At 44.1% G+C, this 72089-nt stretch overlaps 3 protein-coding genes across 4 annotated transcripts; 1 reads left to right on the forward strand and 2 right to left on the reverse strand.

The window, feature by feature from the left end:
• Positions 1-26411: 26411 nt before the first annotated feature.
• LOC123430228 lies at positions 26412-27612 on the reverse strand. The gene is made up of 2 exons (XM_045114109.1): positions 27098-27612; positions 26412-26989 (listed from the first exon to the last, which is right to left on the reverse strand). The coding sequence occupies exons 1-2, from the start codon at positions 27251-27253 to the stop codon at positions 26657-26659; spliced, it is 489 nt and encodes a 162-aa protein (XP_044970044.1). The 5' UTR covers positions 27254-27612; the 3' UTR covers positions 26412-26656.
• A 516-nt stretch (positions 27613-28128) lies between these two features.
• On the forward strand, positions 28129-30470 carry LOC123426576 (cyclic nucleotide-gated cation channel beta-1-like). Its single transcript, XM_045110437.1, has 2 exons — positions 28129-28695; positions 29300-30470. The coding sequence occupies exons 1-2, from the start codon at positions 28261-28263 to the stop codon at positions 30203-30205; spliced, it is 1341 nt and encodes a 446-aa protein (XP_044966372.1). The 5' UTR covers positions 28129-28260; the 3' UTR covers positions 30206-30470.
• Positions 30471-30568: 98 nt separating this feature from the next.
• Positions 30569-34085, reverse strand: LOC123426577 (trihelix transcription factor ASR3-like). Of its 2 annotated transcripts, none has more exons than XM_045110439.1 (3): positions 33067-34085; positions 32356-32397; positions 30569-31134 (listed from the first exon to the last, which is right to left on the reverse strand). In XM_045110439.1, exons 1-3 carry the CDS (start codon positions 33755-33757, stop codon positions 30842-30844), a joined length of 1026 nt encoding a protein of 341 aa, XP_044966374.1. In that variant the 5' UTR covers positions 33758-34085; the 3' UTR covers positions 30569-30841. The 2 variants fall into 2 exon arrangements, with proteins under 2 accessions (XP_044966374.1, XP_044966373.1); XM_045110438.1 differs by having other exon boundaries at positions 30569-31137.
• Between the last annotated feature and the right edge of the window lie 38004 nt (positions 34086-72089).

The raw sequence follows: 72089 nt of genomic DNA on the forward strand, positions 1-72089 counted from the left end.
AACCAGGCCCAAGCCCGGCCCGGCCCAACCTTCAGGCCTATTGTTTGGGCCCACGCCCGGCCCAAGCACGAAGAAGACGTCCTGGCCCGACGTAGGTGTAAAATCAGGTTTTCATGGGCCCGGGCCCGGGCCTGACCCGACCGCCGGGCTTGATTATCAGGCCCGAGCCCGGCCCGTGGGCAAGGTCGGGTCAGGCTTTTTCGGGCCGGGTCGAGACGAGCCGACCGGGTCGGGCTGCCCATGGCCAGATATATCAAGGCCCCACCACTTGGAGATGATGCCATCTTCGTGGATAATGTGGCCAGTCTCATTTGGACCAAGGCCTCAAGAGAAGCATCATGCTCCTCCCTTTGCTTGGCAAGGGACCGTTCCAGATCCTCATAAGTGAAGTACTTGACTTCCGTGAAAGTCGCGCCCTTCTCCATTTGATCTGCAACTAGGGGAGTCCCATTGGGGTTCATCTCGCTCTAGGGTGGTTAAGCCACAAGAATAGAGCATGAGGCTCTGATACCAATTGAAAAGGGATAAAGATGGACCTAGAGGGGGGGTGAATAGGTACAGTTACAAATTTTATCGGTTACTTAGCAATTTTAGGCAATAATGCGGAATATGAAAATGAGCCTAACAATTGCAAGGGTGAAGGGTAAGCTTTGTGAACCAAGCACGACAAGAAGTAGGATATAATAAAGCACATGTAAGTAATCAAATGACTAGCAACAAGTAGGAAGTTAAGGTTAGGGATAACGGCAACTCTGAGAGACAAGGATGTATCCCGATGTTCACTTCCTTGGAGGGAAGCTATGTCACCATTTAGAGAGGTAGGTGTTACAACGAAGGCACACCAACACCACGAAGGCTCGCCCTATTCTCTCCTTGAGACAACACCATGAAGGTTTTTCTCAACCACTAGTGGTAAGCCTTTGAGGTGGCTTCCAAAGCCTCACAAACTTTCCAGGGGAAATCACAAAGGTTTGATTCCTCTCCAAAGAACTCGTACCGCCTAGGAGTCTCCAACCTCCAAGAGTAAAAAGATCACCGGGACTGCTCAAAACTTGCTCAAATCACAAATAGCTTAGGTTGAGAGGATAAGAGGGCGACGATCTATCTTTTGATTAGAACAACACTCAAAGGGGCTCACAAATGCTCTTGGGATCTAGGAGTTGGTGTAAGAAAATGGGAGTGAGAGAGAAATATATTCTTAGAGTGTTTCAGCTGTGTTCAACCACCCCAGTCGAGGTGGAGGAAGACTATATATAGTGGTGGTAGAAAACTGATTGTTGGAGCCACTTATGTTGTCAAGTTGCCGGACGTCCGGCAGTTCCCGGTCGTCCGGCCACCCACGAAGGGTCGGATGTCCGACGGTGGTCGGTCGTTCGAAGATGCAAAGGGCATCTGATTACCACAATATTTGGTGGAGAGGTAACCAGCATACGGTCGTCTGGAGCTCGTCGGTTGTCCGAAGACACAAAAGATATTAGGACAGCATTAGGTGAAAAAGTGAACAGCACACGGACATCCGAAGGGCATCGGCCGTCCGAGGCACAGTCGCCTGGAATGGTCGGAAGTCCGATGTTTTGGATCTGTTGGGTGGCAATGGAATTCCTACAGTACCTGGACGCCAGGTCTTCGGACGACCGGAGAGGGCCGGAAGTTCGACATTTTAGGTGTGTTGGCTGGCTAAGGATTTCCGCACGGCGTCGGCCATCCGGGGTCCGGACGTCCGAGAACCTCCGAACGACCGAACACGAGCAGATCAACCATGAAGATAGAGAGAGGAATTTCTAATAATTTTGATCAAGTTTCTCGCGAGACTGAGTGATCCCCTCTTAATAGTATGGGGTCCCTACACTCAAAAACGACAAATAAAATGATAGACCACTACCTCTCGTTTCTTCATTCTTGAGCCTCTTGAACAAATTAGTCATGAACCATATAGAAACTCTTATGGGAACAAAACCTGAGATACACTCGATTAAGATGATTATTTTCCTATATGTGTGTTGTCAGCAACATCAAAATATGATTAAGGGCATGATTGCACTTTCACCAGCTCCGGTACCTCCAGTATCTTCACCTCCAGCCCCAAGACATTCTGCTGAAGCCTTCACCGACGCTCTTCTGTCTACTCCATCATCGACAGCTGCAGGAGGTAGAGTCCAGATAGATGATTAGCTCTATACTTTTTGAACTTTTGGGTAACTTTTTGCCAAAGGAGGAGAAATGTATAGATCATAGGGCTTCGAAAGAGAGAGCTTTTGACTTTATTTGCTCTCGTTTGTTTTTTCCAAATCTTTTGTCTCGTTGGATGACTTTATCTAGTTACGTGTGTTTGATCATATGCTTTTCTTGGTTGATGCTACTACATTATAATCTTTGAGCTATTCATATGATGATCATTCACTTACTCTTTTGGTGTCATGTGCATTACTATTAATTCATATCATGTATGCGCGGCACCAAGATACATGTGACATGGAAGAGTGACCCATGATCCTAATTGATTTTGCATTTGCATTCAAACACAATTATAAATAATGCACAAATTTAGGGGGAACTCTTGATTTTCACGTACTTCTCAAAGCATCGATACTAATCATTGATTATATCTTTTGTCGAAGCTTTGATCTATATGTTGTCATCAATTACCAAAAAGGGGGAGATTGAAAGCACAATTGCTCCCTAAGGTGGTTTTGATAATTGATCACAACATATGCATCATTGGACTAATGATCTTATCCTAGTATATTTCAGAAAAGTTCAAAAGATGCATTGGCTAAAGGTTTATGCAGAAATGCCCCTTGATGCAAGAAAGGATTAAGATTGGCTCAAGCTTCAATCAAGAAGACTCTTCATTTTATATTTGTGAGAAATCACTATTAAGTCCATAGGAAAGTCAATACTATTAAAAGGGGGTGAGGTATTAAAATGAACAGGTTGCTCAAGTGCTCAGAGATAGCCACCAAAAGTACTCAGTCATTTTCCCACATAACACTTCTGTCCAAAGCCAAATATCCATAATTGGTGTCACCAAGTTTTTAGATTCGGCCCTACCGATTTTCAACCCAGTTAGAACCCAAGCTAAACCTACCATTTTGGTACAGCCGATTCTGCATCGGTGCTACTGAGTTTAGGTGACCAACCTTCTGTTGCTCGGTACACAAAATCGAAATTTCCGAGTTTGGGTATCGGTGTCACCGAGTTGGGTCATCTGACTGTTAGCCACCTTTTCGGTTCTACCGAGTTGTGTATATGAGCCTCACCGGGATTCAAAAGTTACCGCCTTTTGGGCAAGTCGTTACCACCGATTTTATGACTTCGGTGTCACTGAGTTGGTCACTTTAGGTGTAACGCTTGGATTTTGGGTGCTGCCTATATATACCCCTTGACCTACCTCTCATTCGTAGAGGAAGCACTCATAACACACACTTCATTGCTAGATCCGTTTTTCTGAGAGAGAGCCACCTACTCATTTGTTGAGATCAAGATATTTCAATCCATTCATTTGAAACTTGATCTCTAGCCTCCCCAAGTTGCTTTCCACCAAATCAATCTCTCCTACCCATGCCTGTTCTATGAGAGAGTGATTGAGTGTTGAGGAGACTATCTTTAGAAGCACAAGAGCAAGAAGTTCATCGTTCTACTGCATCTATTAACTTTTGGAGCGTGGTTCCTCCTAGATTGGTTAGGTGTTGCCTGGGAGCCTCCTACTTCATGTTGTGGAGTTGAACCAAGATGTTTGTAAGGGCAAGGAGATCGCCTACTTCGTGAAGATCTACCGTGAGTGAGGCTAGTCCTTCGTGGACGGAAGCCGTGGTGGAATAGACAAGGCCGCTTATTTGTGGACCCCTTGTGGGTGGATCCCTCTGTGGACTCTCGCAATCGTTACCCTCCATGGGTTGAAGTCTCCACTAACATGGATGTACGATAGCGCCACCTATCGGAACCATGCCAAAAATCGTCGTGTCAACCTCTTGCGTTTGATCTCCCTACCTTACTCCCTTTACTTTAGACTTGCAAGTTTTACATTCCGGTGCTATACTCTTAGATGTGCATGTGTAGGGTGTACTTGACTTGTCATAATTGCTAAAACTTGCCCACGACTAAAATTGGGAAAAGTCTAAGTTTTTATTGGTCAAGTAGTCTAATCACCCCCCCCCCTCTAGACATACTTTTGATCCTACATTAGGCCAGGAGGCATCGGGCGGTGGTCCCAAGCAATCAGGGCACAGTCAGCCCCCTGGCACGCCCTTTTAGCTTGGCACTACCTCGGGTGGCCTTCGGTCTCCTGCGAAGCTTCCAAGTCCCATTTTGGTCCAGAAAAAATCATCAAAAAGTTTCATTTCATTTGGACTTCATTTGGTACCGATTTACTAAAAAGCCAAAAAATGCAGAAAAGAACAAGTGGCACTAGGCATTAGATTAATAGGTTAGTTCCCAAAAATGATATAAAAACATATGAAGTATCCAATATTGATAATATAATAACATGGAACAATCAAACATTATAGATATGTTGAAGACGTATCACATGGCCTTCTCCAGGTCGATCGTCAAGAGCTTGGACTTGGTGTTGGCGTTCTCAAGATTGCTCTCCAAACCGGCAAGTTTGCTCTACAGATCAGCTGTGGCATCGGCAAGGGGTTTTGATTTTGCCATGCTTGGATTCCACAGAAGCATGAAGCCCCACCAACTCTTCGGTGGTCTTATGTGCTGAGTCCTTAAGGGTGGCGATCTCCTTATCCTTGATGACAGGTTCTTCCTCAAGCTTCTTCACCTCATATTCTAGGGCCAGCTTGGCTAAGTCGGCAACATTGACAACATTGAGGGCCTCCATAGTCCATAAGCTTCCCAACGTGTTCTGCAACTTGGGCTTGAAGGGCTTCATGGTGTTTCTGCTCGAGCTCCCCGACGTCTTCGGTGACAGCAAGATTTTCTTTCCGAGAATCAAGAATGATCTTGCGTTGGATCAACTCGTTGTTTGTTGCCTCGACCCTCTTGGCGGCTCCGCGTGAGCCATGTCAATCGCGGTCTTCTCCAAGATGAAAGCCTCTCTATCAACAACAAGCTGCATTTGGCGGTCTTTGATGTCCTGGATTTTCTCGGAGTACCTAGCCTATGCCTCGACAACCTTCTGCAAGAATTCTTGCTCCGCCTTCTCTATTTTGATGATGCGACTCTAAAGTAGTTCTGAACATCTGCTATAGCATTCTTGTAAATCCTTGATGCTATTGCTCATGAATTGCAGGAAATAATAATCAACAGTGTCATCATCAACATCGCGCTTCTCTTCTATGGTCACACAGGGAAGAATGATGATCTCATCATCAACACTTTCAAGAACATTTTCTTCGTAATGTGCTGGGAACATTCACTTCCCTTCGCGGGCTAGGAAGCCGTAAAGAGCCACCTGCTATAGGGATCTTAGGTGCAACAAGATGGTTGATAGCGGTTGGCACAGTGTTGTCAGATGCTCTCATCTCCACATCAGCGTCAGCGCTTGCCGCTCATGTAGCAGAAGCACTATCGACAGTCTCGGCGATCGTCTTGGTAGCTTCCTCCGTGGTAGCCTTGGTGGCCTCCTTTGCGACAGTCTTGGCGACCTCCTCCGCCCTTCCAGATTTTGTTTACCTTTATGTTTTTGTTTACAAACTTATCTCTACCAAATTTAATCCTTGCAATCCGTGCGAATAGGGGATTGGCAAACCCTCTTGCCTTCGATGGGTGAAAGCATTTGTGTGTGTTTGCATGTACTGTTGATGTTATCTGCATGCTGCCTCCTATTGGTTCGATAACCTTGGTTCTTAACAGAGGGAAATACTATCTTCTTTTATACTGCTTCTCCCTTCATCTTCGGGAAAACCCAACACCTACCCCAAGTAGCACCCGTTATCCCATTCATACTCCGTCCGAGACCATCGAAGATCCTGAAACGAACATTCTTCAGTTACCTCTTGAAACTTCCGTATTTACTATTCGATTTAGTAGCGAGAGAGAAATGCTATGTAGCATATAAAGTCTCATTAAAGTTATCAACACAGATCTATGCCGAATATTGCATTGCAAATAACATTGAAAGTGCGTTATATCGACTAGAGGCGGGTGAATAGGAGATTTTTAGAAATTCATCATTGAGGAAATTCCTTTTGAGGAAAATCCTCACTGATGACTAACTTGCAGCGGAAACAGCAAAGGATCGGGAGTGTAAAGTATCACTACACCAGTTTTACAAGGTGAAGAATATGAAAAGCAGTTTGCACAATATGCAGGCACAGAGAAAACAGGTGAAGAATAACTCGCGTGAAGAATTTGGGGTTGAGGAATTTTAGAGAAAGTCTTCAGGAAATTCTTCAAACAGTGACAATGAAATTCTTCAACATACAATATGAGGAATTGAAAGAGTTGAAGAAATAGAACCCGTTTCACAGTGAAGACAGTGGTTGATGACCCAGTTCCAACTGTTGTGACAGTTGTACATCTGGTTTCGAGCGGCTTGGTATTGAACCCAAAAGACACACAGTCCCGGGACACACGGTCCTTACCGTATTCTCCTTGGGATAAGAACACACAATCCTCGCCCTACACTCGTGGTAAGTCTTCAGGGCAGACTTCCAAACCCTCACAAACTTCGTCACCTGGCGATCCACAATTGACTGTTGGATTGCTCTAGACCATGATGCCTAACCGTCTGGAGGATGCACAGTCCTCAAAGGTAAAAGGCTTCAGTCCCACACAGGAACAACTTCTTCAGTGATGCTCAATCACTTGGTTTTTGGTTTGTGGTTTGGTGTTTGGGTATTTCCTCACTGATGAATTACTCTCGAAGACTCTGAGGAATTTGGGTTGCTCTTATGACAAGTGTCAGTTTCTAACGGAGCAGCCAACCACCTAATGGTTGTGGGGGCGGCTATTTATAGCCTAGGAGCATCCCGACATTATTTGACATTAATGCCCTTAAATATATGACCGTTCATGTGGATAAGATCAGTGATGTGGCGCGAATTGCGGTAACGGTCGGGACCCTCAACTGTGAGAGTCCTCATGTCTCTCATATTCCTCACATGAGGATTTTGATAGGATTAGGCTTGGGTTGAGCATCATGAGGAAATTCATTCCAAAGTGTTACTTTGACCCCCTTTAACAGTACGGTGTTCCTATGAGTCAAGAGTGAAGAAAATAAAACAGAAAGAATAAATCTTCATGCTTCAAAGTCTTCAGATTGATTTTCTTCAGGACACACCGAATTCCTCATCTTCAATATCTTCATGAGGAATATCAATTTCATCGCAATTTCTTCGCGATTCAATTCTTCAACAGAAGACCAATTTCTTCAGCCGAAGATATACATTTTTAGGGGTCAATACTCATCGAATAATTCAAACTCCTCAGTGACTTATAGATCCTGTGTACACTCATGAACACATTAGATACTTAGCATATAAGTCTTCAAACCACCAAAATCACTAAGGGGCACTAGATGCACTTACAATCTCCCCTTTTTTGGTGGTTGATGACAATTAGGTTAAGTCTTCAACGGGTATAAAAATATGAAGCGTAAATACTCATTTGAGGAATTTGAAATCAAGATACTCAGAGACTCCCCTTGAAGATGTGCATATCTTGAGGATTTTGCTTTTTCACGGCAAATGCACATTGATGATTTATATCATGGAGATCTCCCCCTGAGTCTTGTAAATCATGCATACATATGACATATAGTATGAAGAAATTGAGAATGCATGATGAGAAATGGTATCTAACGAATTCCAGCATGTGTGCATTAATATTTTGAGGATTAAGCATGCGAAGAAAAACGTTCAAAAGCGTCAGAGTACCATCGGGCTTAAGTTACAAGTCATTACATAAAACACTTCACAAGAGCCAAGAGTTTGTAACTTAAATAAAGTTCATAAGCCCCAAAATATATCCCGCGTGAAGACTAACTCTCAGATTTCTCTCCCTTTGTCATCAAGTGACGAAAAGGGACAAAACTGAGGACTAACGCCTCGTGAAGACTTTCAGTTCTTGGCAGTTGAGGAAGACGCGTGAGGATTCTTGGGAGCAGGCTTCCTCCTTGGACCAGTGGCAGTGTCTTGTTGGTCTTCATCAGATTTTGCAGTGCGGAATGAAGAAAAAGAACTGTCCTCAAGGTTTGGAACTGGAATTGGCCTGAATTTCTTCTTTGGTGGCCATGACTAGTCGAAGTCCTGTGTAAACTCCATTTCTTCAAGTTCTGCTGGAGTCTTCAAATGAGCCAGTGTGGCCCAGGTGTGGTCAAAAACCTCATGAAGATAGTGATGAGTAAGATTCACTGCATTCTGAGTCTCATTAAGGGTTTTCACAATGGCGCCGAATTGACGTTTGACCCACTTGTGATTGCGATCGACCTTTTGGTGAAGACTGAGGAGTAACTCTCTATTGTTCAACACTCGTGGGGCAACTGGACTTGGCCGCTGGGTTTCAGTATCATCCCATGAAGAATATGCATCTGGCTCACGAAATTGGCCATCAAGGGGCCGACTGCCTTCATCGATCACAGGCGTGCCTTTACCTTCAACTGGCTCAAAAGTCTTCTTGTTGACCCTGATCGGAGGCATATATCCAATGTGATTATTGAAATCAGCATGATAGTTGATGCTTGACCTGCGTCTGATGAATCTCATGATCACTGGAGCATAAATCTTCAAGTCAAAAGGTGACATAGCATTGTCAGCCAGAGTCCTCAAGAACAAATCATGAAGATTTATGGGGATGCCATGGATGATGTTGAAGAGGATATTCTTCATGATGCCTACAACATCTTCTTCATCATCATGGCCCCTGATTGGCGCAAGAACACTGCAGAGGATTCTATAAACAGTCCTGGGTTCATACTTCGGTTAATGGACCAGGAAAGTTGTTCTTGGTGGTTGGTCCTTGGCCAAAGGCATCATGAGGACTTCCATTAGCTTATTGGGCAGCTCTCGTTCATCATACATCTTCACTGCATTTTCTGAAGGAATTGACACAGGAAGTACTCGCAGCAGCTCATTTGCAGGGGCCTTGAAATGTGTATGATGCGTCATCAAGTCCAACACCCAAGTGTTGATATCTGTGGGATCTCCATAGATGTGCAAAGTTGCATAGAATTGAAGAACGATGTCGTTGTTCCAATTGTAGATATCCGTGCAGAGAGGGAGCAGTCCTGCTTCAAGAAGAAAGTTGAGGACTGGGGCGAAGCAAGGAATTTCTTCAAGCTCAACATGAGGAACATGTCTGTGCTGAAATATTTTGTTTCTTCCAGAAAGCACAGATGCATAATAGTTGAGCTGAGTCCTTGTCCAAAACTTCATGTGCGTGATGCGAGGCTTGTCATAAGGATTTTCTCTGATGAAATACATGCATTCTTCATACAACGCTTCCTTCTGAAACTTTGGCTGCTTGGAGAAGGGTTGATGCTGCATAGGCTGAAGATTTTGCTTCTTCCCTCGGGGAGAGACAATCATGGCAGTCTCCGGATTGACAACTACAAGAGCAGTCTCTGTATTTGGCGCAGGGGCATTTTCTTCAGCATGTTCCTGAGGATGAGGAATTTCATCAGCCTGTGCCTCAGGTTGGGGATTTTGCTCCGGGTGAGGATTTTCTTCAGCCTGAGCCTCTGGTTGAGGGTTTTTCTCAGGAGGAGGAATCTCTTCATGCTGAGCCTCAGGTTGAGGATTTTGCTCAAGATTTGGATTTTATTCAGGCTGAGGATCTTCTCCTTGGTTTTCCTCAGCTTGAGGAGTTTGCTTGGAGGAGGAGCCAAATTCATCAACTATTGCAGCTGATCCTTGAGCATGTTCTTCAGCAGGAATGAATGTCTAAGGACTGTCATCAATTTGAATTTCCTCATCAGTGTGTTCCTCGGACTCAGCATTCTTCATTTCCTCATGAGTCAGATGCTCCTTGTCTTCACTCTCGAAGGGAATCATTTCATAAGAAGGAGCAATCTTGAGAGGCACAGCATCCAAAGGAGCATTTTCTTCAAGGGATTTGAGGCGCTTGGCCTTAGTTGATTCTGGTGTTGAGGAAGCTTTTATTTTCTTAGCTTCCTGTTCTGCAGCCCTGGTTTTCTTCACGTCTGATGCAGACGGAGTCATTTTCTTCACCTTTGAAGATTTTGGTGAAGGCATTTTCTCTTTAGGAGGCGGAGTTGTATCCGTCCTGGCAGTTTCCTCTGCTGAAGCATGTTCTTCAGCTGGAGCAGATTCATCAGCTGGCTTAGATGCATCAGCTGGAACTTCCTTAGCTATTTCCTCAGTAGTCGGTGCATCAGCACGGCTTTCTTGAGGCATTTCCTCAGTAGGGGTGGGTTGTTCTTCCTTAATCTCAGGCTGTTGTGGTGTTGCTGGAGGGGCAGCCTTTCTGTTGTAATCATCAACTGCGCTAGTAGCAAACTTGATGAAATTGTTCTTGAGACTTTGACGATCAGTTAGCTTGGTATACTTGTCTGTCAAAGTCTTCAATTCTGCCTGGGTTGACACAAGAGCATCAGGCGTCAGGCTGAGGAGATTTTGTCTGAGGAATTTCTCCTTCTTCAGCTTCGCGGCATTTGCTTGTTTGGCTTGCTTCTCCTTCCACTTGGCCTCGTTGATGAAAGTGGCCACCATGTGGCTGATGCCTGGAGGAAGCTTCAAGTCATCAATGGGTGTGTTGGGGTGATCATACCAAACATTGATATAGTCCAAAAGGACTTTTGGGTCCATGGCCAGAGGAATGGCGCTGCCTGAAGCTTGAGCGACCCGCTCCTGCTTGTTTCTGATGATTGCCTGCAGTGTCTCATCATCATATATTCATCACTGCCTTCTGATGCAGAAGGGACTTTGATGACTTTGCCTGGGCTAGGTCTGGTTCCTCTTCCAGCAGTCACCTTAGTCTTCGTTGGTGTTGGTGAAGACTTTGTCTCTGAGCTCGTTGCAGAAGGAACAAAGGAGCTGGAGACTGTAGGCAGTTGCTTCACAATCTGCTTGTGTTCAGGCTTTGAAGCCTTTGGTGTTGCTGAGGGTTTTGGCACAGATGCAGGTGCAGCCTTCTGAAGCAATTTCTCTTGAGGCTTTAAAGGCTTAGGTTTCTGTGGCACATGCTTCACTTGAGGAATGGACGTGCTAGAAGTTTCAGCGGCTGAGGAGGTGGCTGCGGCAGCAGCTCATTCTTCATTAAATTTCCTCACAGCGGCTTCTGCTTGCTTCTGAAGCTTTGACAAGTGTTTTGTCTTTTCCTGAGGAGAGTCATCAATCGTCTTGAGACTTGAAGGATGGGCATCTGGATAATCCTCGAGAGGAGCCCTTTTTCCAGGTGGCTTAAGAGCGAATTTCTTCGCGTACTTCGGAGTGATGAATCTGTATTCTTTCCACTCCTTAGCCCACCGACGTTCTATGTTTTGAAGCCTTATTTTCCTCTTGGGCATTGTCTCTTGCTCATCTAGTGTGCAATATTCCAAGTAGATATCCTCAGGGATATCAATGGCAGTGTTCTGCTCGATCTTCTTGCCACCCTTTTGCTTCCTATCATCTTCCGTATTCTTCAACTAAGGCTTTTGCTAAGAAAATTGAACTCTTGAGGATTCTGATGACACTTACAGATTTTCTTCAAGAAACGCTGCAAATGAGTTAAGTTGATGAGAACCTAGAGATTCATCAGCTGACATTTTTGTACGTGTGAACAGAGTGCAGTTGCGAGGAATTTGGAGAGGTCATATGTGTTCTCAGAGTTGAAGAAATTGAAATTTTTTAAAGTTGAGGAATTTGGCTAAGCACTCTGATCTTGGGTTCCAGTGTTGTACAGATTCAAAAATTTGCACAATTGAGGAATCTCGTGAAGATTTTTAGTTGCTTAGTGAAATTCATCAACAGTTGAGGAATAAGCAGTGTTTGAGGAATAGAGACTGATAGACACTTGAGGAAAAACAGATTCCACGAGTCTAAGGTAAAATAGTAGATTGAAAGGGACTGTTAAAATAAGGTAACAATATAAAAATAATTTTTGAGGATTTGAGGATTTTGTTACAAAATCATCACATGACAAGGACGCAATGAGGATTTTGAAGAAAGTTTCAAGTAGAATGCATATGAAGAATTGAATAGACTGGGTGAGTATAGCATAGAAGGGAAGTAGGGTCAGATCACATTCACTTAGATGAAATATCGAGTTGAAGAAATAGCTATAAGTGAATGATGTTGAGGATTTTGAAATCACGGTCTATATATATATATAGGCAAATGAAAATCATCAAGTGTTTTTGAAGATTTTGATAAACTTGAGGATTTTGTGACAAAGCATCATGTTGATGAATTTTAGCTATGAAGAAAAACAATTTTGAAGAACAACTTTGAAGAAAATCAACTTTGAAGAAATTCAGCTTTGAAGAAATTCAACTTGAGGAATTTCAAGTTGGGTGGTGGCGTGACCCACCGTATAAGAATGTTGTTTTCAGACGCCGCGTACAATTGTCGTAGGGCCCTGAGAATCAATTTCTTCGTTAATTTCCTCACACCTAGAGTGATATTCTTCATTGGTTGAAGAAAATCGAGTCTTCGTGTGTTGCACATCTAAGTCATCAATTTTGCATAAGTGTTAGGATGTGTGCATGTTTTTACAAAACATTTGAAGATTCTAAGATATTTAGCTCACACCGCAACTTGCAAAACCTTTTCTTATCCAAGGGCTTAGTGAAGATATCTGCTAGTTGATCGTCAGTCTTCACATGGTCGATGAGGGTATTGCCCTTGAGGACATGGTCCCAAAGAAAATGATGACGAATCTGGATGTGCTTAGTCCTCAAGTGTTGTACTAGGTTGTATGCAATCTTGATTGCACTCTCATTGTCGCAGTAGAGAGGCACATCCTTCATGTTGATGTCGTAGTCCTTGAGGGTTTGCTTCATCCACAGCAGTTGAGCATAGCATGAACCAGCAGCAATATACTCAGCTTCGGCAGTGGAGAGTGAAACGCAGTTCTGCTTCTTTGAGGACCAGCTGACTAATGATCTTCCGAGGAAATGACATGTGCCAGAGGTTGACTTGCGATCCACACGGTCACCAGCATTGTCAGAATCAGAATATCCCACAAGATGAAGATTCGAGACCTTGGGGTACCATAATCCTAGTGTTGGTGTGTGAGCTAAGTATCGGAGAATATGCTTCACATCCTTATGGTGTGATTCCTTCGGTTTTGCTTGAAAACGTGCACACATGCAAACACTAAGCATTATATCTGGCCTAGATGCACACAAGTATAGTAAAGAGCCAATCATGGAGCGATATACCTGCTGATCGAATTCTTTACCATTTTCGTCAGTGCAGAGGTGGCCGTTGGTAGGCATGGGAGTCTTGGCACCTTTGCATCCATGCATGTCGTATTTCCTCAAAACATCCTTGAGGTATTTCTCCTGTGATATGAAGATCCCATTGCGTTGTTGACAAATTTGAAGACCTAAGAAGAATTTCAGCTCCCCCATCATAGACATCTGATATTGTTCACTCATCACGTAAGCAAATTCATCACTGTAACGTTTGTCAATACAGCCAAATATGATGTCATTGACATATATCTGGCACACAAATAGTTCATTATCATAGGATTTTGTGAAAAGTGTTGGATCGAGTGAACCAGGTTTGAAGCCTTTCTTCATGAGGAATTCCTTCAATGTATCGTACCACGCCCGAGGGGCTTGCTTGAGACCATAGAGCGCCTTTTTGAGTCTGAAGACTTTGTCTGGATTCTTTGGATCCTCAAAACCTGGGGGCTGAGCAACATATACTTCTTCCTTAATCTTACCATTGAGGAATGCACTTTTCACATCCATTTGATATAAGATAATGTTATGATGATTAGCATAAGCAAGTAGTATTCGAATAGCTTCAACTCTAGCAACAGGTGCAAAAGTTTCATCGAAATCAATTCCTTCAACCTGTGTGTAGCCTTGGGCTACAAGTCGTGCCTTATTCCTCACCACTTGACCATCCTCATCTTGCTTGTTTCGGAAAATCCACTTGGTGCCGATGATATTGTGCTTGCGAGGATCTGGTCGTTTGACGAGCTCCCATACGTCATTCAGCTTGAATTGAAGAAGTTCGTCTTGCATGGCTTGGATCCACTCCGGTTCCATGAAAGCCTCGGCAACTTTTGAAGGTTCTGTGATAGACACAAAGGAAAAATGCCCACAAAATTTAACTAAGTGTGAAGCTTTTGAGCGAGTGAGAGGACCTGGCGCGTTGATGTCATCGAGGATTTTGTCAAGTTCTACTTCATTTGCAATCCTCGGATGAGCTGGTTGAGGACTTCGTCTGTGCTGAGGAATTGGTTCTGGAGCAATTTCCTCAGGAGTATCTTCTTGATTTTCATCAGTGCTGGGAATGATTTCTTCAGCAATTTCCTCAGTGGGAACAATGTATTCAATAGCTTTGAGCTTTATTGCTTCCTCAGGAGACAGCTTATCTGGATCAGGAGGCAATTGCTCTCTTTGCAAGCCATTAGTTTCATCAAACCACACATCTACAGTTTCAACAACCTTGTTGTGATAGGTGTTCAAGACTCTGTAGGTGTGCAAGTCCTTTCCATAACCAAGCATAAAACCCTCATGTGCCTTAGGTGCAAACTTTGAGCTATGGTGAGGATCTCTAATCCAGCATTTCGCACTAGAAACTTTGAAATAACTTACATTGGGTTTCTTGTCAGTGAGGAGTTCATATGAGGTTTTCTTGAGGAACTTGTGAAGATATACCCTGTTGATGATATGGCATGCAGTGTTGATTGCTTCAGGCCAGAAACGACGAGGAGTCTGATATTCTTCAAGCATGGTTTTTCCATCTCAACCAGAGTCATGTTCTTTCTTTCGACGACACCATTCTGTTGAGGAGTATAAGGAGCAGACAAATCGTGAGTAATACCAAGTTCATCAAGATAATTATCAAGACCAGTGTTTTTGAATTCTGTTCCATTATCACTCCTGATGTGTTTGATCTTGACGCCGAAGTTCGTCGAGGACCTTGAGGAAAATCGTTTGAAGACTTCCTGCACTTCAGTTTTATACAAAATGATATGCACCCAAGTGTATCTGGAATAATCATCAACTATGACAAAGCCATATAAAGATGTTGCATTTGTTAGAGTGGCATAATGAGTAGGTCCAAATAGATCCATGTGAAGCAATTCAAATGGACGAGTAGTGGTCATGATGGTCTTCGAGGGGTGCTTGGATCTGGTCATTTTCCCAGACTCACAAGCACCGCAGAGGTGGTCCTTGAGGAATTTGATCGATTCGATGCCGATGACATGCTTCTTCTTCGCGAGCGTGTGCAAATTCCTCATGCCTGCATGACCAAGTCTTCGATGCCATAGCCACCCTTCTGAGGTTTTTGCTAGTAAGCAAGTGACTGGTTGAGGACCTGTAGAGAAATCGACAATGTACAAATCCCCTCTTCTAACACCTTCGAAGACTTTGGATCTGTCAGATTCCATGATGACAACACATCTATATCTTCCAAAGATAACAACCATATCAAGATCACAAAGCATTGAGACTGACATGAGGCTAAACCCAAGGGATTCAACAAGCATCACTTTGTCCATGTGCCTATCCTTGGAAATAGCCACTTTGCCAAGTCCCAATACCTTGCTTTTACCTTTGTGAGCATAAGTGATTTGCTTAAGGGGTGATGGAGTTAGTGGCATATTCATCAGCAAGTTTTTGTCACCAGTCATGTGATGTGTGCAGCCACTATCAAGAACCTACTTAGTACTCTTGGGTTTGTCATCCTGCTGATGAATTAGTACAGCTTACCATCTCATATGCTTCAGACATGAAGAATATGATATCAATTTCATTAGATAGGAATTTCATCATAAACATTAATTTTGAGGACGTGGGAAATATTTCATTTCATCAATATTAGCTTGCGTCCTATCAGGCATGTTCCTCGGGTCTCCAGCACATTCTTCAGATGATGATTTTCATTTGGAGACCTGACCTGTAGAACTGATTAGTTCAATTTCTTCACCACCCACATCTGAAGGGGTGGTAAAGCATTCATCATCCTGCGAGCACCATATGAGAAAGGGGGCATTGAAGCTAATGCACTTCTCTTGACAGTAGGGGGTTAAAGTACTCAAATGAATATGCAGAGAATTTCTTTGAGGATTTATGAACGTAATGATTTGAAGAATAACGCTCATATTCATATTCCTTGTAATTTCCCTGCATGTTAGAAGCATTAGCATGGGTACGAGCATAGTTTTGACCAGTTGAGGATTTTGATCCTCTTGAAGACTTTGGTCCTCCTAAGGAATTTGATGTGGGGTTCAAATTCTTTATAGGTGGTGTCATGAGGACATTCACCTAAAGATTTTCAAGGCAACTTTTGGGAACCCAGATTTTCCACAGGGGAGACCCATTCCTGCAGTTAGTTCCAACATATCGAGCAAATACTTCACCTGATTGATTTTTGAACAGTTTATAGTTGGACTCAAATGACTCATCTGAGGAATAGGATAATTCACATGCAAAGCCAGTTAGATTGGATGGATCAAAAGGAGGCCCTTTAGCAGCAACCCATGAGGTTTTGGGTTACTGCTCAGGTTTCCGGTATGATCCATCAGCATTCAATTTCCTCTCAAAGGCAATTCCTTATTTCCTCGGGTTCGTGTTCAAGATCTGCTTTTTGAGCACATCACAAAGGGTTTGGTGTCCTTTGAGACTTTTGTATATGCCTATGACATACAATTCCTTCAACCCTGCATTTTCATCAGTGACATTTGTGGTTTCCTCAAGTGAGGAATTTGACAATACAGGAGCAGTTGAAGAATTTGTAGTAATAGAAGCATTTGATGATTCTGGTGAAGAATTAGTAGTTTCACGTTCGATGCATTTAAAACATGGAGGAATGAATTCAGCCTGAGCAGCACTGATCTGTTGAGCTAGTAATGAATCATTTTCCGTGCGAAGATCATCATGAGAAATCCTCAGCTTTTCAAGATCAAGTTTCCTTTGAAGAAATTCATAGGAAAGTTTCTCATGATCAGCGAGGAGTGTAATATGACAATCTTGAAGATTATCAAATCTGGACTAAAGACTTTTCATATCTTCAATGAGGATTTGGGTAAGATTCATTTCATCATTCAACAGATCATCGCTTCTGTCTAGCAGTTTCTGAAGCTTTTCCAGGGCAGTTTGTTGTTTAGTAGCAATGATAGCAAGTTTACTGTAACTAGGTTTTTTATAATCATCAGGTTCATAGTCACTTGAATCAGTGGTGGAAGCATCATTCGGTACCTTTGAACCTTTTGCCATGAAGCAATAGGTTGGAGCGAAGTCATCAGCATAGTCATCAGTGTGGATGGTGTTATCATTTTCTTCAACGTTGAAAATTGACTTGCTGACAAATGTGGTTGCAAGTGCAAGGCTAGCCTGTCCAGATTTTGAGTCTTCATAAGAACCCTCCTTACATCACATTCCTCAGATTCTGCCTCAGAATCCATTTCCTTGCCAATAAGTGCTCGAGCCTTTCTGAAACTAGTCTTCTTGTGTGATAAGGACTTTGAGGATGAGGATTTTGAAGATTTCTTCTTTTTCTTTGAGTCATCAGAACTTTCATCCTTGTATTTCTTCTTCTTTGATTCCTTTCCCCTACGAGGACAATCAGCAATGTAGTGACCTGATTTCTTGCATTTGTGGCGGGTTCTTTTCTTGTAGTCCTCGGATGAAGATTATGATTTCCTCATATCACTTCTTGAAGATTTACCAAACTGGCCACGTCTTGTGAACTTCTGGAATTTCCTCATGAGCATTGCAAGCTCCTATCCAAATTCTTCAGGATCACCAATGCTACCATCCGAGTCTTCTTCTTCAGATGAGGAAATTGCTTTGGCCTTCGGTGCACGAGTTCTAGAATAGCTTGGTCCATATAGATCTCTCTTTTCTTCTTGTTGGAATTCATGAGTATTGAGTCTTTCGAGTATATCAGCAGGATCAAGCATCTTGTAGTCTGGTCTTTCTTGAATCATCATAACTAAAGTATCAAACGAAGAATCCAAAGATCTTAGCAGTTTCTTCACAACTTCATGATCAGTGATGTCTCGAGCTCCCAGTGCTTGCAGTTCATTTGATATGTCAATGAGGCGATCAAAGGTATCTTGGCAACTTTCATTGTCAAGCCTCTTGAAGCGATTGAAGAGATTGCAAAGAACATCAACACGAGAATCACGCTGGGTTGATACTCCTTCATTAACTTTGGACAGCATTTCCCAGATAAGTTTTGCTAAGCCCAAAGCACTCACTCTGCCATATTGACCTTTGCTCGGATGGCCACAGATGATATTCTTCGCTTGAGAATCAAGTTGCTTGAATTTCTTCACATCAGCGGCAGAGACAGTAGCAGTGATGATAGGGACACCATGTTCCACAATATACCAGAGATCATTGTCAATAGCTTGTAGATGCATCTGCATCTTGGTCTTCTAGAAGGGAAAGTCCTTTCCTTCGAAAGTAGGACATCCTGCAGTAACCTTGATCATGCCTGCAGTCGACATAACTAAAACTCCACGTGATTAAACCAAAATCACACAGAACAAGGGAGTACCTTGCTCTGATACCAATTGAAAGTGTGTTATGTTGACTAGAGGGGGGTGAATAGGAGATTTTTAGAATTTCATCACTGAGGAAATTCCTTTTGAGGAAATTTCTCACTGATGACTAACTTGCAGCGGAAACAACAAAGGATCAGGAGTGCAAAGTATCACTACACCAGTTTTACAAGGTGAAGAATATGAAAAGCAGTTTGCACAGTATGCAGGCATAGAGAAAACATGTGAACAATAACTCACGTGAAGAATTTGGGGTTGAGGAATTTTAGAGAAAGTCTTCGGGAAATTCTTCAAACAGTGACAATGAAATTCTTCAACATACAATATGAGGAATTGAAAGAGTTGAAGAAATAGAACCCGTTTCACAGTGAAGACAGTGGTTGATGACCCAGTTCCAACTGTTGTGACAGTTGTACATCTGGTTTCGAGCGGCTTGGTATTGAACCCAAAAGATACACAGTCCCGGGACACACGGTCCTTACCGTATTCTCCTTGGGATAAGAACACACAATCCTCGCCCTACACTCGTGGTAAGTCTTCAGGGCAGACTTCCAAACCCTCACAAACTTCGTCACCTGGCGATCCACAATTGACTGTTGGATTGCTCTAGACCATGATGCCTAACCGTCTGGAGGATGCACAGTCCTCAAAGGTAAAAGGCTTCAGTCCCACACAGGAACAACTTCTTCAGTGATGCTCAATCACTTGGTTTTTGGTTTGTGGTTTGGTGTTTGGGTATTTCCTCACTGATGAATTACTCTCGAAGACTCTGAGGAATTTGGGTTGCTCTTATGACAAGTGTCAGTTTCTAACGGAGCAGCCAACCACCTAATGGTTGTGGGGGCGGCTATTTATAGCCTAGGAGCATCCCGACATTATTTGACATTAATGCCCTTAAATATATGACCGTTCATGTGGATAAGATCAGTGATGTGGCGCGAATTGCGGTAACGGTCGGGACCCTCAACTGTGAGAGTCCTCATGTCTCTCATATTCCTCACATGAGGCTTTTGGTAGGATTAGGCTTGGGTTGAGCATCATGAGGAAATTCATTCCAGAGTGTTACTTTGACCCCCTTTAACAGTGCGGTGTTCCTATGACTCAAGAGTGAAGAAAATAAAACAGAAAGAATAAATCTTCATGTTTCAAAGTCTTCAGATTGATTTTCTTCAGGACACACCGAATTCCTCATCTTCAATATCTTCATGAGGAATATCATTTTCATCGCAATTTCTTCGCGATTCAATTCTTCAACAGAAGACCAATTTCTTTAGCCGAAGATATACATTTTTAGGGGTCGATATTCATCAAATAATTCAAACTCCTCAGCGACTTATAGATCATGTGTACACTCATGAACACATTAAATACTTAACCTATAAGTCTTCAAACCACCAAAATCACTAAGGGGCACTAGATGCACTTACAAACATCCGAAGAAAATGCTAGCTTTGGTGGCGGTGCTCCACCTTTGGTGCACCATAAAATCCCATGGACCTCCATTTTTCTGACCCTCCCTTAACTTTCTGCACCAACACATCAATGTGAGCGGAACTATAATTTTTTAGGTCGACTAGAATGTCAGCCAACCAAAACAAACCAATCTTTCCACTCAAGCCATTGTTATCCACAAGAAAACACCCAAGAAAGTCTAAATTATTCTGGAACATCTCCACCCTCTTTGCGCAAGTAGAGACCCCCACCCCACACATCGCGGGTGGTAGTTGGAGTTGTTGTAGTTGCATTTCGAGGAGCCCTTGTGCATTGTTGCACCCTCACATGTGATACATATAGTTGAGATCAAGCTGGTTGCGAGGAGCCCTCTCGATGTGTACAGTACCTTCATTGCTGCCACTTAGTACCTCACCCCCAGTCGGTTGCCTCTCGATGTACAATACCTCATTGGTGTTGCGCGCGGTACCCCCACCCCATCCGGTTTCCTCATGATTACTGCCATGCTCAGGTTTTGTCATGTGTGCTACATAATTTATCATGCTCCCAACAACATAATTTGAATAAAAAAGACTGAGTTGCCATGCTTAAAAATCTGACGTCAAGTTTATGTGATTTTTTTCTTTTGGGATCCTTTTTATTTAGAACTCTCGATTCCATTGTCCTCTTATAACCATTCAACCGTAAATCAATTTGTGGTTGAATGGTTAGGAGGACAGTTATATTTTTAATCCATCTGGACTTAAGTTCTAGACTTGACATTGGGCACATTTTTGTGGATTTGCTTCACACTTTTTGATGATGTGTATTAATTGAAAGGAGATGTTTGTATTGACTATAAAGTTGTTTGTGACGACTTCATAAATCTTACGATGATGTGTCGGCTCAGTCTCTTCAAGGTATTCAATGGATATGTTGTGCCTACATACGTTCAGGGACAATATAAATGTAGGGAAACGTTTGGAGCCGGCGCGCCGGTCGAACCGTTCGACTGGTCGCGCGCGACCTGCGTGGGTGGCTGGCCCAGTCATGCAACATTTTTCGTCCAGATTTGCTACAACCGACATTTAAATTTGCTACAATCGTTTCCCATTTGCTACAATTTGTCCATAAAAAAGGTGCATCCATGTTTAGTTGCAACCCGAGTTCGTCGGATTTTTTCGCTACAACCGGCGTTTGATTTTTGCTACAACCGGTATCGTTTTTTGCTACAACCGTTCATTAAAAAAGCTGCATACACGTTCGTCAGAGTTGCAACCTGAGTTCATGCTACTGCAACAAAAGACCTTCCAATGGCGCCAGAAACGTGCTGACGGCACCAGGAATCCTTCTGCTACGGCTACGCCTTAAGGGACTTCCTAGGCAAATATGCAAAGTATTTCCCCCGTGGCCTTGGAGACTTGCATTGGTGTTCCCTCGAAGCAGAAAGGGTGATGTAGCACAACGGTGGTAAGTATTTCCCTCAGTTTGAGAACCAAGGTATCGATCCAGTGAAGGAGTATCTCAAGTGCCTGCACAAACACAAAAAGCTTGCTCCCAACGCTATGAAGGGATTGTCAATCCCTTATAGATTGTTCGCCAAGTGAGAACTGAAAGCAACAAAGTAACAAAGCTAAGTAAAAGCGAAAGTGGAGACGATAGGTGTGAATAGACCCGGGGGCCGTAGTGTTTACTAGTGGCTTCTCTCATGAAAGCAAGTAGACGGTGGGTGAACAAATTACTGTCGAGCAATTGATAGAACCGCGCAAAGTCGTGACGTCATCTATGGCAATGATTATATCTATAGGCATCACGTCCAAAACAAGTAGACTGATACTTTCTGCATCTACTACTATTACTCCACACGTCGACCGCTATCCAGCATGCATCTAGTGTATTAAGTCCAAAAGAATAGAGTAACGCCTTAAGCAAGATGACATGATGTAGATGGACAATCTCATATCTACGACAAAGCCCACCTTGTTACCCTTGATGGCAACTATACGATGTGTGCCTTGCTGCCCCTACTGTCACTGGGAAAGGTCACCATACGGTAAGAACCCAAAACCAAGCACTTCTCCCATTGCAAGAATCATAGATCTAGTTGGCCAAACAAAACCCAAGACTCGGAGAGACTTACAAGGATATCAAATCATGCATATAAGAAATCAGCAAAGACTCAAATATATATCATAGATAATCTGATCACAAATCCACAATTCATCGGATCTCGACAAACACACCGCCAAAGAGGATTACATCGGATAGATCTCCATGAAGATCATGGAGAACTTTGTATTGAAGATCCAAGAGAGAGAAGAAGCCATCTAGCTACAAACTACGGACCCGTAGGTCTGAAGTGAACTACTCACGAGTCATTGGAGGGGCGATGATGTTGATGTAGAAGCCCTCGAACTCCAAAGTCCCCTCCGGCAGGGCACCGGGAAGGGTCTCCAGATGAGATCTCGCGGAAACGGAAGCTTGCGGCGGCGGAAAAGTATTTTCGTGGATCCCTTGATTTTTTTCTGTATTTTAGGGAATATATAGGCGAAGGAGCTAGGTCAGGGGGGCGCCAGGGAGGCCACAAGCCTGCTGGCCGCTGCCCCCTTGGTGGCAGATAGGGGGCTTGTGGGCCCCCTGTGCTCTCCTGGCTTGGCCCTCAAGCCCCCTGATCTTCTTTCGTTCGGGAAAAATTTATTTCGGGGATTTTATTCCGTTTGGACTCCGTTCCAAAATCAGATCTGAAAAGAGCCAAAAACACAGAAACAACAGGAACTGGTACTTGGCACTGAATTAATAAGTTAGTCCCAAAAAAGATATAAAAGGTACATAAAACCTCCAAAGATGACAAGATAACAACATGAAACCATCAAAAATTATAGATACGTTTGAGACGTATCCACTCACCAGATTGTTTTGCTACAACCCACATTTTTTTGCTACCACACATCATCAGCGTCGTTTTTTTGCTATGACCACATTGATATTTTTGCTACAACCATATTTTTGTTGCATCCGTGGCCGAAATTTGCTACATCGCTATTTATTTTTGCTTCAATCGATGATTTTTTCTGCATGAACAAATCTGACGATCAAGATACGATCTGGCGGATCAGGTGGCTCGTGTGCGGCTGGCCGAAAGTTTCGGCCGACGCGCGGGCGCAGATCGCTGCCCATAAATGTATGGTTTTTTAGGCAAACTCTCAAAGCATTTATCCAACCGTCACACAGTTTACAGGGACGAATAAAAGATCTCCAGGGTGGCCTAACAAGACATGGTGGTCGTTCCCTAATGATAATGCATGCTTTGCTAGTTTGTGGGCCTCGATATTCGAGGTTCTAAACTCATGAAGGAAATTACACGAAATAGAAGACCTAGATAACTCCTTAATCTCAAGAACAACTGCTCTGTATGATGCCGATGTTCCCCTTTTGATTGCCTCAACTACCCTCTTACAATCTGATGCCACCGAAATTCTGTGTATGTAAAGATCATTTGCTAAAGCCATAGCCTCTCTGAAGGCTAACACTTCTAGTGTCTCAAGATCATCAATATTCCTGAACAAGACAGATGATGCACCTTGGAACAAGCCTACCTCATCGCGACATATCGCTGCAACTGTCCCCAGGCCGCCCCTTCTTAACACCGCAGCATCAGTATTAATCTTATAGTGGTTCTCCGCCGGTGAAATCCACCCGGTCGTTCGAAACATAGAAGATGTTGTAGCATTCAGAGGTGGTTTAGCTAGACCTTGGAGGTCCGAAATAAACATGCAAATAAAAGAGTGAGTTGCATATGGGTTTTGTAGAATTCCCTCATGAATAATCTTTCTTCTTGCATGCCAGATCGCCCATAGTGTCGTGATCATAAGAGTAAACTCCTGAAGTGGAAGTGAGTCACTCATAGCAAATAGCCAGCCTTTGGCATCCTCGTCTTTGTTCATGCACATGTCTTGGACAAGTTCAGCAGTAGATAGTGCCCAAACACTTCGTGACAACGTACAATCAAGAAGCGCATGTCTCCAACTGTCCTCAGCTCCACACACCGCACATACATGAGTGGGGGACATATTCCGGTGGTGTAGAACATCATTTGATGGGTGCGAATGCTCAGCTAATCTATATGTAAAAATCTTCATTTTAGAAGGAACCTGAAGTTTCCAGATCGACGACCAACCCCGACTCTCATTAAATGAGCTTGATGAATCACTAGCTCCTTCTATCCACTCCTCCCTGCTCATCTTCATTCAGAATATGAGGTTATAAGCTGATTTGACAGAGAAGATCACCCTCGGGTCCTCAAACCAAGACGAGAAATCCTCCTGTTGGCGCATACAGATGGGGATTTTCAGTATAGATTCCGCATCAATCAGTAGGAAAACCTGGCGTACCAATTCCTCCCTCCATTCAGCTCGTGTCGGGTCTATAAGTTTAGCCATAAGCCGCGGTGGATTAGGAATTAAGGAGGTAACTGGTTTGAGCATACCATCTCTAGGAATCTAGTTTTGTTTCCAGATTTTTGTTGTATCTCCTTTTCCAATGTGGCGGATAATGCCCAGATTTAAAATGTTCCTTCCATCAATCACAACCCGCCAAATCTGGGAAGGATGGGAACGAAGTTCTGCTTCCAGGATGCTTGTGGTTGGGTAGTACAGGGATTTCAGAATGAGATAAATACACTGACGGTCACTATAGTTGCGACGGAAGCACAATACGGTCTCTGAACCTAGCAATACACTCAATATGGTCAACGAATACGATTTGACATGAAAACACGGTCACTGTAGTGCGTACGCGGTGGGTACAACGCGTTTGAACACGTGTTGACCGGTCCTCCAGGCCAGGTGTTGAACCGTTGAGGCGTGGCTGTTGTTTTTTTTGCGTCGAGTCCCCCTGGCCATCACACAATCCACCCATTCACCCCCGCTCCACTCACGTCGCCTCTTCGTCTTTGATTGGAAACAGGGGAGCGACTGCATGGGCGACGCCGCCCCCGGCGATCGTCGATGGTGCAGGCAAGCTGAGGTGCTGAGGTCCTCCGCGGTTGCATAGGCGGCGCCACCGTGCATGTCCTTCTTGTGGGAGGCATCGGTGATGGCCCTTGTTCGTCATGCAGAAGGGCGCCACCCACTGTCTATAGTAAGTATCCGCCCCCGTGTTCTTCTCGTCAGGTTTGTGTTTTTTTATCGTCAAAGAACCTCCTTTTAGGGACGCATTTCCATCTAAGATGTGTTGTAGTTGCAAGATTGGACCGATTGTTCTAGGGTTTTCAGTCAGGATTTGGGGGTTAAGGGAATTGGGGCTTAGGGTTTCGAGAGTTAAATAGAGAGATTTTGATGCATGTAGTAGTTTTGTTGTTGTGTCAGGTCGTCGAAGCAGCAATTTTTCGGTGGAGATCAACTATGGTGGGTTTTTTCTTGGCCATGATAGGAACCATTCTTATGTGAATGAACATGCCATTTGGTATGATCAAGTGGAAAGGGTCACCTGGTCACCTATAATGATTGAAAATCTTGTGGAAGAAATAGGTTATGAGATGGCAGGGAGGCTTAAGTTTTTTTACTGTGTCCCTATCCTTACACTTAGCACAAATGGTCTCAGGGCAATAACTGATGATGAACAGGCTGGCAGAATGCTCATGTTTGTTGATATTGGTCACCACTTTTTCAGTCTTTGTTTGGATCATGTTGATAGCTTCAGAGCTAACCTTAGTGAGGATGATGTTTTGAATCATCCAAGAGCTAGTCTGCCTCAAGTTCTTAGCCCAACAAGGAGAGTGCATACCAATGCACAGAATGCAGAAGCAGAGCATGGAGAAGCTGAGGTAGAAGCAGAGCATGGAGAAGCTGAGGCAGAAGCAGAGCATGGAGAAGTTGAGGCAGAAGCATAACATGAAGAAGTACATGCAGAAGTTGCTGCTGCTAGGAAAGAAGAAGAGAAGAAACTTGCTGCTGCTAGGAAAGAAGAAGAGAAGAGGCATGCTGCTGCTAAGAAACAGCAGGAGAAGAGGCCCATTACAAAAAAGAAAGACAACCTGGTTTGGCAATGAACATGACCATCCCAACAAATCTGCAAGAACATCAACGTTTGATGTCTTTAGGTAGTTTCAAAGAGATAGAGTGTTTGGTCTGCTTATGATCATGTAGTAAGAGTTATTGAAATGATCATGTATGGTACTTGTTTAGTAATTTTGGTGGATGTTGATGTTGACTACTCTTCATGAATGAACTTATTTAGTTATGATTTTGTTTCCTATTCTTTGGTCTTCTTCTCATGCCAACTTTATTCCAATTGACCAGTTTAATGCCATTTTAGATTAAGACAACATTTTGGGCAGAAACTGTTGATGAAACATTGAAAATATCAAGCATTGCTAATTCTGGACAGAAACAAGAACACTTAACATTGAAAATATCAAGCATTTCTAATTCTGGACATAAACAAGAACACTTAACATTGAAAATATCAAGCACTTGCACTTAACTTTCCATTGCATCAGACTGAAACAAAAGGTAGGACAACATAAGCTAAAACCATAGTTCACCACCACCATTCCATTACATCAGGCTGGAACAAAAGCATCACCTAGCAGCAAGAACTAGCAGCACCACCACTACACCAACAAGCATCTTCACTTCTTCAGCATGATCAGCACCAGTGCAGCAAGCCCTAGCACCACCACAATAGTAACCAGCATCTTCATGAGCATCACCAGCTCTTTTCCAAGCATCATCGGTGCAGCAGCTTGCTGCCTGCTCATCAAATTGCCATTGTCATTCTTGAAAACCTTCTTACCCGAGCTAACAGATCCATTCATATAGAACAACTCTTGTGCTTTAATAAGTTCCTCCTTGCGTTCCTCCATCGCACCAATAGCATCCACAGCCGCATCGCCGCTGAGATAATGCTTGTCAACAAGGAACTCAACATACTCCAACTCCCACCGCCAGTAATCACAAGTCACCTATCCCAAATAAGAGATGAATGTGTCTAGGTCAAAAAAGCTTCAAACTTTGGATCCAGAACACAAGTCAAATCATGGAAAGGATGTAAATCGAAGAGAAAAACTTACCCCATGCTTTTCGCACTTGTAGAAGACCCATCCGTCGTGCTTCTCTATTGCGGAGACATACATGCGCACCTTCTCCTTGCAGGTCGGGCAGCGGGCCAGCGGCAGCGCCAATGCCCGACGGCGGATAGCAGAGGCGGACGAGCTGGCTGCAAACATGAGCACCAGCAGGGAAGGAACTGCCTTCCTCGACAGGAATGGACATCGACGGCGACAGGAGGCAGGGAAGAGTGAGGGGAGGATGAGCAGAGCGACGGGAGGGAGAGGGTTAGGGATTTGACGGGGAGGGAGAGGGTTAGGGATTTGAGAATGGGGAATTTTGTATTTTTACAAAAAAGCCCTCCATGCAAGATTGGCCGAATCAAGACCAACTACGTGGCGGTCAAGAGCTAGTTAAACCCACCGCGTACGTGCTAGAGTGACCGTATTTTCACGTTAAATCATATTTGATGACCGTATTAAACGTATTGCTAAGTTTAGACCTTGTTTGGAACCATAATAGATTATGATAATCTGGATTATGAAGATAAATTATATAATCTGATTTATAAAAATAATCTAGGTGAACATGTTTGGAGGGCAGATTATATAAACTGTAATCCAGGTTTTACATTGCATAATGACCTATCTATCCTCTGTTTTTTTAAAAGAGGAGGGTAGCGGTGGTAAAAATGTTATTATCTCCAACTTTACAAGGGTAATGGGTCATTAGCAATCCATAATCTGATTTTAGCTGGTATAGAGTAGATTATGAGTTTTTAATAATCTATCCATCTAGTTTTTATAATCTACACTATAAGTTGTCCTGTTTGAAAACATAATAAATTATAAAAACTGAATTATATAATCTAGGTGGTTCCAAACAGGGACTTAGTGATCATATTGTGCTTTCGTTGCAACTAGTGAGCGTGAGAGCACACAAAGTTTCCGTGATGTTTTCCATGTGCATACGACGTTCTAGCCCGGTTCGTTACCGACACCAAAGCCCGGACCCAGCCCAAGCCGGAAAGGATTACCGACCGCGAGTTGCCGTCTTCAACTTCAAACCTCGCAACCTCTCAAGACTCGAAAGCAAACCCCCATCTCAAACCCACAACGCACGGCCGGGCCGAGAGGAACTTTCGAGAAGCTTCTGTAAGATTAGTTCGCTGCCTGGCGTCCGATCCATGGCGTCCGAGGGGGGCGGGGGAGGAGACGGCAGCGGAACCGGGGAGGGGTTCGAAGAGCGGGTGAAGCGGCTCTTCGGGTCGCATCTCTTCGGCGACGTCCCGAGCTCCTCCTTCCCGGCAGCTTCCTGGTCCGTCGCCGCCGGAGATGTTGAGCGCCAGCGCTGGGCGCGTCCGTCGGAGGCCCGCGACGAGGAGGAGGAGCTCGCCGCGGCCGAGCGCGCCGATACGCCGTGCTCGTCCGCGTTTTACGATGCCAACGGGTGCCTCCGCGGCCGGAGGCGGCGGTCCAAGCAGGACTTTGAGGACGACCCCGAAGATGATGACGAGGATGAGGAGGAGGATGTGAGGGGCGAGGACCGTAGGAAGGAGGAGCAGGACGAGGAAGAGGAGGTTAGGGTTTCGATCGGCCTCGACCCGACTCTGGATCGGGAGGTGAGAGAAAAATAACTTCCGATTTTATCTGATTTGACCATTTACTATTCGATGCTGTATTGCTTGTGGAAATTAGGGCATTGATTAAGATAGTAAGGCCGATTTGGCTTCTTCATTTGCTATTCCTACTCATGAACACCCTACTGCTTGCTGAAGAAACGTTTCTACTGTAGAGTGTATTGCTCTCGAGTCTCCTAACGGGGTAGAAAACGTGCCAAGTATGGAGGATTGAAATATCGTTGTCATGAATTTGCTCACTTTATGTTGTTTGCTTGTTGTGATGTTCGCTTTTGATTTTTGCAATGGGGTCTTTCCAGGGAAATGCCGCAGGGGATAAGAGTCTATTCCACAGTTTCAACAGAACCTTAAGGACTGTTCATTTCTTTTGAAGGCCTTTTGCGTTTCCTAATTACTGTTACTAAGATAAATCATAAAGCAATCCAGACTGTTCTAGATTCAAGATGACATTAACCTGAAAACACTAAAATCATCTTAAATCTGGTACTAAAATGAAGGGAAGGAGTTTTTACTTTTGTATTTGGCATACCCACCTATTTGCACATTTGTATGCTTTGTTCTGATTGAGTGTGTTATTATCTTTCAGGAAGAGGAGGACAAATATGATAGAGCGGCATTTGGCAGAGAGGATGCTGCAGATCGTGTGTACATGAGTGAAATCATGGATGATGGCATGAATATGAGTATCAATACTGTAGTGCCTGACCTCCTTGATGACACCATTGATGAGATCTGCGATTTATCTAAGGATCCTCAGGCAGATTTTGGTGCAGCATCTGGAAGGCTCAAAGAAGACAATGGTTCAGTTAAAGGTGGCCGTCTTTCTCCAACTCAAACCAAGGAGCGTCCAACTGCTGGAATGCAAGCAACGAGAGCTCAGGATATCGGTGTGAAACCTATACTGAAGAGGAAGGAGGAGCAAGCCGATTCAAAACCAAGGAAGCGTGTGAGGTTTAATGCTGATGTTAAAGAACAACCAGTGGAGCTTCTTGAACGTGATGAAGATTCTCCCATGGTTCCTCAGTCCATGGATGTGGTCACAACAAAGGGCAACTCCTCCACGCGATCTGAGGCTCGTGGGGTTCCAGACTATGTTAGGAACCCTTCAAAGTACACATGTTACACTCTAGAGACACCAGAGAGTACTGATGAATCTAATAGGAGAGCTCTTGCAGACTTGCACAATCTGTTAGGCAGATCAGATCCCAACAAGATGCAGCCTGAGACACCTGCTGAGATTCCTAGTTCAGTCACATTCATCCCTAGGAAGAAGTCAGTTGATGCCATGGTGGTGGATGAGGGCCCCAAATTTAGTGACGCAAACCCATCTCTCATTAGTGCAGCAGCAGCAGTAGCCTCTGACGGAACTGACCAATGTGAGATGGATGAAGATGACCCTAAAGCATCACCACCACCACCACCACCACCACTGATGCAGACCAACTCTAAGATGAACTCCAGGCGTTACAGGAGTAGAGCAGATGATGAGTAAAGCTGATATTCTGGAGCCCTCTGCCAATGTATGTTTAAGAAACTTTACAAGTTTAAAAGTTCCCGATGATGCTACATGTGTTTAGTGGATACTTTGTTGTATCTATGCCTCGGTTTTGTGATCGGAGCTGACAGCTGTTGTTAATTACGGTTTTATTTGTAGCTGTTAATTCACGTTTGAATTTCTTGTGCTGGGAGCTGTGGTTGATGCAGTTGCACTCCTAGAATTCAATAAGTTGCAGTGATGAATAGTGTATGCTGAACCATGTTTTGTTGCTTCCCTTTGTAGTTTCGTGACAAACATAGTGTTTTACTGTACATTCAAGAATCAACCTGAGCAACAGGACATCCCTGCAGACCACAATTAAGCAGCAAGATTCCTGCCCCGGATTCAGATTCACCAGAATACACAAGGTTGTGCCCTTTCGATGTACAACAAATGTTATTAAGCTTTTGTATCTCCCATGAGGAAAATAGGCCATCTCCTTCAGGTTTCTGACTAAATTTCAGAACCAGTCTACAAGAAAAATCAAATGACGAGATACTCTACCAATCTGTACATTCTTATAAATTCATGCTATTTCCCTTCTTATTCGCAGTAATTATTTACGTTGCTCAAGACGTTTACAGCGGCAAACTACAGCTTGTCAGCGATTCTGTAGAGGGCATCAGCCACCTTGCCAAGCACACCCAGCAAGCTGCTCACTTGGTCTTTCCTCTGCTCCCTATCCAGTTGGCAGTTGATGTTCTGTGACTCCAGCTGTGCTGCCACCATCCGGCCGCTACGATCTAGAATCTCAATAAGCTTGCCCTGTAGGTCAGTGGTTTCTCCTAGGGCATCATCGCTGCGCTGCCTCTTCTGACCACCCTGCGGTGGTGGCGGCTCATCGGTAATTCTAATTTCTTCTTGTTGCTTGCCTTTGGATGTCCCTGCTGTTAGAAATTTAAATTGTTAGGTAGCGCTGTTGTTTGTCTGGACTGCTTCGGTCTAGAAACTTACATTTAGGAGAACTTCATCGTGCTGAAATAAGCTAAGTATAATAAATCTCGTTTCTTCTCAGTTCTCATAAGTGAATCTAAAGTTTTGGGCTCTGTGTTCTTATGATTTTAATTTCTTTCTGAGTTGCACGTTAGATGATAAGAATAACTCAAAAATCTACATGTAAAAATGAGGTACCAGCTAGTTGATTATTTTCCTTAGCAAAGGAAGAAACTAAAGGAATGCTGGATTGCCAGTGAAGTGAATAGACTGAATACCACGGATACTTTTGGTCATTTCAGAATCTGTCCAAGACTTCAATTCCATGAGACTGGTCAGTTTTCTCAATCAACTTCCATGTGGATTTACCATAATATAGTTTATTAATTACTAGAATTAGCTAAAAAAGGCCCCTACTCAAGATATTAACATCATGGGCAATGTTTCTGAATTGGCGCTGCCTGAAATGTTACAGTGTGGCAAACAATTCTGAATTATAGTTGCCTAAAATTGACATGCTTCTGCGAACATCTCAAATCTTGTGTACTTGATGCCTTAGATACTTTCAGCACGAGTTGGTTCGTTTCCTTTTATAAATTCAGGTTCAAAACTATCGCTTCTTAAAAGCATTTTCTGTACTTATTAATTGCCAAATTATCCACTTTATTGTCAACTGAAAACAGGCCAAACATCTGTGATTGCTGCCCGCGGTCAGATTTTTTCTTGAAAAAGAAGAAATGATGTGTAATTTTGGTCAATTGAGCCTTCTTTCTTATGAAAATGAGGCATCTTTGGGATTTTTTTTTAGCAATCGCATTCACCATCTAGCAGGTTTGAAGGCACGGGTAGCCTTTAATATTCTTACCTGCTAAATTTCTATGATGATTCGAGTACAGTTTCGGATTTTCGAAAGTACTTCCTCTTTAACTAAATACAGGACGTTTTTGCAGTTCAATTTGTATTTAGATACGGAGATGTATGAATGAGACAAAACTACAAATATTTAATGTTTAAGTTTTTTTTGTATGATTAAACCAGTGGGAAATATATATTCTGTATAAGTGGGAACAGGTCCAGAACGAGGCCCGTAAGAAACTTGAGCACAAAAGAATGGAAGCAAAAATTTAGATGTTTGAATAGGAACCATGTAAAATTCAGTTCTTCTTTTTTACCTTGGTCTGAGCTCCCCTGCGTAGGTGCCTCGGTCTTCTTCTCTGCAACCAACACCACAAGAAGCAAAACTATTTCAGCCAAGCAACCAACCAGACTATGACAGTATTAAAAGAGTCTAAGCAATCACACATGTAACTCCAGGAATCAGGAAGAATAGTTAATTTAGATGCCCTGCCCAATATCATCGAATAACTAACAAGAAAAATTAAATAAGGAACCAATTTTTCCGTTTGAATGGATGATGTCAAACCCGTCGACACAAACAAAACCGAGGAATAGACACAACAACAGAGCAACTCCTACATTCAGCAGTATAAAGCTAGCATAGTTGTCAACCCAAATTGAAGAATCATTCTGTATCCTCGAAAGGATAATAGAATCAAATGTTGTGCGGGTCAAATTACCACGCAGCAAAACCATTTTTTTTGCTCAACATGCTCCTAAATATGTCTCTTTTGTGTATTAGAAGAAGAAGAACACATCAAGACGGCAAATCAAGAACCAAATCAAATTCTTGGATGCAGAAAAGATCACACCTCCAAAACCAAATTCGCACAAGGAAAAAAAGGGGACGAAATCTTGTACTACTGTACTACCGATGCAACTCACGCTTTTACCGCCAATAATCAGCAACAAACCAGCGGCTCAACTGCACCATCAATTCAAAAAGCACACATTCTTCGCATGCAAGAGAGGAGCAGCGCGCTCACCGGGTAAAGAAACGGGCACGGCCACGGCCACCACCGCGGGTGCCTGAGATGGAGACGGATATGGAGCCGTCGGCAGAACCGGCACCGGCGCAGGCGTGGACGTTTCCTCGTCCTCTTCCTCGGACGACGATGAGGAGGAAAACAGCCCGTCGTCACCGGCCACGGATGCGCGACCACTGTCGAACACCACCTTCTCCTTGCCCTCCTCCTCCCCAACCTCCGCGAGCACCGCGGCCGCATTACTGCCACCGTCACGGATACCGCCGCCGCCGCTGCCGCGGCCCTCGATTATGTCGTACACCTCGCGGTCGAAGAAGCCCGGGAGCCTCCTCTCTCGCCGCGCGTCGTTCCGCATGGCCCAGAAGGACACCTCCTTCCCCGCCAAGGACGGCAGCGAGCGCTCCCACTCCCTGATCTTCTTGTAGTCGCCGGCGAGGTTGCTCCACCGCTTCCGGCACTGCACGGGGCCCCGCTCCACGCCGTGCCGCCGGCAGTACTCCGCCACAGCCGCCCACTTGGTCGGCTCCGCGGCCGCTCCACCTGCTGCTCCCCTTCCCCTGCCGCGCCCGCGTACCTCCACCACCCGCTTCCCCTCGATGAGGACCAGTATCTCCTGCCGCGTCCACCGCGGCAGCCGCGCCGCGCGCCCAGGCCCTGCGATCCCGCCGCCGGGATCACCGGCGCTAGACATGCCGCGCGCACGGCGAGAGCGCGCCGGTGCAACGGCGAACTAACAAGTGTGGAGAGAAGGGAGGTGTGGAAGCAAACCAACGGAATGAGGAGAAGGCTGTGTGTCTTAACCCTTAAGCCGCGGATTATGAGAGAGTGGTCTTAATTAGGTGTAAACTAACGACGATTAAGTGGGGGATTACGGGGTGGATTCTCCAGGGAGGGAGGAAAAAGGAAGAGTGGTTGGAATGATTAGAGGGAGATTAATGGAGGAGCATTCCATCATGGAGTGGAGTGGGGGTGGGAATAGGGGGGCGGGCACCTATTGTTTCCGTTCCGGTTTTCAGCAATAGATGGTAGGGTAGGGTGGGATAGACATAGACTAGTACTGTTGTGATATTCATTCCTATGCCTTTTTCGTTTTCTATTTTGGCCGGAAATTCGGATCCGCTGCTTATTTTTGTGTGATGAAATAATTGGGTTTTCTATTTTGGCCGGAAATTCGGATCCGCTGCTTATTTTTGCGCGATGAAATAATTGGAAGGGTCGCTGCAATACGCTCATGGGAATACCACACAATTGTTTTATATCTTTATTGTCAATCCCCTTTATACATCCGACGTGATCGATCAAAAAACCATTACTAGAAAGGCTCCTTATAGAAGGTTCATACACGTTGACTAACCGGTATTCTTTATATGTAACATATATATTGAATAGACATGGAGCGCGGGCGCGTCCATCACGCCGGACTAACCGCAAAGACCAACACGAAAACACGTAGAAATCATTGTCCCAACGGATGTCTCCTCCAATTTTTGATGAGGACGGTGAGGATGCGTTAATTCTTGCTCACATTCAACATGTTAGGGGTGCCAGTTAGTCATACACTTGACTAACCGACAATAACAAGCATCCCTCAATGATGTAGGTGGAGACAAATCACGATCGACGGGGCTGAGGTGGACGCAATCTTCGTAGACATGGAGTTCGATGATGAGCCGGAGCCGCTACGAAAGACTGCCACCCCCCCTAGAAATGGATGCCATTTACATCTCCGACGATGAGTAGGCTAAGTTAATTTACGTAGTTTTTATGTGTTGCACGATATAGTATGAATTTGAGGAGTAAAGTTTGAGGGTTGTGGTTGCAACGGATCAAAAATGAGTACTGACCGACCACTATCCGCGAACGAGGTCGAACGTTTGCGGTACGAATTTTGGTATACTGTATGTAGACGCTCTTACTCATGTCACCTAAGGGCATCTCCAACGCCGGCCCATCACCTGTGTACATCCGGACCGTGCAATCCAGACATGTTGTGCCATCTAACATGGGCTTGTATCGGTCCGCCGAACAGTTCACAAGTGTTTTCCGCAAACCGGAGACAAAATGAGGGGGGAGGGGGGTGGCTTTGCAGGTGTCTGGACCGCTACCACGCCACCCTGACCCATAAAAAATCCTATCCATTTCTCCCGAGTTTTCCAGTAAACACTCGCGCCGCTTGTCACGTCACATTCATGACGGCCAAGAGCATGCAGTGGCCGACGTTGATGCACACGATTTGAATAGACTAGAGGGACAAACGAGACTTATTGGGCATCACGCTTCAATGCACACGTTATGTCCCGAGAAGCCAACTCCAACCCCATAGAGGCCGTATGTCGAGGACACATAGAGAAACAGTCCCTCCTCCCCGAGCACCGTCCCCTTCTCCATCCCCATCCCATCCCCGAGCCTAGCGGCGATGCCTAAGTCCCGGTTCTTTGTGCCGACAGGCGGCCCCGATGGAAGTTCCTCTTCAGGCGGATTGTGGTTCCTTTCCAGGACCTTCTGCATCGATGGCTCCGGGCTCCTCCAGCAAGGAGGAGATAGTCATCTCCTCAGGCGACGAGGAGGCCACCCACAACAGCGGCCCCAATCGCGGCTCTAGCAGATGAAAAATCCGTTCGTCCGATAGAGATCTTGACGAAGCATGTGCTCCGTCAGATGCGCCCGACGATACCATCCTCGACGCACGTGAAGGAGGAACCAACAGCCCCGTCACGCGTCCACGTGAGGTAGGAGCCAACATTCCCACTCAAGCAGGTGAAGGACGAGCCGGTGTCCTTGTCTTGCAACAGTGTCCTCCACGTCGACGACTGTGCGAAGCAGGAGCCAACATACCCCTAACACCTCCGCCGCGTGAAGGACGAGCCAGTCTCTCCCCCGCTACACGGCTGCTACACGCAGATTGATGGCCCCTCATTGCCACGACGACGCCACCGCGACCCAAAGAAGGAGGAGCCGCCACCGGCGACCGCGGAGGCGTGTGTCCGCATCCTCCGCTACCTCGGTGTAGGCAGTTACATCGGTGCCTCTTGCTCTTGGGCTTTGGTATCCGAGGCGGATTGTGCGAAGAAGCAACATACTAGGTATGACCGTCACAATGTAGATCACCGCTCCGCGTTCTCCAAGACGGACATGGCACCGAAATGGGTCCGCAACGGTCTTGTCCTGGCCGCCGCGTGAGCGCTCAATTGCTTCATCACCATCTTGGAAACGTCCGCCGGGCGCTGCCGCCTTGACGTTGAGCTCGCCAAGATCTGCAAGGAGTGGTCGCTTAGCGACTGCTCCACTAACGTCGACAGGGGCAAGGCGGCCGCCATGGCTTCGTCCGCGTCGTCAGCAGTTGCCAAGCCGTCCCTCCGCACCGTGCAAGAAGAGGCGAAGCGGCTCCTCAAACGGCAGGCAACCGCGGGACAAGGTTGTCGCTGTCCTCCGGCATCCTTGTGCCGTTGGAGGGACGACGACGATGACGAGGTGTGGGAGGACAGGGCAACCATACATATGAAGTGGTCATCCGATATATGGTTTATTTTTTAATACATTTTAATAAATTAGTAAAAAATTGTTAGTTTACGTAAATTATATCCGATTTTTTTGTAAAATCTAACCGGTTTGCACAAATCTCGTGCGGTTCATTCCAATAATTGTTGAAATATATACGAACAACGTTGGATGACGACCTCTGACATCAATATTCACAGACTGGTACCCCATTCGCGGACATATGCCGGAGTAAATTTACGGATCAATGTTGGAGATGCCTTAGAGCAACTTAGCACACCCCGCATCCCGCCTCGACCCGTAAAATAACCACCAAAATGCGGGTCGGGAAGGAGCTGCGTCAGATCAGAACCCCCAGAAGCCGACCCGTATAAAAAGTATATTCCGCGAATATGCTTTTTTACGGATCCATTATGCGGGGTCTGCATCTGTGGCAGGCCGCGCCGACCCGCAAAAGCGGTTTTGTGCGAACTGCAAACGCGTTTTGCGGGCCGGCCGGATGCGGGGTGTGTTAGAGTTGCTCTTAAGGCCTCACGTTATCCGCGTACAACTTGAGAAAAAATAACATCTTCAAACCATTTGCATTTGTAGTCCCTATCAATCTATCATCATCTTTCTCAAAAGAAAAAAAAAATCTATCATCTGTTGTTATCAGTACATCTTCACTATCCCCCACCCGTAGTCCTACCAGTGGGTTGCCCCTTGGCCGCCCCCGGGTAAGAAGATATGTGGCCTTCTCTCTTTGAAGATTTTGGCCGATGAAGCTGCTGAGATCGAGACAGATAAATCGGTTATATTGCGGATGCATGCACTTCCAGGTTTACTAAAGCACGATTACTTTACCCTGCAAAAAAAAGCAAGACTACTTTACAAGGAATTACTTCAAAAATATTCGATGAGAAAAAAAAAAAACAGAAAACGGCATGGGCTAGTTGCAACGGAAAAACGTAGATGTTTGCGGTACCGGCTGCTTTTGAGCTGGAAGCTCATCCCTAGAAATACTTTTCGTTTTAGGTATACCTTTCTTGCACAACTGAAATTGTAGTAAAACTAGTTCTAGCTTGTTTGAGTCACTTCGTTGTGGACATGTTTAAATCTGCTGCTCACCTTGCTTTCCTAACCATGGAAAAAAAGGCGCATGATTAAGCAATAATTCAGTTCAAACAGAATTAAGCAATGTTCATGTTGGAGGCAAGGTCTGTCTTACTCCCTCCGTACCTAAATATAAGTCTTTTAAGATATTTCACTAGGTGTCTACATACGGAACAAAATGAGTGAATCTATACTCTAAAGTAAGTCTATATACATCCGTATGTAGTCCATTAATGAAACCTCTAGAAAGACTTATATTTAAGAACGGAGGGAGTACTATCTTAATGGAGCAGACTACGCATCAGTCGTATAAAGCGACATCAAATAGATATACATACATAGTGTTAAGATATGAGTTTTGCTTTGGCACAACTCAAGATAGTTTTTTTTTTTTATTATTATTATTATTATTATTATTATTATTATTATTATTATTATTATTATTATTATTATTGCGTGCAGTTCCTCTAGTTTTCGGATTTTAATTTGGAGGGTGGCATATAATAGAGGAGTTATTGTTTTTTGATTGATTGGTGGACAAGCTTTACCCTATATTTTGTGGGTTTGGTCCATGTAGACCTGCTAATATAATATAATCATGGCACCGCTGATTAAGAAAGGTGCTTAGAGCTAGCTTAGTGCCATGTCTTGTATAGTCCCTACTGCCTTCCACCACCCATACACATCTCTCTAATCAGTAATCACGTTGCCTTTCTTTTCTTCTTCTTCTTCTTGTATATATGTTCCTTTCAGACGATTGGCTCTTCTAGACCTGTTGCTTCGATCTTGTCCAATCAAGTCGCCGGCCAGCCAGGTCCCGTTCAATTTATTTTTTCTGTAGGTAGGATTGTGTGAAGGACGCTCTCTCACTCAAGCGAGGATTTAATAGGGGGCTGGTGGGGTGAGGCAAGGGACGTCCATCTCCAACTTTAGGAGGCGTTGAGAAAGAAATGCATATCCTTTCCCACTCTTCCAACAAATGTATCCCCTCTCTATGTATGAAGATATACGACGTTCTGTCTCTGACTTGACTTCAGTTTTCTTGTCGCACGGTAATTTTTGTATTTGTTAACGTTGTTAGAATTCTGAATTTTTTAGGACTACCTGCATCATTCTCTAGTGTATAGACGAGGGTTCACAGCTTGTATGTATACTCACTCAACTACTCATCAAGGATACAAGTCAACTGTGCTACAGTCCCATAAGGTACTGGCTATCTTGAAAACAAATCTCAACCACTCAACCACACCTGTTTCAGAATATCTACAGATCAATTTAATTTTTGTTACAGAAACCGGCGAGATCAGGAAAATGCGAGGAATAATATGTACATAGGCACATGTTTCTAGGGGAACGGTGCGGAACCAAAAAACAAACAAAAAGTAAAAACTACTCATGCCCTGTTTCTTTAAAAAGTCCTAGGACTTTTTTTAGTCCCAACTAAAAAATCTCTAGTCCCTACCCGTTTTTTTTCAAAGACTAAACATGGACTAGAGGTAATTAAATGACATGTAAAAAGACCATGTTACCCATAGTAATATACTAGAAGTTATTAAATGACATGCTAAAAGTAGAAACATTGTTGGAAAAAGTGTTAAAAAAGTCCCAAAAAGTCCCTCTCATAGGGACTTCTTCCTTTAGTCCCAAATACCCCATTTTAGTCCCTAAAAGTTCCTCATGTTTCTTTTTTATGGGACTAAAAGGGACTTTTTTTAGTCCCTACACCAAAAAGTTCGTGGAAAGAAACACCCCTCAACCAACACCATGGTCAGCATAGCGCCCCCAAACACCCCAGACGCCATATGATGTTGCTTTATGTCTTCTAGAGCTAGCATGACCACCTTGAGATGAGTCATGCGAGTGCTACTAAAAATATGCTCGTTCTATTAGATATATCACAGTAGCTCTGTCTAATTTCCTCCGAGTATTTACTTCCTTATTTTTATCGATGCATAGTATTTGCCTTATAGTTTTCCGTTGTTGGTTCTTATTTTTATTGATGGAGATGATGCTGCTGGTTCAAGGGAGTCAGAAAAAAATCATCAACCGCGTGTGAACACTAAGAAGCCGAACCACACACTGTCTTCACCTAATACAGGTGCAGGGGGTAGCTGCTCGGCTAATGCACCTATGGACGAGCTGAGGTTTGATTCCTTCGAACCCGCTTCCGCGCCAGCTAGGGTTGGAGGAGCACGGGGGGCAGCGGACAAGGAGGGCCTGCTTCGGTCTAGGCTGCCTAGGTTTCCAGGGAAGAACCCACGGGGTAAGGCTGATCTCACTATTTCGCAACCTAAGCAGGTGCTACCGGGTGTGCCGCTAGGGGAGTATCTGGCTGGAGCTAGAACTGTTGGCAACCTGGCGCTGGATGGTGGTTGCAACTCCAGTACTTTCTCTCCTGACGCAAGAACAGTGGATAACTTGGCGCTGGAAGGAGGTGCGCACTTGAGTCCTCTCTCTCCTAAGACTAATGTTTCGGTCCTAGTGGATGGATTGGAACTGGTGTCGAAGGTGGACATGGATAGTGCACAAGTGGCGGCAACCGAGCAAGGTATTGCACAGTTCTCTGTTGACGTAGTCATAACTTTTGGAGGTACTCCGAATCCGATGACCCAGGATAGAAGGTCCAGTCAGCGGATCCAGACTCAGCCAGATGCGGACGACTTGCAGATGGGTCGTGCAATGCGGGCTGCAAAAATGAAGGATGCTGAAAATTCGACAGGTATGCCAATTAACACATACCATTCCATTCTTCATTTCTCACCGCATGAAATCATAGATAATGTTGTTTCTGTTGGGGTTTCCTTGGGTAACAGGAGTAAAGAAGTTTCGAAATCTATTAACGACCTATTGGACTTAGAAGTCGATAGGGCTTTAGATATTATTCGGAATTTAGATGCAGTGCAACCAATGAACGACTCTGAAATGAATAAACTGGGGGGGGGTGAATTCGCTTTGTGAGAATCTAGCCCCAAGGGATGCTCTAGAGGAGGGAGATGATGATCTACATGATCAATGCTTGCCTGATGGGCAGCTTTGTGATGTTGGCACAGAAATACCTGGTTATATGGACCAGGTGTTTGGTTCTGAAAAACCAAAACGGACTTTGAAACGGAAAGTGTATCTGGTTTCTGCAGTGCGTAGAAGTGCTAGATTTAAGACTGCAATTTTTTTTTATGATGAAACATGAGAGGAATTTTTTGGAATAGCAGAGGTCTGAGAGACTTGGCTAAAATTAGGTTCCTAGCAGAGGCTACTTTAGAACACAATCTAGATTTCATCGCGCTGATGGAGACACGATGGGATAATTTTACATCGCAGTTCCTAAACTCTTTATCAGCAGGAGTTGATTTTGACTGTCACTGTCTCCCTCCAAGAGGAAGGTCAGGTGGGATCTTACTTGGAGTCCGATGTGACACCCTTCAAGTGCGAGAAGTGGTGTTGGGGGAGTTTACGGTCAAATTCAGGATACGATCTAAGGGAGACGGGTTTCAATGGGCTCTAGTTGTTGTTTATGGTGCAGCCGAGACGGAGCATAAACCCGACTTTCTTGCTGATCTGGTTAGGATTTGTGACGAGAAATTACCATTATTGGTAGGGGTGATTTCAATATCATCAGGCGTGCTGATGTAAAAGACAATGATAATTTTGATGGCAGATGGCCATTTATGTTCAACACAACCATAGAGAGCCTGGACCTGAGGGAGATTGATCTCTCAGGTAGGAAATATACCTGGGCTAATCCTCTAGAAAATCAAACTTTTGAAAAGTTAGACAGGGTGCTTACTAGCATTGATTGGGAACAGAAGTTCCCGCTAGTAACGGTACGAGCGCTTCAAAGAGCGTTCTCTGACCACACTACACTTTTGCTAGATTCTGGTAATGCCACTCACATGGGGAAAAAGATGGTTTCTCCTTTGAATCTAGTTGGTTCACATGTGAGGGCTTTATGGACATGAGTGCTAGGGAATGGAACAAGGAAGTGGGTGGGAAGTCAAACATGGATAGATGGAAAAACAAGATCTGACATCTTAGACTGTTTCTACAAGGTTGGGCTAAGAATGTGTTTGGGATTTATAAGATGAGCAAGACAGACTTCTCAAACTTATAGATGATCTGGATCGTAAGGCAGAGACCTGTCTGTTGGATGAAAACGAACGGTCTTCGAAGAACGAGGCTGAACAAAGAGTACAAGTATCCGCAGCCCTTGGCTCTTCAGTATCCGCAGCTTTACAATATTGCCCAACGTCGACATGCATCCATTGCGACAGTATTGCGTGAGATTCCTCTAAATATTCAGTTCCGTAGAGCCTTGATTGGTGACAGATGGACTAGATGGCTGCATCTAGTCAGAAGGCTGATGGACATTAGCCTTTCTGACTGCCCTGATAGTGTTCGATGGAGGTTGACCACTAATGGTATATTTACTGTAAAATCTATGTACGTGCACCTCATAGATTCCTCACCTATTCCAAAATCCATGCATATATGGAAGGTCAAAGTTCCCCTTAAGATAAAGATCTTCATGTGGTTTGTGCACAAAGGAGTTATTTTAACTAAGTACAACTTGGCCAAGCGTAATTGGAAAGGAAATCAAAGATGCAGCTTTTGTCAGAATAAAGAAACTATTAAGCACCTCTTTCTAGATTGTCCTATGGCTAAACTTTTATGGCACTCGATTCATATTGCTTTCAACATTAGCCCTCCTACTAGCATTAACATGTTATTTGGGATGTGGTTGAAGGGGGTCAATGTTGACTATGCTAAACTTACTCGTGTTGGTACATGTGAACTATTCTGGGCTGCATGGAACTGCAGAAATGATTTAGTGTTTAACAAACAACGCTATATTCACTTTTTGCAGGTTATCTTCATGGCTACTGCCTTGATCCGCATGTGGTCCTTACTCACTCCTGTGGAAGCCAGGGAGCCTTTGGTTACTGGGTGTGCCCGATGGGAGATGGTAGCTCAGGGTATCTTCAACCGGTTTGGATGGCGACATATTAATAGGACAGGTGGATAGTCATCTAGGCCTATTTCCATTATCAGTTGCGGCGCGATAGATGCCTTGTATCTTTTATTTTTTCAAGACCGCTATGTACTTGGTTCAGACTGGTTTCGTGTTTAATAAAAGGCTGCATGCATCACTCGATGCAGAGGCCGGGGCGATGCCTCCTTTTCTAAAAGAAAAGTTTTCCGTTATGCATCTTCAAAAGAAATAATTTCTATGGAATAATTTCTAAAATCTCCTATGCACCACGTGTAGTCGGTTTTTAATCCTACAGTTATGCATAGCAACAAGATTCTAGTCTAGCAAGATATGCAACTTATTTCTACTAGAGTATGAACATGCTCACAATAATTCTAATCTATGTTCAAGATAGCCCTCGATATGCCGATAAATCGGCCGATTTGTCGCTTACCCGTGTCTGACTGATAAGATAAATTGGCCGATATGCTGATAAACCATCCGATTTACCCCTTATGTTGGGTCGACTGATAAGTTCCCAATAAGCGATATCCCCAACATTATATCTATCTACCAAGGAAAAGGGGAGGTGACTTAATCATCATATATTAGTTTGTTGACCTAGGGTAGATTGGTCTAATAAGTACGTTGGATTCATGAATCATACTCATCGTTAAGCTCAAAAGGGGGTACCTTTTTCGATTAAGCAATAATATGTTCACATCCTTAGAGTTGCCTTAGCTCAATTCTTTGAGTAGGACCCCCTCCCTCTAAATGTGACATCCCTACTCAATACAGATGGACTTAGAGCTTAAAAAGATGGATGTACTTGCATCGGATTTTTCATTGAAGAATTCATGTAGTTGTACTTGTTGTGGATGCTCATTGTTTATGATGACTTGTAGTGATCATCAATAGTTGGGAGCAATCCTTATTCGTTTGTTTCACTTCCTATTCCTACACGGATTATTAACACATGGGTACAACAAAGATATTGAATAGACATGCAATACTACCATACACAAGACGATGTCTATGGTTTCATTGGGTTACCTTGTCCATATGCCTTACCAACAACAAACGATAATTGACTTGCTTGTGATGATTGGTGTTATACCACTTGTGGGGTTTCCACTTGTAGATATTACTTGTAATTTTCCAAGAAAGTACTCATCATGAAAGCTTATCCAAAACCGGGTTGAGATGCACAACACTATCAAACAAGATATCCAAGACATATAATGGTTCACCATAAAAGAAATATCAAGGATCAAATGTAGAACATCAATATACACTAGTAGAAAAAGTCCCATTTGTCCCAGCTCCAGAGGCTCATTAGCTCCGGTTTCGGAAGTGGGACTAAAGCCCAAAACCTTTAGTCCCGGTTCGCTTATGAACCAGGACCGAAGGGTCTCCGCGTGGCCGCTGCGGGGAGCCCGGGCAGGAGGGTCTTTAGTCCCGGTTGGTCACACCAACCGGGACAACATGGCATCCACGCATCAGCATCTGGCCGTAGCTAGGTTTTTTTAACCCGGGGGGGGGGGGGGGTTGGAGGGTTAATTTAGTGGTTTCATATTGTGTTAGCTAGCTAATAGAGAGAAGTGTCCTCTCTTTATCCGTGCTTGGTCGATGCTAGCTACTATACATATAGAGAGAGCATGACGCTACCTAATGAGAAAATGAAGGAAACCATTACAATCCTTAACATCTTTTACAATATAACATCTTTTACAATGCCTAACATCATCTACCTAAGATCCAATCACAAATAGCTCACATGGTATTCTCTGTCTTTAGGTATGACGTGGTCAAGAAAGAATCCCGCAAATTCCTCTTGAATTGCTCGTATGCCATCATCTGATAGGGGTTCATCCTAATTCTTCCAGATCTAATTTAAAAAAGGGGGTCAATACATGCATATATATGAATAAAACTCAACACAATTGATGGTAATATATAAAATAAAATTGTGAATATTATTTAATTACTTCAAATTGTTTGTTAGAGATGCCCCGCCTAGAGGTCGAGAGGCGAATGAACTCGCATACGTAGTATGCACATTTTTCAGTCCCAACTACCTGGTACAAGCACTTTATGAGAATAGAGTTCAATCAAACTGATAAGAAAGCATGGTAATGATATATTGATGAAAATTTGAATCAATTAGAGATGCGCGGAACTAGCTAGTACTACTTACTGGGGGCTGCATAAATTGCAACTCTTTGTTTAGACTGGGAGCCTTTTTGGTGAACTTCTTCCAAACCCTGCCAGGCAAATAAAATGATTACTTGATATCAGGAAATTAACGAAAGTTACATGCCGGTATGGTCCCGGTATTGGCTGAACTTACTTCTTGAGCATTGCAATCATGTACGCATAATCCTCGGGATCTTTACATCTCGAGTTTAAGACAGTTATGTTTGCCCCGTCAAGCTTAATGGATAGCAGAATAAAGTGGTAACTGCGCACGAATATATAACTCATCAATTACATTTACTTAACCTCGAGTAAGGGAAACCGAGTATACAGAGAAGACAACAACACTCACTTGAAGTTGTAAGGAAAGAGTATTTCCCTTTTGTTTTGATTTGCAAGCAACGACTTTAGCAAGCTAACCTCGGTCTCTTTGGTTTCATTTCGTACCGACAATGCATTTACGGATTCTGGGCTAATGAACCCAACGTCGAAGATTCCTGCTTTTTTTAATTCGACGATCTTCAGTCTGCATAATATGTATAGTGAGGATAATTATATATACATGCAATGAACGAGCTGAGCTAGAGACTTAAATATAGAAGTAGTACTTACAAACAGTAGGAAGTCAGGAGTTGTTTGTCGAGGGCCAGTTGATTGTATAGCTGAAATAACTCCTCAAATTGAACAAGAAGCACTGAAGTTCCAATGAAATCATGATCTTTTTTCACTCTCATATAGGTAGCCTCTTTCCCAGTGTCCCTGAAGATGTTCATGTACCACTCATGCAATTCGTGCATCCTCGGTGTTAGAGGAGGATGACCAGGTTTGGCGAGAGGCTTCCCAAGCACGTATTCATATGTTTCTTTATTTGTCACCTCAACTATCTCAAAAATTACTGAATCCTTCATGTAATCACCAGGATTGGTACTGGGCAGCAACCCCGAATCATTAGCGACGACGATATCACTAGACACCTTGAGCGGGGGGCACGATTGCTTCTCCTGTTAGCCGAGCTGGGGAATTGTTTTCCCACTTCTTAGTTTTTCTAACATTGCATCACTACTAGCCGCCAAAGCGGCGACGGAGTCTGTCTTCCGCTTGAGAGAAGGAGGAGGAGGCGACATCTTTCTTACTTGTGTAATTTTTGGTGGAGCGACGATGACGTTTGTCTTCCGCCGTTGCAGAGGAGGTAGACTGCTTCGATGCGCGTGAGGAGGAGCCGAAGGAGGAGGAATGCTCCGACGCGCATGAGGAGGATCCGAAGGAGGAGGACTTCTATGACGCGCCTGAGGAGGAGCCGAAGGAGGAGGACTGCTCCGACGCGCTGGAGGAGGAGCCGAAGAAGGAGGCGGAGTGCTCCGACGCGCCGGAGGAGGAGCCGAAGAAGGAGGTGGACTACTCCGACACGCCGGAGGAGGAGTCGAAGAAGGAGGCGGAGTGCCCTCACGCGCCGGAGGAGGAGCCGAAGAAGGAGGCGGAGTTCCCTCACGCGTCAGAGGAGCCGGAGTGCCCTGATCAGTCACTGGAGGAGGATTAGGAGTGCCCTGATCACTCGCCGGAGGAGGATGAGGAGTGCCCTGATCACTCTCCGGAGGAGGATGAGGAGTGCCCTGATCACTCGCCGGAGGAGGAGGAGGAGGTGGCGTCCAGTTTGGAAGCTTGATGTACTCCTTCGGCCATAGACATGTACTCCTCACAGCATGAACCAGCTTATTTCCCCCTTCACCTGTAGGGTGGTCAAGCTCGAGCTCCTCAAATCCCTCCATTACTTCATCCACCATCACAACAGCAAAGCCATGTGGAATCGGAAGGCATTGAAAAGTTCCGTTGGGTTGAGGAGGTGCAACAGAGCCGATAGCATCCTTGAAAGTGAGGTTCCGGCATTTCGTCATAAGATTGCAATGTTGAGCCTCTGTGATAGTATCCACGGGGTAGCTAGGAGCCGTGAAGTCAGGCTGAACGAGCTCCGTGGAAGCCACACTATTTCTCCGCTGAGATGGCGGGGTAACTTCTGGGGTAGTTTCGTGCCGCTGAGATGGTTGGTCGGCAGCTCGCTGCCTCTCAAGTTCCTCTAGAATTTGTAGTCTTGCATTGATCTTCTGCATGTCGCTCAGCTCCGTTGTCCTCTTTCTTTCTCGGCTTCTGTAACCGGCTGCGTCGGTAAACCCAACCTTCCACGGAACGGAGCCTGGTGTGCCTCATGTTCGTCCAGGGTGCTCAGCATTCCCTAGGGCCTCAGTCAGCTCGTCCTTCTCTCTGTCGGGAAAGAACGTCCCTTCCTGTGCTACGGTGATACACTTTTGAAGCTTGTTGATGGGTGTTGCAAGTTGCTCGTCCGTCCAATGACACTTCCCTGTTTCAGGGTCCAAAGTTCCCCCAACCCGAAGAATTAATTCCTTGAATGGTTGGGTCAGTTCCATGTGTGTGGTTGGACCCCTTTAGCAATCAGGTCATTCTCAGCTCTGTCCCACAACAGACGACCTTTGAGGTAGCCAGCTCACCCCGTATGATGGTGATACTACTTCTTTGCAGCACTATTCTTATTTCACTCTGACATTTCCTTACTCTTGTGCGATGTCTTGTAGGCCACAAATGCATGCCATTGATCTCTCATCTTCTCAAATCGGCCGACGAATTTTGGAATCTTCCCTTTGTCGACAAACTTTGATTTCAACTCATTCTTCCACCTCCTGAATAGATCTGCGATCTTCTTAACAGCACACGCCTTGACCAGTGGCTCTATAACTGGCTTATTCGGATCCTCCTCCAGCAGTAGGGTGAAATTTTCATTCAGCGCGGTCCAAAGATCATCTTTCAGCCTATCAGTGACATAATCACCTTTAGGGACGACGTCGTCGTCGCCCTTAGGATTATTCCATTGCTTGATGCTGATCGGGATGTTGTCCCTGACAGTAGCGCCGCATTGAGTAGAAAATGCGTCCTTGGTCCGCTTGGGTTCAATCGGTAGGCCATCATCCGCGAGTGCTGTGATCGTGAACTTTTGATCCTTGCCCAACCTTCTCTTCGGGCCTCGTCTCATTACCGAAGTTTGTCTCGATCCGTACTTTGCAATAGCTCCCTCCTCCGTTCGGTCACCGGAGCCGTCATCATGGTCTCCTTCCTCCGGGATTCGGTAGTCACCGAAGCCATCATGATAATGTCCTTCCTCCTCCATTGTTCGATCACCGGAGCTGTAATCCTCTCCTTCCAAACCATCGACGACGTCGTTGAGAAACAAATTGACATTACCGATTATATCCCGCAAAATTTCTTCTTGGTCCATGTCTCTTTGAATATCCATTGTTTTTGCAAATATTACAAAGTGGGGGAAGCCTTTTTCGGTAAAATACTTTTTATTAAAACTAAAATAAAAATAAGGTAAAAACTATTTTTTTTACATAATCCCAAATATTAACATAAAAACTTAATTTGTAACTTAATCTAATCTAAATATTTTTATAATTTTGATAACTATATTTGCTATTGCAATTTAATCTAATCTAAATATTTTTATAACTTTATAACTTGTGTCACCAGTGGATTCGCAAATAGGGAGATGGATATGGACGTGCTACCGGTGCGTCGACGGGCGACGACGGCGGGCTTCGGAACGACGACACGCGACGGGCGATGACGACGGCGATGATGGGCTCGGGGGCTGCGGCGACGACGACGACTGCGACAGCAACGACGAGCGGCGATGGGTGACAACGACGACGACGATGGGCTCGGGGGCGATGATGACGATGATGGGCTCGGGGACGATGGCGCGCGATGGGCTCGGGGCGACGACGAGCTCGGGGACGATGGTGCACGATAGGCTCATGGACGACGGCGCGTGATGGGCTTGGGGACGACGACGCGCGATGGGCTCGTGGCGACGATGGGCTCGGGAGCGACGGCGACGGGCTTGTGGAGGAGGCGCGGGCCGGCGGCGACGGACTTGGGTGCGACGACGACGATGAAGAGAGAACGGGGGAAATGGAAGTTGGTGGTAATTTTGATAACTCTCGCAATATACGAATACCTTTGTTTCCAGTTGGTGGATCAAACAGGAACCAAAGCAACACTTTAGTCCCGGTTTGGTACACCAACCGGGACTAAAGGTCAATTTCGTTGGCCCAAAAGGGTGGGAAGAAGATACCTTTAGTACCGGTTATTGACTCCAACCGGGACGAAATGTTTGTATTGGTGCCGGTTGGAGCCACCAACCGAGACTAGTGGTCCGTATTGGTGCCGGTTGGAGCCACCAACCGGGACCAAAGTGTGGTGCTGCCCGGGGCCAAAAGTTTAGTCCCGCATCGCTAGCCGAGAGAGGTAGCAAGTGGTTTATAAGCGCTGCTGCGCACAACCCCTCGAGCTCCTCTCAACTGCAGGCTTCCGGGCCTAATCTGTCACTACGTGTGGGCCTATTGGGCCTACTTCGGGCCTGAATCCTGGCCCAATAGGATGATTGAGTTTCTAGTCGTATTCAGGCCGTGGTCACCCAATAGGTCTCATTAAAAAAAATCTTTTTTTGTTTTTTTACTTTATTTAATTTATTTTGTTCCTGCTTATTGTTTTCAGTGATTCTTTTTTCTTTTAGGTCACAAAATTCAACTATTTCTGACTTCATTTGGTATTTTTCATGCATTTACTGATTTTTGAGCTAAATGACCCTTAAATTGAAAAGCACTACAAATGAACTCTGAAAATGTTGAAAGTTGGCATGGTATCATCATTTCACCCACATAACATGTGCTAAAAAGTTTAGAGGGTTACGACAAAACCTGGATGCACTTCGTGTACAAAATGGGCAATCTCTTTCGAAGTATTAGGGTTTCATACGAAAACTCATCTGTTACAAAGGGATTTCATTTTTTGAACTTATTTGAACTCCAGACTTTTTGTGTGTTCAAAATGCACCATTCAAAGCCACGTCATCAATTTTCAACTATTTCTGACTTCATTTGGTATTTTTCATGCATTTACTGATTTTTTGAGCTAAATGACCCTTAAATTGAAAAACACTACAAATGAACTCTGAAAATGTTGAAAGTTGGCATGGTATCATCATTTCACCCACATAGCATGTGCTAAAAAGTTGAGAGGGTTGCGGCAAAAACTGGATGCACTTCGTGTACAAAACGGACAATCTCTTTCAAAGTATGAGGGTTTCATACGAAAACTCATCTGTTACAAAGGGATTTCATTTTTTTGAACTTATTTGAACTCAAGACTTTTTGTGTGTTCAAAATGCACTATTCAAAGCCACATCATCAATTTTCAACTATTTCTGACTTCATTTGGTATTTTCATGCATTTACTGGTTTTTTGAGCTAAATGACCCTTAAATTGAAAAGTACTACAAATGAACTCTGAAAATGTTGAAAGTTGGCATGGTATCATCATTTCACCCACATAGCATGTGCTAAAAAGTTGAGAGGGTTGCGGCAAAAACTGGATGCACTTCGTGTACAAAACGGACAATCTCTTTCGAAGTATCACGGTTTCATACGAAAACTCATCTGTTACAAAGGGATTTCATTTATTCACTTTTTCTTCGCTTGTCTTCTTTGCTTATTGCACTGTAGCCATGGATAATCTTCATCATTTAACATGGTGCTTGGGTCAGCCTTGACTTTGAATGGAGGAATTTCATGAAACTTTTCATAATCTTCACACATGTCTGTCTTGCCCTTCAATCCCATGATGTTTCTTTTTCCTGAAAGAACTATGTGGCGCTTTGGCTCATCGTATGATGTATTCGCTTCATTATATTTTCTTTTTCTTGGTTTGGTAGACATGTCCTTCACATAGAAAACCTGTGCCACATCATTGGTTAGGACGAATGGTTCCTCTACGGGCGCAAGATTGTTCAGATCCACTGTTGTCATTCTGTACTATGGGTCTATATGTACCCCGCGTCCTGACAGATTGACCCATTTGCACTGAAACAAAGGGACCTTCAAATCATGTCCATAGTCAAGTTCCCATATGTCCACTATGTAACCATAATATGTGTCCTTTCCCCTCTTGGTTGCTGCATCAAAGCGGACACCGTTGTTTTGGTTGGTGCTCTTTTGATCTTGGGTGATCGTGTAAAATGTATTCCCATTTATCTCATACCCTTGGTAAGTCAATACAGTCGAAGATGGTCCCCTGGCCAACAAGTACAACTCATCAGAAACAGTGTTGTCACACATGAGACGTTTTTGCAACCAACTGCCGAAAGTCCTGATGTGTTCAAATGTAATCCAGTCGTCACACTGCTCCGGGTGTTTGGAGCTCAGAATATTCTTGTGTTCATCGACATACGGGTCACCAAGGTAGAATTCTGTAGAACTGTGTAGTGTGCTTGAGACCAAGAATGCCCGTCCGGACATATTATTGAGTCCGCTCCTAGCGTGCCTTTTCCAGCCAGCCTCCCCTCATACCGCGATTGAGGGAGACCAATCTTCTTAAGGTCAGGAATGAAGTCAACACAAAACCCAATGACATCCTCTGTTTGATGGCCCATGGAGATGCTTCCTTCTGGCCTAGAGCGGTTACAAACATATTTCTTTAAGTCTCCCATGAACCTCCCAAAGGGGAACATACTATGTAGAAATACAGGGCCCAGAACGAGAATCTCGTTGACAAGATGAACTAGGACACGTGTTATGATATTGAAGAAGGATGGTGGGAACACCAGCTCGAAACTAACAAGATATTGCACCAAATCACTCCTTAACCTTGGCAGGATTACTGGATAGATCATCTTCTGAGAGATTGCATTGAGGAATGCACATAGCTTCACAATGGCTAATCGAACGTTTTCCGGTAGAAGCCCCCTCAATGCAATCGGAAGCAGTTGCGTCATAATCACATGGCAGTCATGAGACTTTAGGTTCTGGAACTTTTTCTCTGCCATATTTATTATTCCCTTTATATTCGACGAGAAGCCAGACGGGACTTTTATGCTGAGCAGGCATTCAAAGAAGATTTGCTTCTCTACTTTGGTAAGAGCGTAGCTGGCAGGACCTTCACACTGCTTGGGATGCATGCCGTCTTTTTCGTGCACACGTTGATGTTTCTCCCGTGCCTCCGGTGTATCTTTTGTCTTCCCATACACTCCCAAGAAGCCTAGCAGGTTCACGTAAAGATTCTCAGTCACGTGCATCACATCGATTGTAGAGCGGACCTCTAGGTCTTTCAAATAGGGTAGGTCCCAAAATATAGATTTCTTCTTCCACATGGGTGCGTGTCCTTCATCGTCAATAAGAACAGACAGTCCGCCAGGACCCTTTCCAAAGATTACTTGTAAATCATTGACCATATAAAGTATGTGACCACCAGTACGGAGGGCAGGCTTCTTCCGGTGATCTGCCTCACCTTTGAAATGCTTTCCTTTCTTTAGACATTGATGGTTGGTCGGAAGAAATCGACGAAGCCCCAGGTACACATTCTTCCTGCATTTGTCCAAATATATACCGTCGGTGTCATCTAAATAGTGTGTGCATGCATTTTATCCCTTGTTTGTCTGTCCTGAAAGGTTACTGAGAGCAGGCCAATCGTTGATGGTTATAAACAGCAACGCATGTAGGTCAACTTCCTCCTGTTCGTTCTCATCCCACACACGTACACCATTTCCATCCCATAGCTGTAAAAGTTCATCAACTAATGGTCTTAGGTACACATTGTTGGGGAACGTTGCATGGGAAACAAAATTTTTCCTACGCACACGAAGACCTATCATGGTGATGTCCATCTATGAGAGGAGATTTGGATCTAAGTACCCTTGTAGATCGCACAACAGGAAGCGTTAAGAAACGCGTTGATGTAGTGGAACATCCTCACATCCCTCGATCTGCCCCGCAAACCGTCCCACGAACCGTCCCGCGATCCGTCCCACGATCCACTCCGATCTAGTGCTGAACGGACGGCACCACCGCGTTCAGCACACGTACAACTCGATGATGATCTTGGCCTTCTTGATCCAGCAAGAAAGACGGAGAAGTAGATGAGTTCTCCGGCATCGTGACGATGTTCCGGTGGTGGTGAAGGATCTACTCATGTAGGGCTCCGCCCGAGATCCGTAGAAATACGATCTAGAGGCAAAACTATGGTGTCTAGATCTGAGTTGCACGTGGCAAAAGTTATCTCAAATCAGCCCTAAATCACCACTATATATAGGAGGGAGGAGGAGGAGGCTTGCCTTGAGGTCCAAGCCCTCAAGGGTGCGCCGGCTAGGGAGGAGGAGGAGTCCTACTCGAATCCTAGTCCAACTAGGATTGGAAAGTGGAGTCCTTCTCTCCCTTCCCACCTTTCTTTTTTTCTTCTTTTCTTTGGTTTTCTTTCTCTGGTGCATATGCCTTCTTGGGCTGTCCCACCAGCCCACTAAGGGCTGGTGCGCCACCCATAAGTCCTTTGGGCTTCCCCCGGGAGGGTTCCCCCTCCCGGTGAACTTCCGGAACCCATTCGTCACTCCCGGTACATTCCTGGTAATGCCCGAAAACTTTCCGGTAACCAAATGAAGTCATCCTATATATCAATCTTCCTCTCCGGACCGTGCTGGAAACACTCATGATGTCCGTGATCTCATCCGGGACTCCGAACAACATTCGGTAACCACACATATAACTCAACTATACTAAAACATCGCCGAACCATAAGTGTGCAGACCCTGCGGGTTTGAGAACTATGTAGACATTCCCCGAGGTACTCCTCGGTCAATATCCAATAGCGGGACTTGGATTCCCATATTAAATCCTACATATTTTCCTAAGATCTTATCAGTTGAACCTCAGTGTCAAGGATTCATATAATCCCGTATGTCATTCCCTTTGTCCTTCGGTACGTTCCTTGCCCGAGATTCGATCGTCGGTATCCGCATACCTATTTCAATCTCGTTACCGGCAAGTCTCTTTACTCGTTCTGTAATAAAAGATCCCGTGACTTACACTTAGTCACATTGCTTGCAATGCTTGTGTGTAATGTTGTATTACCGAGTGGGCCCCGAGATACCTCTCCGTCACACGGAGTGACAAATCCTAGTCTAGATCCATACTAACTCAACGGACACCTTCAGAGATACCTGTAGAGCACCTTTAAAGTCACCCAGTTACGTTGTGATGTTTGATGCACACAAGGTATTCCTCCGGTGCCAGTGAGTTATATGATCTCATGGTCAAAGGAACAAATACTTGACACGCAGAAAACTATATCAATAAAACGACACGATCAATATGCTACGTTCATAGTTTGGGTCTAGTCCATCACATGATTCTCTTAATGATGTGATCGAGTTATCAAGCAACAACACTTTGCACATAGTGAGAAAACCTTGACTATCCTTGATCAACTGGCTAGCCAACTAGAGGCTTGCTAGGGACATTGTTGCGTCTATGTATCCACACATGTATCTATGTTTTCATTCAATACAATTATAGCTTGGATAATAAACGATTATCTTTAAACAAGAAATATAATAATAACTATTTATCATTTCCTCTAGGGCATATTTCCAACAGTCTCCCACTTGCACTAGAGCCAATAATCAAGTCCTCACATTGCCATGCGATTTACATTGTAATAAATCAAACACCCATACAGTTCTGGTGTTGATCATGTTTTGCCCATGGAAGAAGTTTAGTTAGCGGGTCTGCTACATTCAAATCCGTGTGCACTTTGCAAATATTCACGTCCTCTCCTTCGTCGTAGTCGTGGATGAGGTTGAAGCGTCGTTTGATGTGTCTGGTCTTCTTGTGAAACCTTGGTTCCTTTGCTAAGGCAATGGCACCCGTGTTGTGAGATAACAGAGTCAATGGATCTAGTGCGCTCGGCACAACTCCAAGATCTGTCATGAACTGCTTCATCCAGACACCCTCCTTTGCTGCCTTCGAGGCAACCATGTACTCCGCTTCACATGTAGAATCTGCTACGACGCTCTGCTTGTAACTGCACCAGCTTACTACACCCCCATTAAGAATAAATACGTATCTGGTCTGTGACTTAGAGTCATCCGGATCGGTGTCAAAACTTGCGTCGACGTAACCCTTTACGACGAGCACTTTGTCACGTCCATAAACGAGAAACATTTCCTTAGTCCTTTTCAGGTACTTCAGAATATTCTTGACCACTGTCCAGTGATCTACTCCTGGATTACTCTGAAACTTGCCTGCCATACATATGGCCAAGCTGACGTCTGGTCTAGTGCACAACATTGCATACATGATAGAACCTACGGCTGAAGCATAGGGGACGGAACTCATTTGTTCTCTATCTTCCGCAGTTGTTGGGCACCGAGTCTTACTAAATTTTATACCTTGTAATACTGGCAAGAACCCTTTCTTGGACTGATCCATTTTGAACTTCTTCAAAACTTTATCAAGGTATGTGCTTTGTGAAAGTCCTATCAGGCGTCTCGATCTATCCCTATAGATCTTAATGCCTAGAATGTAAGCAACTTCTCCTAGGTCCTTCATAGAGAAACTTTTATTCAAGTAATACTTTATGCTCTCCAAAAGCTCCACGTTGTTTCCAATCAGCAATATGTCATCCACATATAATATTAGAAACGCCACAGAGCTCCCACTCACTTTCTTGTAAGTACAAGATTCTCCAACCACTTGTATAAACCCAAATGCTTTGATCACCTCATCAAAGCGCTTATTCCAACTGCGAGATGCTTGCACCAGTCCATAAATGGATCGCTGGAGCTTGCATACTTTGTTAGCATTCTTTGGATCGATGAAATCTTCGGGTTGCATCATATACAACTCTTCCTTAAGAAAACCATTAAGGAACGCCGTTTTGACATCCATCTGCCAGATTTCATAATCATAAAAGGCAGCTATTGCTTATATGATTCGGACGGACTTAAGCATCGCTACCGGTGAGAAAGTATCATCGTAGTCAACTCCTTGAACTTGTGAAAAACCCTTTGCCACAAGTCGAGCTTTATAAACGGTCACATTACCGTGTGCGTCTGTCTTCTTCTTAGAGATCCATTTGTTCTGAATAGCCTTGCGGCCTTCAGGTAGTACTTCCAAAGTCCACACTTTGTTCTCGTACATGGATCCTATCTTGGACATCATGGCCTCCAGCCATTTGTTGGAATCCGGGCCCACCATTGCTTCTTCATAATTCGCAGGTTCGTTGTTGTCTAACAACATAATCGTTAAGACAAGATTACCATACCACTCAGGAGCAGTATGTGATCTTGTCGACCTGCGAGGTCCGATAGAAACTTGATCCGAAGTTTCATGATCATCATCATGAACTTGCTCCTCAACCGGCGCCGCAGCAACAGGGGTTTCCCCTTGCCCCGCGCCACCATCTAGAGGGATTAGAGGTCCGACAACCTCATCAAGTTCTATCTTCCTCCCACTCAATTCTTTCGAGAGAAACCCCTTCTCAAGAAAAGCTCCGTTTTTAGCAACAAACACTTTGCCCTCGGATTTGAGATAGAAGGTATACCCAACTATCTCTTTTGGGTAACCTATTGTAGCGACCCGACTCAAGACGAGTCAAGCCTCTGTGTATCTGTGCCATCCCTGGATCAGTATGCTGGCACACACAGTACATCAATGTATATATCAAAGTGCAATCACATGGAAATAGCGTAAAACTGATATATACCTTAAATATCTTAGCAGAAGCAGTCAAGGGAGTGGAGTCCCAATAAACACCAACAACAAGTTGAGTGTAGACCGTAACCCTGAATCGTACTCCTACTCGTCGAAGAAAAATATCTGCAACATAAGACGTTGCAGCCGTGTAGGTCAACATATTGAATATGCCAGCAAGTCACATAAGAGAGGGGTGAAAAGTAATCATCTATACTATATGCATATATGGCAGGTGGGCTATAAGTTTTTAGGGAAAAGCAAGTTTTCTCCTACATCAAGAGAGGGCTAAAAGCAAAATGTTACTACATTGTTGGTTGTTAACGAGATGGTTCCACCAACCAATTCTCGTACCCATGTTGTCAATAATACCCACATCAATATTATTATTTGTGTTGAGAATTTCAGATAACTTCAGTTCCTTTGGCTCAAGTTGTCCATGACCGTGGACACGGCTAATCGATTAGGTTTGAGTACTCTGCAGAGTTTTGCACACGTTCCCCACAAGATTTGATCGCCTCCGAGTATGTCCTCGCACTTCAGGGTTTTTGAAGACCGGATGATCAAAACATGGTCTTTCAACGGGTCCCTCTGAATCCCTGTCGGTGCCCATCCAATCCTACCGTTCTTCTACATCTACTAGCACCGCCTGTCCTGAGTCGCCGCGTTGTCCAACCAAGCCAGAGCCCATAATGACTTGTGGCTGTGCAGATAAGCCTTGGGTCTTGAAAATATCCATCCGTCTCTTTGAGCCTGGGTGAAGCTTTCCGCAAGATGTCATGGCCGTCTCCAACATCCCGGGTGATCCACTGGTTTCTCCAGGGAGCCGATCAACCGTCCTTCACCCAGAGTTGCATTGCATCACGAGGTCTTGAAAAGTCTTGACTTAACCGGTCTTGGTTATTAAATTATTCTCGCATCACTCGTGATAAACTCTCAACCAGAATCCCGTCTACTCAAGCATAGCAATATGAAATTTGTCGTCCCGGGCCAAGTAATGGGGTTATTGGGTGCCTACCACATGATACCACAATATGTAACCATAATTTCCAAGTACCTACTCAGCATGCAATTGGGCATAGGAAGGTAGAACTACGATGCATAAAACATAGGTGATACATGATCAAATGACTTGCCTGACGATGTTGACGAAGAAGAATTTCTCGAGAAATAACTCGATAGACTACTCGTCACTCTCCGATGAAATCTATATAACAAACATATCATTCACATAAGCACTCATACTAGCAATCTTTCTAGCAATCAAAACAAAAGAGAGAGTGAATAAGAATCTGAAGGAAACTTCAAATAAGACTAGGGAGTCTTCTACTACGTTAAACACTAAATAGTTTTTGTCTAACAGAAAATAATATACTTAAATAACAGGGAACTAAGATATAAATTTAACTAAGATAAAATAAAGTATTTTTTCACACAACTATTTGAAAGTATTTTCAAATGGGAGTTAATCTAGTAGAGAAATCAATTGCAAGCTATTAGGGAACTAGAATTGATTTCATGATAACAAATAAAAATAAAAATCAAAACTTGTTGCAAACCTACTGTTAACTAACAGAAACCAAACATAATCTTTCTGAAATATAAAAGAAAATAATTTAAAATCAACTAAAGAAAGGAAATTAGTCACAATTCTAAAAGAAGTGAAATAGCAATTGTTTCACAAGAAACAATGATCTAAAATACTCAAAATATTCTGAAATTTTTACCACTGATAAATAAGATCACTAGTGATCAGTAGCAGAAAGAATTAAATTAAAAGCTATTTTTAAACTCCCAGAATAAGCAAAACAAGGTTTAAACTAAATCTGTTCTAATTCAAATTTGAAAATTTCAAACATTGACAAATTATATGTTTTTAAAAACTACAGGAAAATCGTGATCTACTGGAAAAAGAAACAACCTCATTGGATCTCTAGATCAAAAGTTATGATCAAAACAAGATTGGAACTTTCTCTATTTTGGAATTAAAACAGAAAACTAAAATCTGAATTCTATCGGATAGGGGGTACACGTGGCGCTCTCTGATTGGTCTACGGGTGTTTGCTGCGGGGAAATTTAACAAACGTCCGAAACTTAACAGAAACCTCTTCGGCTAATATTAAGTAATGAAAAACCGGCCCGGTTTTGTTTAAAAGACCGAAAGGGTATGGGTGATCTAATCTCTACCGTTTACTCACGATCTAACGGCTAAGGAAAAGATGGGGGGTCTCACCGTGAGTTGCTGGGGTTGCTTCTTCTCAGGCGAGACAGAGAAGAGGTGCTCGTCGTCGGCGTCACGGCGGTGGTCGGTGACGGCGTCCGGGGTGTTGGGGAGGTGGCGGCGGGTCTCCTCCGTCGAACGGCGTCGTCGGCGAAGCAAAGGGGAGTCGGGGCGGTCGGGGAAGCGCCCGGGGGGTTCCTATCCGGCCGAACTCCGGCAAGGCGAGGGGAGTGGCGAGGAGCGGCGAAAGCTTAGGCTAGGGGCAAAAATGAGTTGCGGTGGATGAAGGGGTGCTTGTGGCGGTGTCGGTTGGGGCGGGGAGGCGAGTGGTGGTGCGGGGGTGGCGAGGTGTTTTCCTACTGGAGCCTGGCTCCAGCGAGGTTGCGGCGGCGTTCTGGCGTGGGGGAAGGAGGGGCCGAGGGGGGCGCGGGGGCGCGGCTTAAATAGAGGGAGAGGGGGCCGAGAGAAAGGAAAGGGGGGCGAGATCGGGGAGATCCCGGCGATCCAGGAGGTGGCACCATGGAGGGTGCCGTGCGCTGGGGAAGGAAAGAGCACGGGAGAAAGAAAGGAAAGAGGAAGAAGAAGGAAGGAAAGAAAAAAAAGAAAAAAAGAGGGGGGTGCGCTGGGGGCTGGTGGCGGTTGGGGAGCTCGTGGGGAAAGGATCGGCCAGGGGGATCTGGCCCAGAAGAAAAAACGCCCTAGGGCGATTTCCTATTAAAAGGAATTTTTTTCCTGATTTTGTTTTTGTTTTAAAACAACAAGGGAAGGAAATAAAAGGAAACAAAATAAAAATAATTTATATGGGGTATTATATACCAAATCGATCAGAAAAATATTTCCTAATTGATTATCATTTTTCCAAAACCAAAATAAAAACTTTTAAAAATTGTTTTTTTCAGAAAAAATCCCTAAGGCTTTATTTTCTTTTTGAAATTATTTTCTCCGCAAGGTTTGTGTTTCCTTGGCTCAAAATATATCAAAAGTGCCCGTGGTCATTCTGGAGGGTCATATTCCTCCTCTCTTTCTTGCTTGCAAGAAATTATTTTCGGAGTATTTCTCGGGGAACAAAAACATAGAAGCAAGGGCAAAAATTTGAAAGGATTCAAATGCAAACTCCGTTCAAATTCTTTATAGTTGAAGAAGTCACGTCATCGTCTCTCTTTGCTTTTTTTAAATGATTGAATTTGAATTCACCGGAGAAGGGGAAAGTCATTTTATTCCCTCTCATTCAAAAGTTTTTGAAAAGTTTCAAATTTCACTCAAGTTTCAATCACTCAAGCAGACAAACAAACAATCTAATAATTATTTTAACATTCCAAAATTTGGGATGTTACACCTATGAAGACACACTTTTCCGCTTTGGGTTCCAGCTTTTCGGGCTGAAGCTTTTTGACATAAGCATCACATCCCCAAACTTTAAGAAACGACAACTTTGGTCTTTTGCCATACCACAGTTCGTATGGTGTCGCCGGATTTTGATGGTGCCCTATTTAAAGTGAATGCAGCTGTTTCTAATGCATAACCCCAAAACGATAACGACAAATCGGTAAGAGACATCATAGATCGCACCATCTCTAATAAAGTACAATTACGACGTTCGGACACACCATTACGCTGTGGTGTTCTTGGCGGTGTCAACTATGAAACAATTCCACATTGTCTTAAGTGAGCACCAAACTCGAAACTCAGATACTCACCCCCACGATCAGACTGTAGGAACTTGATCTTCTTGTTACGATGATTTTCAACTTCATTCTGAAATTGCTTGAACTTTTCAAACATTTCAGACTTGTGCTTCATCAAGTAGACATAATCATATCTACTCAAATCGTCAGTGAAGGTGAGAAAATCACAATATCCACCGCACGCCTCCACACTCATCGGATCGCATACATTGGTATGTATGATTTCCAACAAGTCACTTGCACACTCCATTGTTCCGAGAACGGAGTCTTAGTCATCTTGCCCATGAGGCATGGTTCGCACGTGTCAAGTGAATCAATGTCAATTGACTCCAAAAGTCCATTGGCATGGAGTTTCTTCATGCACTTTACACCAATATGACCTAAGCGGTAGTGCCATAAAAACATGGCTCTATCATTGTTAACTCTAACTCTTTTGGTCTCAATGTTATGTATATGTGTATCATCGCTATCAAGATTCAATATGAACAATCCTCTCACATTGGGTGCATGACCATAAAAGATATTACTCATAGAAATAGAACAACCATTATTCCCTGACTTAACGAGTAACCGTCTTGCGATAAACAAGATCCAGATATAATGTTCATGCTTAACGCATGCACTAAATAACAATTATTTAAGTTCATAACTAATCCTGATGGTAACTAAAGTGAAACTGTGCCGACGACGATTGCATCAACCTTGCAACCATTTCCCAAGCGCATCGTCACTTCATCTTTCGCCAGCCTTCGCTTATTCTGCAGTTCCTATTTCGAGTTGCAAATATGAGCAACACAACCCGTATCGAATACCCAGGCACTACTACGAGAGCTGGTTAAGTACACATCAGTAACATGTATATCGAATATACCTGATTTTTCCTTGGCCGCCTTCTTATCAGCCAGATACTTGGGGCAGTTGCGCTTCCAGTGACCCATACCCTTGCAATAATAACACTTCGTTTTAGGCTTAGGTCTAGCTTTGGGTTTCTTCATCAAATTGGCAACAGGCTTACTGCTCTTCTTGGAATTACCCTCCTTTCCTTTGCCGTTTCTCTTGAAACTAGTGCTCTTATTCACCATCAACACTTGATGCTCTTTACGGAGTTCTGACTCTATGACTTTCAGCATCGCGAATAACTCGCCGGGTGACTTGTTCATCCCTTGCATGTTATAGTTCAACACAAAGCTCTTGTAGCTTGGTGGCAGTGATTGAATAATTCTGTCAGTGATAGCCTCTTGCGGGAGTTCAATCCCCAGCTCAGCTAGACGATTTGAGTACCCAGACATTTTGAGCACATGTTCACTGACAGAAGAATTCTCCTCCATCTTGCAAGCATAGAATTTATCGGAGGTCTCATACCTCTCGATCCGGGCGTTCTTCTGAAAGATAATCTTCAACTCCTGGAACATCTCAAATGCTCCGTGACGCTCAAAGCGACGTTGAAGTCCCGTCTCTAAGCCATACAAGACTGTACATTGAACTAGTGAGTAGTCCTCCTTACGTGTTAACCAAGCCTTCTTAACAACTTGGTCAGCCATAGCGGGTGGTTCATCTCCTAGCGCAACATTAAGGACATAATCCTTCTTCCCAGCTTGCTGGAGCAACTTAAGATTACGAGCCCAGTCTACAAATTTTCTTCCATCATCTTTCAACTTAGGTTTATCTAGGAACGTACTAAAATTCAGGGTGACTGTCGCGTGAGCCATTGATCTACAACACAAATATTTTCAAAGTGGACTTAGACTATGTTCAAGATAAATTAAATTTAACTAATCAAAATTACTTGCTAAACTCCCACTCAAAAATACATATCTCTAGTCATTTGAGTGGTACATGATCCAAATTCACTAACTGAAGTCCTATCATCACGTGAGTTGAGAATAGTTTCAGTGGTAAGCATCTCTATGCTAATCATATCAACTATACGATTCATGCTCGACCTTTCGGTCTCATGTGTTACGAGGCCAGGTCTGTACATGCTAGGATCGTCAAGCTTAACCCGAGTGTTCTGCGTGTGCAGCTATTTTGCACCCATTGTATGTGAACGTTGAGTCTATCACACCCGATCATCACGTGGTGTCTCGAAACGACAAACTGTAGGAACGGTGCACAGTCGGGGAAAAAAATTTCGTCTTGAAATTTTAGTGAGAGATCACCTTATAATGCTACCATCATTCTAAGCAATATAAGGTGCATAAAAGGATTAACATCACATGCAATTCATAAGTGACATGATATGGCCATCATCATGTGCTTCTTGATCTCCATTACCAAAGCACCGACACGATCTTCTTGTCACCGGCGCCACACCATGATCTCCATCATCATGATATCCATCAACGTGTCTCCATCGGGGTTATCATGATACTTATGCTATTACTACTAAAGCTACGTCCTAGCAATATAGTAAACGCATCTGCAAACACAAACGTTAGTTTAAAGACAACCCTATGGCTCCTACCGGTTGCCGTACCATCACGTGCAAGTCGATATTAACTATTACAACATGATCATCTCATACATCCAATATATCACATCACGTCATTGGCCATATCAGATCACAAGAATACCCTGCAAAAACAAGTTAGACGTCCTCTAATTTGTTGTTGCATGTTTTACGTGGCTGCTATGGGTATCTATTAGATCGCATCTTACTTACACAAAAACCACAACGGAGATGTGCAAATTGCTATTTAACCTCTCCAAGGACCGCCTCGGTCAAAACCAATTCAACTAAAGTTGAAGAAATCGACACCAGCCAGTCATCTTTATGCAACAAGGTTGCATGTCAATCGATGAAACCAGTCTTTCGTAAGCGTACGAATAATGTCGGTCCGGGACGCTTCAATCCAACAATACCGCTGAATCGAGAAAATACAAAGGAGGGCAGCAAATCGAGCATCACCGTCCACAAAACCCTTTGTGTTCTACTCGAGATAACATCTACGCATGAACCTATCTCATGATGCCACTGTTGGGGAACGTTGCATGGGAAATAAATTTTTTCCTACGCACACGAAGACCCATCATGGTGATGTCCATATACGAGAGGAGATTTGGATCTATGTACCCTTGTAGATTGCACAACAAGAAGCATTAAGAAATGCGGTTGATATAGTGGAACATCCTCACGTCCTTCGATCCACCCCGCGAACCGTCCCATGAACCGTCCCGCGATCCGTCCCACGACCCGCTCCGATCTAGTGCCAAACGGACGGCACCTCCGCATTCAGCACACGTACAGCTCGACGATGATCTCGGCCTTCTTGATCCGGCAAGCAAGACGGAGAAGTAGATGAGTTCTCCGGCAGCGTGACGGCGCTCCGGTGGTGGTGAAGGATCTACTCCTGCAGGGCTCCGCCGGAGCTCCGCAGAAATACGATCTAGAGGCAAAACTATGGTGTCTAGATCTGAGTTGCACGTGGCAAAAGTTATCTCAAATCAGCCCTAAATCACCACTATATATAGGAGGGAGGTGGAGGAGGCTTGCCTTGAGGGCCAAGCCCTCAAGGGTGCGCTGGCTAGGGAGGAGGAGGAGTCCTACTCCAATCCTAGTCCAACTAGGGTTGGAAAGTGGAGTCCTTCTATCCCTTCCCACCTTTCTTTTTTTCTTTCTTTTCTTTGGTTTTCTTTACCTAGCAGATAACCCTTCTTAGGCTGTCCCACCAGCCCACTAAGGGCTGGTGCGCCACCCATAAGTCCTTTGGGCTTCCCCCGGGAGGGTTGGCCCCCTCCCGGTGAACTTCCAGAACCCATTCGTCACTCCCGGTACATTCCCGGTAATGCCCGAAAACTTTCCGGTAACCAAATGAAGTCATCCTATATATCAATCTTCGTCTCCGGACCATTCCGGAAACACTCATGATGTGTGTGATCCCATCCGGGATTCCGAACAACATTCGATAACCACACATATAACTCAACTATACTAAAACATCGCCGAACCTTAAGTGTGCAGACCTTGCGGGTTCAAGAACTATGTAGACATGCCCCGAGGTACTCTTCGGTCAACATCCAATAGCGGGACCTGGATGGCCATATTGGATCCTACATATTCTCCGAAGATCTTATCGGTTGAACCTCAATGTCAAGGATTCATATAATCCCATATGTCATTCCCTTTGTCCTTCGGTATGTTACTTGCCCGAGATTCGATCATCGATATCCGCATACCTATTTCAATCTTGTTACCGGAAAGTCTCCTTACTCGTTTTGTAATACAATATCCTGTGACTTACACTTAGTTACATTGCTTGCAAGGCTTGTGTGTGATGTTGTATTACCGAGTGGGCCCCGTGATACCTCTCCGTCACACGGAGTGACAAATCCCAGTCTTGATCCATACTAACTCAACGGACACCTTCGGAGATACCTGTAGAGCACCTTTATAGTCACCCAGTTACGTTGTGATGTTTGGTGCACACAAGGTATTCCTCCGATGCCAGTGAGTTATATGATCTCATGGTCATAGGAAAAAATACTTGACACGCAGAAAACTATAGCAATAAACCAAGACGATCAATATGCTACTTCTATAGTTTGGGTCTAGTCCATCACATGATTCTCCTAATGATGTGATCCAATTATCAAGCAACAAAACTTTGCACATAGTCAGAAAACCTTGACTATCCTTGATCAACTGGCTAGCCAACTAGAGGCTTGCTAGGAACATTGTTGTGTCTATGTATCCACACATGTATCTAAGTTTTCATTCAATACAATTATAGCATGGATAATAAACGATTATCTTTAAACAGGAAATATAATAATAACTATTTATCATTGCCTCTATGGCATATTTCCAACACACATCAATGTCATTATCGGGTTGCCTAGGGCCTTGGATGAGCACTGGCATAATAATGAACTTCCGCTTCATGCACAACCAAGGAGGAAGGTTATACATACATAGAGTCTCATGCCATGTGCTATGCTTGCTGCTCTGCTCACCAAAAGGGTTAACGCCATCTCCACTTAAACCAAACCATACGTTCCTTGGGTGACGTGTGAAGTCGCTCCACTTTCTCTCGATCTTTCTCCATTGCGACCCGTCAGCGGGTGCTCTCAACTTCCCGTCTTTCCTACGGTATTTTATGTGCCATTGCATCAACTTTGCATGCTTTTTGTTTCTGAACAGACGTTTCAACCATGGTATTATAGGAGCATACCACATCGCCTTGGCTGGAACCATCTTCCCGGTGCACTGGCCCTCAACATCACCAGGGTCATCTCTTCCGATCTTATACCGCAATGAGCCGCATACCGGTCATGCGTTCAAATCCTCGTACGCACCGTGGTAGAGGATGCAATCATTAGGGCATGCATGTATCTTCTGCACCTCCAATCCTAGAGGTCATAGAACCTTCTTTGCTTCATACGTACTGCCAGGCAATTCCTTATCCTTTGGAAGCTTCTTCTTCATTAATTTCAGTAGCGAATTAAATCCCTTGTCAGATACACCATTGTCTACCTTCCATTGCAGAAATTCCAGTGTGGTACCGAGCTTTGTGTTGTCATCTTCGCAATTTGGGTACAACCCTCTTTTGTGATCCTCTAACATGCGATCGAACTTCAACTTCTCCCTTTCACTTTCGCATTCTCTATGTGCATCAACAATGACTCGACGAAGATCATCATCGGGCACATCGTATGGTTCTTCTTGATCTTCAGCTTCCCCCATTGCAACATCACCGTATTCGGGGGGCGGGTAGTTGCCATCATCCTCTTCTTCTATGTTGTCTTCCATCATAACCCCTCTTTGTCCGTGCTTGGTCCAAACATTATAGTGTGGCATAAAACCCTTCTGAAGCAGGTGGAAGTGAAGGGTTTTATAGTCGGAGAATTCCTTCGTATTCCCACAGAAAGTACATGGACAATGCATAAAATCATTCTGCTTGTTTGTATCATCCGCTTCGAGAAAATTATGCAGGCCCTTAATATACTCGGAGGTGCGCTGCTCACCATACATCCATTGCCGGTTCATATGCGTGCGTTATATAATAAAGTGTATTAAAAACCATTACAACATATCATGAATAGATAAGTGACCAAACTAATAGAACTTCATCATCACATTAAAGCCAAAGTACAGTAGTGACCAAAATAAATACATAACGTTCTTACATAGTTCTCCTTATTGAACAACATATAGCTCTCTAGAGAATCTAATTAGAACGTACATTGAAACTATTAAATTTAAATGCAACAACAAATGCGACCATAACCGCAACTAAGGTACAAATTGATCCAACGGCATAATGATACCAAGCCTCGATATGAATGGCATATTTTCTAATGTTTCTAATCTTCAAGCGCATTACATTCATCTTGATCTTGTGATCGTCACGCACATCGGCAACATCCAACTCCAATATCATCATCTCCTCTTCAACTCTTTGTAATTTTTCTTTCAAGTAAATGTTTTCTTTGTCAACCAAATTTAACTTCTCGGGAAGAATTTGTATGTCGGTTCGAATTTTCGGTTCACATACCTCCTAGATTAAAAAATCTATGTCACAGTGGTCGGCATAATTGTCATAAACACTAAATAAAACAAATAGTTATACAAGATAATATATACCACATCCGAATCATAGACATGACGAGGGCCGACGGAGGCGGATACCAAAACCATCACACTATATAATAACAAACAATGATAGAAGTGACCATCTATTGCAGCCAAGCTACTACTGCTACAAATAACCTAGGCTACTGCTACTACTGCTACTGCACTACGACCATGCGACAGAGCACGTGACGACAAGCAACAACGGCGGCGCTACGCCTAGCGCGGGGCGACGAGGCTATGGACAGAGAGGGGAAGTGGAGATGTGGTGCTCACCGAGGGCGCAAAGAAGGAGGGCTCTCGGCGATGGAGGGGAACGACAAAGACGATCTACTGTAGAAGGTGCTCGCAAGGTGGAAGAAGTGGCGATCATCGGGGGCAGCGAGGGCGTCGACCTTGGCAGTGAGGACCCACAAGTATAGGGGATCTATCATAGTCCTTTCAATAAGTAAGAGTGTCCAATCCAACAAGGAGCGGCAGGAAATGACAAGCGGTTTTCGGTAAGGTATTCTCTGCAAGCACTGAAATTATCGGTAACAAATAGCTTTATGATAAGGTAATTCGTAACTGGTAGCAAGTAAAAAATGTAACAAAGGTGCAGCAAGGTGGCCCAATCCTTTTTGTAGAAAAGTATAAGCTTGGACAAACTCTTATATAAAGCAAAACGCTCCCGAGGACAAATGTGAATTTCTGTCAAGCTAGTTTTCATCATGCTCATATGGTTCACGTTCGTTACTTTGATAATTTGATATGTGGGTGGACCGGTTCCTAGGTGCTGCCCTTACTTGGACAAACATCCCACTTATGATTAACCTCTCTCGCAAGCATCCGCAACTACGAAAGAAGAATTAAGATAAATCTAACTATAACATGAAACATATGGATCCAAATCAGCCCCTTACAAAGCAACACATAAACTAGGGTTTAAGCTTCTGTCACTCTAGCAACCCATCATCTACTTATTACTTCCCAATGCCTTTCTCTAGGCCCAAATAATGGTGACGTGTCATGTAGTCGATGACCACATGACACGACTAGAGGAGAGACAACATACATCTCATCAAAATATTGAATACCAAATTCACATGATTACTTATAGCATGACTTATCCCATGTCCTCAGGAAAAAATGTAATTATTCAGAAAGCATATTGCTACGGCAACAAAAGACCTTCCCCGGCAATGGCGTTAGAGTTCCTTCTGTTGCTGGCTACGCCTATAGGGATTTCCTGGGCAAATATGCAAAGGATTCCCCCGCGGCCTTGGAGCCTTGCGTTGGTGTTCCCTTGAAAAGGAAAGGGTGATGCAGCACAAAAGCAGTAAGTATTTCCCTCAGTTTGAGAACCAAGGTATCGATCCAGTAGGAGGATCGCGTCAAGTCACAAGTACCTGCACAAAAACAAAGAGCTTGCACCCAATGCTATGAAGGGGTTGTCAATCCCTTATAGATTATTTGCAAAGTGAGAACTGAAAGCAAAAAGTAAGCAAAACAAAGTAAAAGTAAAAGTGGAGACGATAGTTGTGAATAGACCCGGGGGCCGTAGTGTTCACTAGTGGCTTCTCTCATGAAAGCAAGTAGACGGTGGGTGAATGAATTACTGTCGAGCAATTGATAGAACCGCGCAAAGTCATGACATTATCTATGGCAATGATCATATCTATAGGCATCACGTCCAAAACAAGTAGATCGATACTTTCTGCATCTACTACTATTACTCCACACGTCGACCGCTATCTGATACGTCTCCATCGTATCTACAATTTTTGATTGTTTCATGCCAATATTCTACATCTTTCATATACTTTTGGCAACTTTTTATACTATTTTTGGGACTAATATATTGATCCAGTGCCCAGTGCCAGTTCCTGTTTGTTGCATGTTTTTTGTTTCGCAGAATATCCATACCAACCGAAGTCCAAACGTAATAAAAACTTACGGGGAACTTTTTTTGGAATATTTATGATTTTTGGGAAGAAGAATCAACACGAGGCGATGCACGGAGTGCCCCCAAGCCCTGTCGCCGTGGCCAGGGGGTGGGCCAACGGCAGGCAGGCTTGTGGCCACTCCTTAAGGCAGTTGGAGCCCTTATTTCACCGCAAGAAAGATAATATCTGGAAGAAAATCGTGTTAAAATTTCAGCCCAAACGGAGTTACGTATCTCCGGGAATTTAAGAAACAGTGAAACGTAGAATCTGGGAGCGCAGAAACATAAGGACACAGAGAGAGAGATCCAATCTCGGAGGGGCTCTCGCCCCTCCGCCGCCATGGAGACCATGGACCAGAGGGGAAACCCTTCTCCCATCTAGGGAGGAGGTCAAGGAAGAATAAGAAGGAGGGGGGCTCTCTCCCCCTCTCTCCTAGCGGTGCCGGAATGCCGCCCGGGACATCATCGTGTGACGGCGATCTACACCAACACCTCCGGCATCTTCACCAACATCTCCATCATCTTCCCCCATCTATATTCAGCGGTTCACTCTCTCGCAACCCGCTGTACCCTCTACTTGAACATGGTGCTTTATGCTACATATCATTATCCAATGATGTGTTGCTATCCTACGATGTCTGAGTAGATTATCATTGTCCTATCGGTGATTGATGAATTGCTATGATTGGTTTAATTTGCTTGTGGTTATGTTGTTGTCCTTTGGTGCCCATCATATGATTGCGCATGTGGATCACACCATACGGTTAGTTGTATGTTGATAGGACTATGTATTGGCAGGCTAGAGTGACAGAAGCTTCAAACCTAGCATAGAAATTGATGCATATGGGATTGAAGGGGGACCAATATATCTTATTGCTATGGTTGGGTTTTACCTTAATGAACGTTAGTAGTTGCGAACACTTGCTAATAGTTCCAATCATAAGTGCATAGAATTCCAAGTAAGGGATGACATGCTAGCAGAGGCCTCTCCCACATGATACTTGCTATCGATCTAGTAACGTAGTCAATTGCTTAGGGACAATTCCGCAACTCCTAGCACAACTTTTCCACACTCGTTAGACACTCGTAGTTGTTTCTTTATCTAACCAGCCCCTAGTTTTATTTACGTGTTCTTTACTATCTTGCAAGCCTTTCCTATCACTCCTACAAAGTACTTCTAGTTTCATACTTGTTCTAGGTAAAGCGAACGTAAAGTGTTCGTAGAGTTGTATCGATGGTCGATAGAACTTGAGGGAATATTTGTCCTACCTTTAGCTCCTCGTTGGGTTTGACACTCTTAATTATCGAGAAAGGCTACAATTGATCCCCTATACTTGTGGGTTATCACTATCCAGCATGCATCTAGTGTATTAAGTTCATAAGAACAGCGTAACGCCTTAAGCAAGATGACATGATGTAGATGGACAATCTCAAATCTATGATGAAAGCCCATCTTGTTACCCTTGATGGCAACAACACAATGCGTGCCTTGCTTCCCTTTCTGCCACTGGGAAAGGTCACCACACGGTATGAACCAAAAACCAAGCACTTCTCCCATTGCAAGAATCATAAATCTAGTTGGCCAAACAAAACCCAAGACTCCGAGAGAGTTACAAGGATATCAAATCATGCATATAAGAAATCAGGAAAGACTCAAATATAATTCATAGATAATATGATCACAAATCCACAATTCATCGGATCTCGACAAACACACCTACAAAGAGGATTACATCGGATAGATCTCCATGAAGATCATGGAGAACTTTGTATTCAAGATCCAAGAGAGAGAAGAAGCCATCTAGCTACTAACTACGGACCCGTAGGTCTGAAGTGGACTACTCACGAGTCATTGGAGGGGCGATGATGTTGATGTGGAAGCCCTCCAGCTCCAAAGTCCCCTCCGACAGGGCACCGGGAAGGGTCTCCAGATGAGATCTCGCGGAAACGGAAGCTTGCGGCGGCGGAAAAGTGGTTTCGTGGACGCCCTGATTTTTTCTGGGATTTTAGGGAATATATAGGCCAAAGAGCTAGGGTAGGGGAGCACCAGGGAGGCCACAAGCCTGGTCGCCGCGGGCCCCCTGGACGCGGCAACAGGGCTTGTGGGCTCCCTGTGGGCCTCCTCCCTTAGCCCTCAAGTCCCCCGATCTGCTTCTGTTCTGGAAAAAAATATTTCGGGGATTTTATTCCGTTTGGACTCCGTTCCAAAATCAAATTTGAAAAGAGTGAAAAACACAGAAAAAAATAGGAACTGGCACTTGGCACTGAATTAATAAGTTAGTCCCAAAAAAGATATAAAAGGTATCTAAAACATCCAAAGTTGACAAGATAACAACATGAAACTATCAAAAATTATAGATAAGTTTGAGACTCTCACACAATACATGAGCGTGAGCCATGGTTTTAGCACTATATGTGGAATGGGGTGTGGTGGAGGTTGCAAGGTAAACAAGGAGAAGACGGTCACATTGACTAGGCATATCAATGAGTTGTCGAGATGCTCATCAATAGATATCAAAGTGAATGAGTAGGGATTGCCATACAAATGATGCACTAGAGCTAAGAGTATGTGAAAGCTCTTAAAGAAAACTAGTGGGTGTGCATCCAACTTGCTTGCTCACGAAGACCTAAGGCAATTTTGAGGAAGCCTATCATTGGAATATACAAGCCAAGTTATATAATGAAAATTTCCCACTAGCTATATGGTGGTGACAAAACGAGAGACTCTCAATCATGAAGATCATGGTGCTTAATAAACACAAGTGTGGAAAGATAGTAGCATTGTCCCTTCTCTCTTTTTCTCTCATTTTTTGGGTGGGCTCTTTGGCCTCTTTTTTTATTTTTTTTATTTTGCTGGGCATCTTTGGCCTCTTTTCTTAAATGGGCTTCGCTGGCCTCTTTTATTTACTCACATGGGAAAAAGCTCCATCAATGACGATCATCACACTTACAACTCAAAACTTAGAGCAATGATGACTCTATAAGGAATGCCTTCGGTAGTGTACCGTGACAGTGATCTAGCATGGCATAGACATCAATGGAAACATCATGCTAGCTATGTTATGATCATGCAATGGCAATGTAGAAGTGGTGGCACATGTCATGGTGGTAGTTGCATGACAATATATCTCGGAATGGCTTTGAAGAAGCCATAGTAGGTAGGTATGGTGGCTGTTTTGAGGGAGGCTAATGGTGGGTTTTATGCACCGGCAAAAGTTGCACGACACTAAAGAAGATAGTGATGGTGGAAGGTGAAAGTGCATCTAAACCATGGACTCAACA

The sequence above is a fragment of the Hordeum vulgare genome, chromosome 2H (assembly GCF_904849725.1).
Source record: "Hordeum vulgare subsp. vulgare chromosome 2H, MorexV3_pseudomolecules_assembly, whole genome shotgun sequence".
In the NCBI taxonomy this organism is placed as follows: Eukaryota; Viridiplantae; Streptophyta; class Magnoliopsida; order Poales; family Poaceae; genus Hordeum; species Hordeum vulgare.

Coding starts and splice junctions, on each gene's coding strand:
- LOC123426577 (XM_045110438.1), bottom strand. CDS start 33,757: ATGTCTAGCGCCGGTGATCCCGGCGGCGGGATCGCAGGGCCTGGGCGC. Junction 32,398..33,066: donor CGTGCCCGTTTCTTTACCCG/GTGAGCGCGCTG, acceptor TGTTGGTTGCAG/AGAAGAAGACCGAGGCACCT. Junction 31,138..32,355: donor GCAGGGGAGCTCAGACCAAG/GTAAAAAAGAAG, acceptor AATTTCTAACAG/CAGGGACATCCAAAGGCAAG.
- LOC123430228 (XM_045114109.1), bottom strand. CDS start 27,253: ATGTTTGCAGCCAGCTCGTCCGCCTCTGCTATCCGCCGTCGGGCATTG. Junction 26,990..27,097: donor ACAAGTGCGAAAAGCATGGG/GTAAGTTTTTCT, acceptor TATTTGGGATAG/GTGACTTGTGATTACTGGCG.
- LOC123426576 (XM_045110437.1), top strand. CDS start 28,261: ATGGCGTCCGAGGGGGGCGGGGGAGGAGACGGCAGCGGAACCGGGGAG. Junction 28,696..29,299: donor ACCCGACTCTGGATCGGGAG/GTGAGAGAAAAA, acceptor ATTATCTTTCAG/GAAGAGGAGGACAAATATGA.